We start from the raw sequence: 71,848 nt of genomic DNA, 5'->3' as shown, positions 1-71,848 counted from the left end.
TTTAGGGAGCTCAGAGGAAACAGAGACGAGACAGTCATAAATAATATCGGAAAGTGGTGCGAAGCAGTTAAGAAGGATGCCAGAAAGGTAACCAAAGTGCTAGACGGGGAAAAAGCCCACGAGATAGCGGACAGCCGACTCCTACACATGTGGGAAGCCAAACAAGGCATGGAGCGCCGACTAAAGAAACAGGGCAGGAACAACCGCAATCTCAAAAGAAGATTGGCGCGGCATAATAAAGAAATAGAGGATTACGCGTTTAAACTGTGCCAACAAAATTGGAATAGCAAATGCAACGAAATGGAGAGGAGCATGAATCTCCCCCAGACGTGGAACATTCTTAGGCATCTCATAGACCCCAAAAAATCCAAGACCCAAGCAAAAGTTACAATGACCAAAGTTAGACACGCGTGTGGGGAATACGATGACGAAAGCTTCATACGTAAACTAGCTGGAACCTACATAGGAGATACAAATAAAAGCCGGCTTCCCGATTATGAAGGAGCCCCGAACGAGGCCCTGGACGCGCCCATTACGGTAGCCGAGGTAAGGGCTGAAATAGTCAGACTCAAAACCAGATCGGCTCCTGGTCCAGACGGGATTACGAACACAATGTTAAGGAACCTCGACGACAACTCCATAAAGGCCCTCACAGGTTACATGCAGGAGTGCTGGGAGAAGGGTGAGATTCCCCCGCAATGGAAAACGGCCACCGTGGTCCTAATACCTAAGCCTGGGAAGCAGCCGCAGATAGGGAACCTCCGACCTATATCCCTCACATCGTGCGTAGGAAAACTAATGGAGCATGTCGTCCAAACCAGAATATCGAATTACATGGAAAAGAATAGGAAGTGGCCAGATGAGATGTATGGATTCCGACCACATCTCAGCACACAAGATGTCATGCTGCGATTAAAACATGATATCATTGACTCCAGAACCAAGGATGCAAAGGTTATCCTAGGTCTCGATCTCAAAAAGGCATTTGATAACGTCAAACATGAGGCAATATTGAAAGGACTCAGCCACGCCGGAGTAGGCCACAAAACCTATCGCTACATAAGTGACTTCCTCACAGATAGAACTGCGAGCATAAGCTTCCAGGAGATTAAATCCGGGGAAATAAAGCTGGGAAGCAAGGGAACCCCTCAAGGGTCGGTGCTATCACCCATTCTCTTTAACATGGCCATGAAAGAACTCCCGGGCGAACTTGACAAAATTGGCAACCCAAACTTAGAATATAGCCTGTATGCGGACGACATTAATCTATGGATCAACCGAGGAAGTGATGCAGAGATTAACCAAACCCTACAGGCAGCTGCCAATATAATTTCGATGTATGCAGAAGAAAGAGACTTAGAATGTTCGCCCGAAAAATCTGAAACATTCATATATAACGATAAGGCTCTGAGGAACAAACCACCCTCGGAAATTCAGATTTCTGTAGGAGGAAAGGAGGTGCCCAAAGTGGACACAATCAGAATCCTAGGCCTTTATATGCAATCAAATGGAAAAAACATGACAACCATCAAAAAGCTTGAGAGCCACGTGATGCAGACCCTCAATCTCATCAAACGTGTCTCGAGCAAAAGAGGCGGTCTTAAAGAAAAAGAAAAAAACCTACTTAGGTTCATACAAGCTTTCATAATAAGTAGAGTCAGCTACGCTACGCCGTACCTAAATCTCAAAGCAGCAGAGAGGAACAAGATCGACGCTCTCATAAGGAAGTGCGTCAAGAAAGCTCTAGGCCTGCCCATGTGCACATCCTCGGAAAAACTCCTATCACTGGGCATACATAACACGCTTACAGAGCTCGCAGAAGCAGTCCATACATCACAGCTAGATAGACTCAGCATAACACATGCCGGAAGAGCCACACTAGCCAAAGTCGGACTCAAAACAGATAGGGGAGCTAGACAGAGGGAGGATATCGACATGGAGATTAGGAGCAATCTCAGGATTCCCCCCTTACCCAAGAACATGCACCCAGAAATAAACAAGGAAAGAAGACAAAAACGGGCACAGGTGATAGACCGCATCTACGGTGACAAGCCTGAGGAGGAGGTCGCCTACGTAGACGCAGCGGGTGATATACATAGTCAGTACACGACCGTCGCGGTAGTGAACGGAGCGGGTAGCCTCATTACGGCCGCAACCGTCTTAGGGACAAACACTGAGACGGCGGAGGAGGTCGCAATAGCACTAGCTTGTGTCGGTTCCAAAGCTAAATACGTCATAAGCGACAGCAAAGCTGCAGTCCAAAATTTTATTAGAGGGAGAGTCTCTCCCCTCGCTGCCAAAATTTTAAGACAAGCGACATTGAATAGAACAATCAATATAATCTGGACCCCCGCGCAGGAATCTGTCCGTGGCAACGAGGCGGCCCACGAGGTGGCTCGAGATCTCTACCACCGAGCTGCACACGACGGTCCACCGCTCGTAGATCACGGGAGAGAAGGGCGACTAATTTCCTGTCAGGAAGTTACAGAATATTATAGACAACATCGCAGGTACTTTCCCCCGCCTAGCATAACACTCAACAATCAACAGGCGGTGGCGTGGAGGCGTCTACAAACAGATGTCTACCCACACCCAATTCTATGCAAACATATAATTCCTGAAATAGAAGACGATAAGTGCAAGAAGTGCGGAGCGAGAGGGTCCCTCGACCACATAATATGACAGTGTAGCCAATCCCCAGGCAGGGCGAAGAACATTAATAGTAGAGACGCCTGGGAGACCTTGCTCCGGAGCTCGGACCCTGAGCTCCAGCTCACCGCCGTCCGACTGGCTGAAGAGGCCGCCGGGATACAAGAGATCCCGGCCAGCATCTGACGCGACTACCCCATGCGGCCGGATCTCTCCTGATCCTCCTCCCTCAACTGAGGGTATGGGACAGGGGAGGTCTGGGTGAGGTAGTCTCATTCTGTTGGACAATAAATGTTTTTCACTCACTCACTGGGTTGCTCTCAAACCTGCCACGTGCAAACGGACAGATCATTTAGTCGGGTGTGCTGCCACTCAAAAGACGACGGGGTAGCGACGCAGGCGCTGGCTCTGCGATTCGCGCCAGCGGTGTGCTTCCCTCGCGGCGGTTCATGACAGGTACAGACAAGGACCGTTCAACAAGTTTCTCATTGCAAGTTTCCACCTAACCTCGTTCCTTGTGAAGTTGGCTAAATAATCTCGACAATTATGCAATTCAGCAAACTACAAAGTTATTGTAACCTTTTCATAGAGTAGCCAGCAGCATACATTTGGTCCCGTTCCCTTAGAGTGCCTCGGTATATTTTAAACCCTGGCTAAAGTTAGCTGGGACACCGTGAATATGTTGAGCGTCCAGTAGCACGATTTGTAAAATTCATTCTATTCCTTTTAACTTTATTAATCGAATTTTCTTTTAATAAAGCTTTAAAATTAAATCGTAATATTTTCTTTCAACGCATAGCTTTAGGGGCTCATGGCGACCAAGTTTTCTCCTGTGTCATCCCTGTTTAAAATACGAGGCGCAGCACGGAAAAGAAAATACAAACACGCGCGACGAGTATAGGGCTCGGAAAATTCAGGACAGTACTTTGGCTTTAATTAAATTTCGAGGAACTGCGATGATTGATGAAAAAATTACCTTAAGACAACTCAGGGACAAAATCTAAGGATTTTCCATAATGGCGCAGAGAAAAAGTGCCTGAGATAGGGATTTTTCGGACTATATCAGAGAATTATCGCTTGCGGCATGGAACATTAGTGGTTTTGTCCACCTCTGTCTTCATACCGCGGCGTTAGTGGGAACTTCCTGCCAGTCCTTTTCGCTCAGTGAATTCCAATATGTGCCGTCTTTGCCAAAAGTAATCAGTCTCTCAACACAGCGAGAAATCCGGGCTGGTGACGCCAGTCCGACGCTCCGTTTGCCAGCCCTTATCGTTCGCGAGTAAAACCTTTGTGACGTGGAGCTGTGCCATCACTTATCTTCCAGGTGACGGATGATTGCATGAGAAGGTGGTACGGAGAGCCTGTTTACTTATAGCAAAGACGGTATCTGTTACGAGGAGTTGTCCATGGGCCATTTCAGTATAAATCGTTCATCCTTCAAGTCTACACCTGCATACCTCATGAAGCAACGCTGACCTCGTTTGGCCCTGTTTCCTTTTCAGCGCATTCCTGCTGTGGGAGCGTGGAGATTGTTGCAGTTCACTACGGGAGGCTTCTGCCGTTCCACAGCAGCCGTTGTTTGCTACCGAGCAGGGGCCGCTCATTCGATTCCTACGGGACGGGGACTTGGCGAAGGCGCAGATTGTGAGATCAGAGACAAGATTCTGTGATGACAGAAGGACTTCCACTATTTTCAGATACCGATTGAAGCACTGCACATATGAGGTGTGCGACTGTAAATGGCCGAAAACTTGTTTCAGGATTGGTGCGTCCATAAATAAAACTGGAGCACATCAAATTAACCGTAACGGCTTCGCCCGCAGACCCCATAAAAAGTTGTATATTTCAATGTCTATAAATTGTGTGATGAAAGAGAATGATTTCTTTTAGCACGGCAGCAGAGCAGGAACTACGACTTCGAAAGAACGGACCGACGAGGACGATGCTGTTCGTCGCTTCTATGTTGTTCTTTCCCCTGTAATGCAGTATCATAATAATGCACCAACTAGCTCACCTATCCACCCTGTTACCGATTACATTCTCCTGAGAACCTCCACTTTTCGCTCCAAGAATGTATACATAAGCCGCCGACGTCGCTGTAAATGAAGCATAAAGATTCATATGTCTCTTCTTATTTTTGCTTAGACTGGCTTCGGCTGGTGGAATTTCGACCATGTCTACGGTGAAGGGCAGACACTCAGAGAAGCATCATCTATTCTTGCTGCATATTGTTGCGTTTGGAAGCTGTTTTTGTAGCACAAAAATAATTATTTGATTTGGCTATGAAGGAAACACTTTTTTGCATGTTATTTTTCAGCTCGGCATCTCTGTGCTCTATACAAATGTTAGTTTCTCTGCGCTTTCTTTTTGCAGGTTCTGCACGTGAGCAGCACTTTCTGCGACTTGGACAACATTGCCATGGAGCTGACATCAGCCTCCGACCTGCCCTCTATGCACACCCGCTTTTTGGGAGAGACGCTCTCCCGCAACTATGGAGGTCGGTGCGCACACAGTCCGGCTACTGTTGTCGTTGAGATTTGAGCTAGACCGGATCCGCTAGATATAGCCGCTTCGTGGTTCCGCCCTGCGAGGCTCCGGTGGCCACGACGGTCGCCTTGGCGGATTCCTTTTGTCGAAGGGAATCAAGGCCGCTCTGGACATCGAAGGCACCGGCGCTGGAAGGGGCCCCGCAGGAACGCCGCGTCATCTGTGAAGTGTGGCCATCGTACTCTGCAGGGCAGCCACCTGGGCGGCTGCTTCATTGTTTTTATGCGAAGCATATTAACGTAGGTTTCGGGCCTTCGCGCGACGCCCGGCGGTGGCCACCACGCTTCGGTTCGCGCCGTCGCGCGCGACGCGGCGGCGGCGCCACCATCGCTGCATCACGTGATATGTGACGCCACTCCAGGGATGAAGCGGCGCGCGCCCGCCGTCGCGTCAGTCTCTGTGCCCGCAACCGCGCCAGCGTCTTTGCGCCGACGTGCATGCGGTATAAGTGACGTGCAAACCAGGAGTCATGCATTTACGGACCATAAGAGTGTGTTTGTCGGGCTGCAAAGAATAAAGTACGACGATTAACCTAAAACCACGTCTCCGTTACTTAGCCCCATCCACAATGAGGCAGCTGCTTAACGTGCTTCGCATCCACTGGGCTTAACCTTGGTAAGCCTCCAATTTTTTTTTCTGCATATTTTGGTTTTGTAAATGTATACTGTTCAAAAGTGTTTTACTTATGCAGTTTATATTCCTTAAATACATTCCGTTTACTAAAATACATTTGCTTATGTATGCTTTGCTTCTGTTTGTAGTAACGGGCATTTTATTTTTAGCTTTCCAATTCTCCACCTTTCAATTTCTTTTCCTGTCCTCGCGTTTTGTTAATTCCTCACAATTTACGAACGATTTGAGATCATATCCTGCCAGAATTCACCCACGGGGGAGAAATTTAGAGTGTAACAGAAAGCTCGAAAGTAATTGATCAGAACAGAGCGCTACCGAGAACAAAATAAAGGTAGCGTTACTACGCAGTGAGTACCGCAAATTACGCAGTGAACTCGAACTGATGACATCCTATAGTGTGAGATCAGGCTAGGGAAACAAGCTTGGGCGGAGGAGTTCGAGTAGATTAAGTGGGTAGAACATAGACACCGGTTATGGTAACAGTGATCTCAGAGGGAGGGCAGCCCAGCCGAACGCGCCAAACGATCGGGGGGGGGGGGGGGGGGGAGAGAAGGCTTGAAATTTTCCGAGATATAGCGGCCGTGGCGTAGGACACGGCTAATTCGAGAACAAGTCTAGAGGTCTCAGTCATGGCATTAAAAGGAACTTGACTGGCAGTGACGACGTACTGACTCCAGAGTTTGGGCGAAACATATATGCAGTTCGTGCTGCCTCAGGGGCGGCACTTTTTCATCCAATTTGAGGTAGGCTGGTCTGAAGCATATCCGTCTTCATTTTAGATTTTGGAGACCGGACAGAATCTATTATTACGGTAAGTTCTGAAGATTTCATCGAGTAGCTCGTAATTAGTTTTGAACGTATTGTTAGCTTTCTGGTTCGACTCGCATTCTTATTTATCCATCAAATGTTCATGATCAAAGGTTCAACATCTAGATGAAGTCGGATTACTTGTCTAGCTTTTCAGACGACGCAAAGGAGCATGCGCTTTGTATGTGTTAAATGCTGTCGAGCGCTAAAATCCGGCTTGGTGATTTTCTTACAGGGCCCGGTAAGAAAATAAGCAGGATAAAAGCCTGACCAGTTTTGGAGGTCAGTCGACTTCCACTAAGAACCCCTGTGACCGTTTTCTGAGCCAAAATGATTTTACTTTCCTAAACATTCTGGCCGACAGGGTGCGAAACCCACAAAAAGTCACAAGTGTTATTTTACAGTTGTAATATCTCGACTCTTCCAGGGATCGGTTCTTGATCCCTTTCGTAATATGTGCATATTAATGAGTTCCTGTCCATATATCATCTCAGATTATTTTCTGGAGCATCTGTTTGTTAGGATGGTAAGTAGGTATTATACCAAAATACTGCAGGGAAACTTAGGTCGTATTACAATGTGGTGCCAACCTTTCAAGTGCTGCTGAACGCTAATATATGTTACATTGTCGAATTTCGAGCAAAAAGCTACATAACGACCGAGCATATGTAATTGGCGATGATTTGAGCGATAAAATATCCGAAATTAAATACGCAGTCACACACACATCAGATATATTGGAACTCATAGGCGCCGACTGTGGGGAGGCTGGAGGGCTCGAACCCCCCCCCCCCCCCCCCCCGAAATTTTTGCGGCGAGGCTTAGCACCCAACCGGAGACTGAGCGATGGGGTCAGGGGGGTGGGCAGTTTGCTCACTATCCGGTTGGCAGGTTGTGATGACGCCGCAAGGTCACGTGGCCCTCTATGGGCACCACCTGCCAGAGCCACGGCCGGGATTTTTCACTCACAACCCCGACGCCGACACCGGATTTTTTGATGAACCGGGCATTTAACGCTGTCACGTTAAAGGACGACGACACAACGGACGGCGAACTGGCGCTAACTTTCAACTTTATTCAGGAAAAGGTTACACGTGGATTATATAGGAAGTGATCAACCACAATCAGTCTGTGAGTGTGCGCAAGAATGAAATACACCATCAAGATGTACTGCACGTGGAAGAGCAAAAGCAGGTGCCGGGGAAGCATACAAAAGAAGACGAAAGGGAAAGGCCAGACAGACTGACAAAGAGTGACTGCTGCATTGCAGTGTTAAAGGTGTCCAGAAAAATGTTAACATCTAAAGACCAACATTAACACGGCAATTCGGTAAGTAAAAGTATAAAAACAAAGTAAAAGCTAAAACCAGTAGTAATGACTTTACGAAGGATAAAAACAGGAGTATACAAGGCTCCCGTACAAAATTTTGTTGTTTTAAGAGAGAATGACCATGACAAAAAGGAAAGGATTTAAAATTGTGAGGCACGTAAATAACAAGGTGGTCTAAAAGGGGCTCTTTATTCCGAAGTTACTGGTTGTTCGCTTGATATAGGCTATCTTTGTTATTCAGTGGCTCACGAGTAGGAGTTCATGGAGCTCCCTGAAAGGATCTTCGAAAACAGGGAAATACAGTTCCAGAACAGCGCGGGGACCAGCGGCGATTCATTCGTTGCTCTGATGGAATTCTACCTGGCTTAGACCGCTGTTTCTCCAGAAGGACAATTCTATATCAAAAAAAAGAAAAAGAAGTGTATGTGCAGGATCAGCTGTCGCACTTGTTTTATGTAATACATTTTTGTCCGCGGTTGACAAGCGCATTCGAGCTAACATTTCTGATCATCCTGTTGTAAAACTATTCACATATATAGATGAGTATTTATTTTAAGCACACCTGATCCGGGTGATAATTCACTTGGGGATTGCCTATAGATGGCCGTATCCAGTTCTCAGACATATAATTGGAATTCACCAACCACAGTGTGTACTGCATCCATCATTCACGAACCAAAAAGCTTTTATTGTCCTTTGACAGCCCGCACTCCAAGATTGTTATGCGGCGGATCATGTCTTCTTGTTTTCACGGAGCCCTAACAAAATCCTGCAGGTGTCGTGATGCAAGCAATCCTCCTTTCCTCACTGCCGCGCTTATAGTTTTGAGGTGACCTTGATATATGCGGACAATTTAGTCGCATTGGGCAGTTTACCAGTGTTTCATTTTGCGGTGAGTGTGTATAACTAATTTCGAACAATAACTCTTCAAGAAATACGCAAAATATTGTCACGTGTGGCAGCGCGCCCGCCATTTTTCGCACGTGGATATACTCCATGCTTCACTCTATTGCTACGAAGCTGCGATAATCGAAATCATCTACTGATATTTTATTTTCATCCCTCGAAAAGAAGCCACCTTGGTCGCCAACTTAAATGCAGAGCTCAGATCTAAATTTGAAATCACATATAATTGCAGTTCTGTGCCCGCTAAAGCAATGCATCGTAAAATAAAAAAAAAGAGAGACAGGCTAAAAACTACCGGGGATCACTACTGTAGCCCCTATGCTGTACCGGTAGCGCAGTGAAACTCGCGGTGAGGTTGATGCTTCGGGAGTTTTGTTTTGCCCTCTCTCTGTCCCTCCCTCTCGTGTACTTGCTATATTTTCTCGCTATATTCGGATCTGACAACTGATTCAGAACCGTTTCTTTTCCAAAAGAGAGTAAATTTCACACGCACACAAAAAGAACACAATTTCTGAACGAGCCATGTTGAACGCTCCCGTAGACTCCCGCATTTTGGACGTTTCTGTCGGTTTGAACAAGATATTGGCGTACGAAGGCACCGCTGAAGACAATTTTCGAGATAATTCGGTGATGAAAGCGCACGAAGGCTTGCATTAGCGCAGCATTCTTGATTAGGATTGTTGACGTTAGGTTTATGTCCATGCGCGTCATTCTTTCTTGCAGGCACTATGTCTCGAGGAGTGTATAGTTTGATTTATGGTTTTATGGGGCTTAACTTTCCAGAGCGACTTAGGCTATGAGGGACGCCGTAGTGAAGGCCTCCCGAAATTTCGACCACCTGGAGTTCTTTAACGTGCACTAACATCGCACAGTACACGGGCCTCTAGAATCTCGCCTCCATCGAAATTCGACTGCCGCGGCCGGGATCGAACCTGCGTCGTTTCGGGTCAGCAGCCGAGTTCCATAAGCACTGAGCCACCGCGGCGCCAGTTTCTAGCAGTAAAAAGTAATACTGCACTCTAAAATTTCGAAATGAGCCCATTCCAGTCGACCTCGAAAACAGTGGCTGCCAATATGTAGCGTATAGTATGATGTACAACGCATAAGTAGAGCCTAATTAGGCACTACCTCTGTTTTGAACATTTAAAATAAATTGCGTCTGCGGGGTTTCGAGACAAATTAAAACGTCGATTGCACATATGCTATTGACTGAAGTACGCAAGTGCACATACAGTCGATGTGTGCACGTGAGCTTCGTAAAAGAACACGGCGCAGTGAAAGGGAATAAGAATCATGTATTCAAACAGCACCGCCAGGACTGACCACGGCGTTGGCTTAGTTTCATTACGAGAGATGGCGCCAGATCACCGACAGGGTACCGGCCGTTCCCGATGCGTTGTCCGATCTGTTATCCGGCGCGTTTGTTGTCGCTCATGTACAGTATGTATTTCTGCAACTTGCTCAGAACTCGTGCTACGCATAGAAGCTTTTTCTTTTTTTTTACTGTTTTTAGCAGTGTCTGTGTTGATGTATTTATGAGTGTTGTTTGATGCGGCAAGGGAACCCGCGCGTGTCTGAAACGCTACATGTAGGATGTCGTTTTGTTTTGTCGTTCGTTGTGTTGTTTCCGTTTTGTGCAGTTTCGAAGGGTTGTTATTCGTCACGCATCAATCGAAAGAAAATTATAGCCAGATTCTATTTAATTACACTGCATTAGACCCACATTATATTTATTTCCTTTTATTTTCTGGTTTTATGTTTTTCCTGAATTCGAGAGGTAAAAACCGTGTGATATATTTAGAGCTCTAATTCGGGTACAAGTGCGGTTATTCAATAAAAATGTTCGATTTGGACACTGTTGGGTCACTTTTTTTTTTTTTTCTGCGAGGCCACTCATCGGGTCAGCAAAAGAGAAAATACTATGAGTGGTCCTTCTTGCGCGGATGGGTAAAATGCTCTACTTGTTGTTCATTAATTACTTTGCAAACAATTAGGAAATGGCAGGTTGCATTGAAAAATGTATCAAATAAGATACTTGTTTTTTTCCTTATTAAGGCCATTTATTTCGCCGCGTATGATGTCGTTTCCTGCGCAGCACGTTCGCGTCCGTGCAAGACCTGCCTGGCTGTGTTTGTACTACGAAACCATTCATTCAACATCGCAGCGACCCTTTTAATTAAGCGAACAAGACCGCTGGAACAAGGATACCGTTATCGTGGGTAGCGCTTAATACAATGATGCCAATAAGACATTTGGTCACTGGGCAGTACTCGTGCTTTGCTCTCGCTCCTGAAACGCATTTTCAAACCTGGCCTCCACAAGTTGAAAAATGTTCAACATCATCTTTTAACCGAAAGCTCCCATCCGTAATAAGTCCACGACGTCCGCTAATTTTCGTCCGGTGTCATCATCTTTGGGCTCTAGAAAACTACGTTCACTAGAAGGCATATGTTCGGGTAGAAATCAGATTGAAGCCAGTTTTTAAGAACTGTTCGGGGCGCTAAAATCCGGTAAAACCGGGTTTTAACCCTCAAACAAAGGGCCTTAATTATATTGAACTGTGCATAATAGTTTGCTGGATGTAAGGTTCAGGACAAATTTACGTTGAGCGGGCGCCATAAGCTGAAGCGAATATTCTTTATACCTTCGAGCCAGTCTTTGTCATTAAGGAGTACGGTACGGATATTCGGTAAACATAAGACAGTTTCAGCGTAGCCGGACAGCCGCACGGCAAATTCGGCGACGCGTTGCCGTTGCTACCATTGCCAGGTTCGTCTAGCCAGATTTGCCGTAAGGTAGCAGTTGCCGTAGTCACCCTGCTTACCGCACGGTGCGGCTAAAACGACCTAAGCACTGTACACTCTAAACACGGAAGGAGTAAAAAGGTAGTAAGCTGTCCTGTAGAGCACTGCCTTTACGGAGCAGGGTGTGCTTCCCAAGCCCTGAGGTAGATTTCTTTCTCTAAAAATACGGAATATGGTTAGCAATGGAAACAAATTCTAAAGCATGCGAAGTTCTAGCAGTTACGAAGATTTAAACCGAGGTTTCCACCTCGTCTATTTGCTAACCTCAAGACCTCCTGTGCCGCGTTTAAAGGCCCTTCATTGCTAACTGGACTAGGTATTGCAGTGGTAATATTCCTTCGTTGCCGAGAGTAAGCATTCCATATATTTATTGATCGGAATCTACTTTGGGAATTGGGCAGCATACCCTGTCCCTGAAAGGGGAGTGCGCTAAAGGACAGCTTACTCCCTTTTTATATACTCCCATATAGGCGCATTCGCGTTGGAGTGTATACGCATACCTTCGATTATATATTCAGCAATATATTCAAATAATATATATTACTTCCACCATTGAGCCGGTCGATATTTCAAGAAATAAAATGTCGAGTTGATTTGAACCTTCTCATGGGCTCATGAGTTCCTTTCGTTACGTCAAGCTACAAAAAGCGAACGGCAGTGCTGCAGTTCGATTTGCTAGCTCATGGCCAGGAGATAGGGTTCGTTGCGTCGTCTACAGTTTCCTGCCGTTCACGATAGATGGCGGTCCTGCTCGTCTGTGCCAAGGCACCTCTATAGGGCGAGGCACCCCTAAAGGCATAAAAGACAGAAAGAGAGAAATTTGGATTAGAAAACCGAGGCGGGTTGAAATTTAGACAAACAAATGAACTCCGGAAGGAGATGTACGCAATACACTGAACAGGTGGCCGGTATTTCCTTACAGCTACTTAGGTGGAAACAAAAGGGAAGGAGAAACGTGGTCGAGCGTGGTGGAGTCCCGGGTGGAATGATGGGGTATGCTGTGGCAGTAGCTGCTGAGAGACAAGAGTAGTCGGAGATCCCTGCTACCTTTCTTCGGTAGTGGACCTAGGCAGGAGGCTGTCCGTTATTATGTTGACGATGACGGGAAATGGGCTGATTGTTACGATTATGTGTATGATGACCACGCTACCCAAATACTCTCGTCCCTGATGCCCTTGCCGGCACGCGTGCGAAGGCATCCTCCATTTGTGTAAGCCGAGCGCTGCAACCAACACAAAAGAATGACCTTCGGGGGAAGCAGTTGCTATCTCCACTGGCATCACCTTGAGCCTCGAGTTGCACATCAACAGTCGACGAGAATGGGGCCTTAAGAAGTTTACCACATGTTAACAGTGCACGCCGATGTGCCACTGGAGCTTTCTAAAATAAATTGCATCCGAGTGCGCCTATATGCAGGTCGGCATACGGATACGGCTCATAGTACGAGCGCAGGCTTTTCACGTCTATAGCTGCTTCAGCAAGCGGGGGTTTTGGGAAGAAAGAAGCGTGCCTTGGTGTGCGCAATTGCGCTGGCCGTACGAGCTGGAAACCACGTGTGTTAGAGTTATAGCATAGCATCGATCCGCGAGGCGCCACTACGCGTTCGCAGAACGCCCTGAGGACGCCAAATGACGCCCCGTGCACGTCAGCTGCGCGCACGCCTGCCGCGTCAGGACCAGTCAGCGCGTACGCAGTGGTGCTCCGCGGAATCGTATCGGGGATCGCGCTATGATATAGCTCTCTACTTTTAGCATAGAGCGTACCACTACCGCGTATCGCGCGCCGGCATTGCGCATGCGCGCTGTTGACAGCAATTCAAGAACTAAGCGTCAAATGCCCCTCAGATATCCCCTCCATGGAATCGACCGATCCGCTTGGGCCGGCTGAAGTCGGATACAACCAACGCTATACAACTCAAGAACCATACAACTCGTGAACCACGTATTCTTATTCACTTATTTCAGGACCCGGAGGGGTTGACAGAATAGAGCACATTAATGCGCAAAAATGGAGAACAATAGGAATAAAGTAAGGACAGTACAGTAAGAGCCACTAATTAGGTCCAGGTTTTAAAAAAAAAAAGCTCTGGCTAAAGGTACAGCCTTTGTCAAAAGTTCGGAGCCCAGGGGGTTTTCTTCTGGGCCGCACTGTATGGTTCGTAACGCATCTCCCGCGCTCCAAATTTCCTGAAGGTAAAAAGATTTCTGGTCCTGTCTTCTCCAACGGGTAGGGCTGCCACGAATGCTTCAGGAGTCCCACTACAAGGCTCAGAAGCAAACCCCCTGGGCTCCAAACTTTTGGCAAAGACTGTACTTCGGACAGGATCCAATCGCTCTTATTTTAAGACCGTGGTCAACGTACATCGGGCGGACCCGCGCATTTTTCTTTTCGGGTTCCGAGAATAGGTATGTCGGACGGACCCGGTCCATTTTTTTCCCGGGTACCTCAGGCAGGTCCAAATAATATTTTTCAAAGTGCAACGTCTCTCACAAAATTATTTAGTCGGCTTGGTACCACGGTTACGACGGTGTGCTTCCGTTCCCCTTTCGGCCGTAACGAGACAAATTCCAGTTGACACGATTGCAATAAGTGCCGATGGCGCAGTGGCGTAGCTTTACCCACCGCTTTACCCGCTTCTCGGAATGTGGCGGTTGGCGTTCGGTGCGCATGCTTCAAGTGCGCCAGCAATGAACATTTTGTGCCCGCGCATGGCAAACATCATGCTTTCTGGTTGTATACTGGCTGGCACACGTCGCTGGGTTGCAGCGGGAGAACTGCAAAATTACTCCTGGCTCTTTCCACGCAGACAATACGCGCGCGTGTTTTTCTGCCCCGTACTGAACACTGCTTCATGGACGTTAAGGCTTTCCTTTCAGCGAGCCGTGTTCTCCAGTCGAAGATCAGTGCGCGCAGCATCTCTGCTCGTTTGTGGCGACGGCTGAGCGGGTGCCGTTCGGCTTGTGCTAACCTCGAACCCGCGAGGGTTTAAACTTCATGTACACAAACTTTCGCTGGAAGACAAGGCTGCGGGCTGGGAGGTTGCCTAGTCGCACCCAGACAACGTCGCTGTTGACCTGGACGCGGATCGTTCACGCGTCTGGCTTCCCGGTTGCTCCCTTCCGCATTGCGGTGGAGCACGTCTTCGCCAGGACAGGCTCGCCGGCCTGGTCATCGCCGCAGGCCTCGAATAGATTCGTCATGCCTTTTGGCATGGCTGTGAGGTAGAATCTAAAAATATTAATGGTGAGCATCCTATTTGCTCTGTTTGCTGGTAATGAAGCAATAGCGCATAACATTCCTTACGAATAACTACGTATTTCGGACGGTGCTCTGCACGTTGAGATGTGTGTTGGGCCAGGTACGGGCTCACGATCCCAAATACGTATACCTGTGATTCAAAAGTCAGTGCAGAACAGCAGACGGTGCAAATGCTACAGTTCATCATCATCATCTTCATCATAATCATCAGCCTGACTATGCCCACTGCAGGGCTAGAGCCTCTCCCATGTCTCACCAATTAACCATGTCCTGTGCCAACTGCGGCCCACCTAACTCTATGCCAGCCCCCATGCTACGCTTGCCTTCTCTTGAAATACATTCAGTTACCATTAAGGACCATCGGTTATCTTGCCTTCGCATTGCATGATCTGCCCCTGCCCCGTTCTTCTTGATTTCGAATATAGGATGTCATTAACTCGCCTTTGTTCTGACCCACTCTGTTCTCTTCCGATCTCTTAGCGTTACACCTATCATTTTCCTTTCCATAGTTCGCTGCGTTGCCCTCAATTGAGCCATTTTCGTTAGCCCACACATATCTTTCCCATAGGTGAGTAGCGGTAAGGTTATATAATATAATATGTTATATAATTTCTCTTGAGGGAGATTGGTTAACCGGCATCCGTGATCTGGGAGTATCTGGCAAATGCTCTCCACCGCATTCTTATTCTTCTAATTATTTCACTCTCATGGCACGGATCTACGGTGACTACCTGCCCCAAGCAGACGTATTCCCTTACTACTTCCAGCGCCTCGCTACCTATCGTAAGCTGCTTTTCCCGTCTCATACTGTTGAACTTTAGTTTTCTGCATATTAATTTTTAAAACCATCGTTCGGCTTTCCCGATAGGTCCTTCATCATGCTTTGCAATTCGTCCCCTGAGTTACTTAGTACAGAAATGTGATCAGGGAATCACAGATTACTCAGGCATTAACCATTAACTCTTATCCTCAACTGTTTCCTGTAAACAGGCAGTGAATAGCATTGGCGAGATCCTGACTCTCTGTTAGGCACCATTCCTTATTGGTGACTTTATTTTATCTATTTTATTGCTGACTTTATCAAGAATTATGGTGGTTATGGAGCCGTTATAGACATCTTCCAGCATTTTTACGAGGCTAATCTACGCCCTGATTCCTTAATGCCTGCCTGACTGCTGAGGTTTCTACAGAGTCAAATGATTTCTCGTAACATATGAACGCTATTTACAAGGTGATTTCTTTTAACCTTTACAGATTTTTATTTCAAAAACTCTAAAAGATACGTTGGTGCGGGCGCTTGAACTGGACTGTACATCAAGGCGGACGTTATGTACCTAATATCGATCAAGAATTAAACGACGAATTAACTCAGATTAAGGAATGAACTTGTTTACATTTTATTCTAGGGGGCAAGGTTCCGTCCTGAAATTGACGGCCGTCATCATGGAAGGTGAGTCCTGCTTTTAAATTTTCTTAATCGGCAATGTGTTTCGAAATAGCGAACATGAAATATGCGCATTTGAAAGGTCGCTGAGTTGGCTTTCCCGCATTGCATATATACAGTATGGCGTCGCAGGCGCAGTTGTTGTTTTTAATGATGTAGAAGAAGTTACTTTTAATTCGACGACGCTACCACGTGCAGCGACGCCATTTTATAATTAGGTAATGCTGGAAATCCAACGCAACAAGCTTTCAAATGCGTATTTTTGACATTCAAAATTGCGAACAACATTGCCGATTAAGAAAATTTTAAAACACGGCTCACCTCCGATGTTGGTGGTAATCAATTTCGCAATAAAACATTACCCCCCAAAATTTATTACTTTTATTTATTTGCATCGCTTCTAGGGCTTTTCTTACTGATTTCCTCCTTCGTTACCGGTGGAACGAACATTCCTGCCGGCAGTGCTAGTGGTATCTCACTTAAATTACGAGCAGAGCCAGGTGAGCGAATACGTATAGGTAGTTTTCACGTGACATCACAGGCGTCAACTTTGGGTGTAGCAGAGACTAGGCAGGAAATGGCCCTTTGTCCCCATGTCGTGGGGAGTGACCTCTTCAGCACTAGCAACCCCGCACCCTCTCTCGGACATCCCGCATTCACCCCTCTAGAACCCTAGCCTGAACAACGAACAGCCCACTCCCTACGGCAGGTGGTGTTGGACCGTCTCCGCTTTCCTGCCTAGCCTCTGCTGCATTGCCATGAAAAGTAACTGGTTGGGGATAAGCGGATTGGGAAAACAGCCAGGCTTTCGCCGAGATTTTGGACCCTAAGATGGCGGCCGCTACGACGTCAGTGCAAACTATGTGTCGCGTCGCCTGTCGCAGTCGCTTGCATGCAAGCTGGTGCGAGTGACACAGGTGCTAGCCGTGCAACAGCGAGCGTGAAGACGCGTATCTGCGTCATTTACGGGAGTGCGGAGTTGTAAGAAAGGGCGAACATCTCTTTGCAGCTCCTCGAAAGACGCGAATGTAGCGTGCAACTTGCGTACACTGTGCGAGGAAGAGCGCGCAGCAAGCCGCGTGATGCGCATACGTTGGACGTGACTTTAGCCATACGGCTACAACGAAGTCCGCCGTACCTTTAAATAGAACCGACTTGAGTACCTCAGACGTATGTCTTTAAACACTCCGTGAAAGAATTTATCGTCATTCGTACAGGACTAAACGCGAAGAAATTAAAGAAGAGTAAATTAAAGAAACACGGAGGAAAACGTCGCTCAATTTTTGTTCAGAGTAAAAATTGACGCTCTGGTTCTTCCTGGCCACGTTCACACTCCCTTCCAGCAGATAAGGCGTGTTTATCGCCGAGTGAACTTAATTTATAAATCTTTCCACGTGGCAATTCAAGCTCGGTGACATCCTTACCTAAAATAACAGATTTCCAATGTTTTCAATTGAATTGCCGTATAGCCTACCTCTAGGATCAGTAGTAAAAAGAAAATAAAAAAAAGACGTCGACGCACGCATTTTACATGCGAAATCGGCCGGTGATGGCGACACCTGTATTTTTGTTGTGTGGTCTTTTCTAGCTTTTAGAAGGTCCGTTTTTGTCGAGAGTGACCTCTCTGTGATTAGAACGCGGTACCCTATCGATACAGGCCAACTTCTGTTCGCCCTCTTGTCCCTGGATAGTAGAAAAAGCAACCACCCAATGGCCACTAAAACTCCCTTGGAGTTGCCATGGAGGTCCTGGACGTCCACAGGACGTATATGGGAATTTCGGTGTCCATTGGGCAGGTTCCGGTTACAAAAATTGGCGAGCTTAATTGCGAACTTGGCAAGTGTAAATTGCCATGTCTTTTTCTGAAGAACTTATTGTTTGGGCTGCTATTGCCGGGCTACTTTTCATAGCTGTGAGCTGCTTTGCACCTATTCCGTGTGTACGTAATCTATGCACTCGCCCAATCTGTTGGTAACTAGCTGCCCAACGATCGAAGCATACCGCACGTGAGAACAATTCCTGGTTGGCTTGGCTCACCCCTATACCTCCCCGCCCATCGCGATAGCCCAGTCAACGTAAGAAGAATGCCCTCCTAACGTGTGAACAGTTCTGAGCAAATGGCACCAAATTTGCTCACGCCGGCTGTTGCCTCTCCTCGAAACTGCGAAGCAAGATATAGGTCATGCGGCTTGTCTGGTAAATCTGGGAGATAATTCTCTTCATAGCGGAAGACAGCTGGTTCATACACGTCCTAAGTATATCAGATATGCTGGATTGCCGAGAAGCGCATACCTGTTTCCGGATACCTCTACTTATCTTTCCGCTCACGTCGCCACTTTCCGTATTCATTTACCCCGTTACGGAAAGTGCGGTCGTGTCGCGACGTCCGCGAGCAAGACCACTGCGAGAGCGAAAGCTCAGACACGACCGCACACGTAGGCGCCAGTCTGTTGCCTGCCTCGCCGTTCAGCTTTCGCCATAAACCTACTAGCGTCAAAGTTAGTTTAGTTTAATCCCCGCGTCTTCTTTCCCCTGTGTGCAAACTTTGCAGCTTTGCAACTATGCATAAGGTGAAAAAGAACGCACAGGCACCGTTTTTACTGACAAGTGGCGCCACCGTGCGGTGCCTCCGTAGGCTGCCCAAATGACGCCGAAACGAGACTTCTAGAAATGGTTTCAGCACTCTTCCCTGCTTTGCTGCGGACACGTGCAGACTGCCTGCGGCAGTCTCAGCGGGTGAGCACAGTTGTATGGTTGGGGGGTCTGACGCGAGGGTCTGACGCCGCGCAGGTGGTTGTTTGAACAGCAGCAGTCCGAGGGCAGTTAAGTGACTTTCCCCTCCGTCACCCAGTGGACCAAACAACAGCGTGGATGAGGCCTTAATTGGCACTGGCTGAAAGGAGTATAAAGAACAATTTTTTCTTGTGTGTTTTGTGCTTTCAAATCATGCGTACGTTAGACATTGTTTGGTCCCCAACGGTCCATAATTAGAATCGTCCATATTAACGGTATTCGTATTAATGGAGCACGACTGTGCAGTCGGGGACAGTAGTCTCTGGACAGCGCGTTCCGTAAACAAAGTCCATAGCTCTAGTGTTAAATAACCGGCTGGAGGCCACACTTGTGGAGGGCAAAGTGCAAAATTTTGACTTCCACCTCCACAAGTGTGGTCTCCAGCCGCAGGATAATAGTAGCGGTATCGGCTTCGTTCGCGAAACGCGTGGTCTAGAGACTTTTGTCCCAGATTGTACATGGATCACGATGTGGTACTCCCCTACCACCGCTAAATAGCTTATAATTGAATATCTTCTGTCATTCTGTTACAGTTTCAGTTGCAATTACCGGACGCTGACTGGGATGTTCACGAGGTGTTTAGGTCACGTAAAACATGAAACGAGTGCAATACGCTCATACATAGTTTTAATTCACTTCAACGCTTAAGCCAGCCTGCTTCTTGAGCTGGAATGGAACCGAACAATGTATGAGCTGTTATATTTCAGTTTTTTTTTTCATGCCAAATGTGAGCTAAACACTTCTTACACCTCACAACCAGGTTTCGGTTGATGAAGTCAAAACGTCATGAGAGAAGAATATAGACTGTAAATTATTTAGCGGTCGTAGGCGAATACCACATCGTGGTCCATGTAGGCCAGTCGTGCCCCGTTAATACGAACACTGTTTCAAGGATGATTCGTATTGTGGACAGTTTTTCTGGGGACCAAACTTTTAAGGCGGAAGCCTTTAATGTCTCATCGTTGTAAGCAGCAGTTGTCGACAGAAAATGTCACGCTTTTCAATTGGTGGAAACGGTCGTGACGTCACAGTGCGCGAATTTCAAACGGGGCCTATTGTACTTTGGCTAGTAACCATACAACCAATTGAAGGGATCGTATAGTGATGCTCCAAGTAAGAGGGACTGAGCTTAGTTAATTGCTTAATTACCCAATTAGCCTAATTAGCTTTACTAGTCAGGCCATATAAATAAATAAAACCGATTAAGAAATTGGTCGAGCTCAGGAATCGAACCCCGGTCTTCGGCGTGAGAGACGAGCATGCTATCCACTCCGCCACGCCAGCTCGATGGTTTGGAATGAACAAAGGCGCGCCTAGTGAATACGGTGTCTTCACTTACTCTCATCCTCCTCCATTCCCTTCCGGCGAGGTTTAGGTGTCCACCGACAAATGAGAGACAGATGCATTTCCTTTCCTCAAAAACCAATTTACCGACGAGCGAGGCGTAGAACCGAATGGGCGATGGCGTTCTATGGACTCCTTGGCAGCGTTGCAAGACGCTGTCGCGTTCCACTCTTAGGGGCGAAGCTTATCATCTTAACCACACATCAGTGACCACACTTTAGGTCAAAAAAGTGCCCCCCCCCCTGAATTTTGTGAGACAGTTACTGCGTAATTTCTTTTCCTCAAATACAATTTTCATTTTCTTCATTACGGCTCCTCTTTATCTATCTTCTTTCACTCCCACTCCTCCCTTCCTCTACGGTGCGGTTCAGGTGTCCACCGAGATGACAGAGAATTACTGCGTCATTTCCTTTCCTCAAAAAGCGTTGCGTTCAAAGGGCAAGGCATCGCGCCGAACGGGTGGTGGCGTTCCGTGGACTCTCTGGCAGCGCTACAACGCGCTGTCGCGTTCCACTCCTAAAGGCGAAGCTTAAGCGTCATTAATTAGTATTCAGTTAATTAGTATTCAGGCATTAATCAGTAATTAACCATTAATTAGTGATTTGTCATCACTTAGTAATTAGTACTCAATTATATGTGACGCCACCAGTGCCACAGAAACAGCGAAGGTGGTGCGGAAAACGCTTCCGCCTCTACCCACTTTAGACAGTCAAAGTGCCCCCTGAATTTTTCCATGTATTTTTGCCTCGTTAATATAGGAATTCGATGTCCGTACAATGGACAGAGTGGAAATGCACAGAGGCTATTGGAGCTCATGTATTTTTTTCTTGGTTAACATGGTGGACAGCGATGTGAACAAAAACCTCTACTGCCCCAATCAGATCTTTCATTTCCTGTATATCGAGTGCAGGACACCAGCAAAAGGCACTACGTAAGTGTGTATGCCTGAATGATAACCTTTTTTATTTCTCTGGCCAACAGGCTCTGTCGACGCATCCTATGATTTGTCGTGCTCTATGAACGACAGTGAAAGAAAAAAAAACATTCTACAGCTTGTGCTATATGCGTTGAAAGCTGCATTCGGCAGCTCTCAGCCGACTGAGTACAGCTATGTACTCACAGTTCGTGGGATATGAACAGTCGCAGTAGGAACTACATCATCCCGCCATGCAGCGCTATCATGCATCTCATGGACCTAGGCAAATCGAGATGCACCACATTACCTTAAACATAATGGTGTCTAATGCACTTCTAGCTCACAAGCAGAACTTAGCCATAAGGTGTTTTTTCCTAACTTCTGCGGCTCGCATGTGTGCGCCTTCCTATTCCTGGGATAGCGAAGAAATCAAATTTATCAATGCCAGCCCTTAAAGGGGCTGCGAAAGACTGCTTGAAGGGCTGCCGGCTATACTTCAGGTGGATTCTTTATGTCACGCAGATTCTGACTCAAAAAGAACTACAGGAATTGATGCATAGGAACGGGAGTTATTCAATGAATAAATTTCAAAATACAAGCAAACAAAACTCTGTGCCCTCAACTCGATTTTGGCGGGGCTTCCCATTCGTTTCCATGGTTACAACAACCATGTGGACGCCCAGCTGGCCCAGCGATGATTCTTCGACACGTCGACGGCGCAGAAGGGAACATTGATCGATGGCGTTCCCCGACTTATCCAAACTCGAGCTCGAGTTTCTTTTTAGCATGGGCGTGCCGCTACCGCCCCCGCGTACCGTGCCCTGCACACTGCGCGCTGATGACGGAAACGTGGCGCCACCTGGCGGCCGCGTCCAGTGATCCTCCTCAAGCTCCCGGTGCGCATTGGTAAATGGGAAACGAATGTGTTTTCTCTTTCTGCTCTTCCTTGGGACCGAAACGAACGCTTGTAGAATGCAATGGCTCGATCAGGTCGATTCCGCCAAGCCGTTCTCAGATACACAGAGAGTATACTTAAGTGTTGTTTCCTATTTGGAGAGGCATGGGAGAGGCCTTTGCCCTGCAGTGGGCATAGGCAGGCTGATGATGATGATGAACAACAAGCAGGCTGCCTGATATTGAGGACAAGTGTCAGGATAGTGCACCAACAATGTCGCTTAAGCATTTCTGTGCTGATGCATTTTTATTAAAATCAGCTCATAGCTTAATATCTACATCCATGGGGACATTTGGCATCTGTTTGACTTTTAATTCGCTAGTGTTTGCAGCCTTTAATGTTGGTCTTAAGACAGTGTAAGCATTGTTTCACTGTGTGGGATTTTTTAGCTGTTTTGCAGAGGTGTGTGTGTATGCATGCAGAGTTTTTTTCCACGGGTTTGTTATGTGGCTCATGGAACCTTCATGTTGCAGAAGAAATTTTTTAATTTCTGTGTTGTACTGGAAAGTGAGCAGTATTTATATCCACCAGGTGTTTCAGGGAAGAATAAATAGTTGTCAAAAATATGGCTTTTGCTGCATACTATTACCAGTGTTAGCAGACACCAGAAAGCTGGTGAGGTGTATTTAGTAAGCTGGTTAACTAATTTCTGATAATTAACTTTTTAACTAACACAGGTTTGCAACTGGTTGCAGTTAGAGACTTTTAGCCAGTCGTTAGTAGTAGCCATATCAGTTTTTAGAATGTACGAAACATGATTACTTTCGCCGCTGTGGCTCGACAAAATTTGGCTGCATCGTGCGAAAATACATGCGCTTTTGAAAGCACACAGGGAGAGCAACCCCTCCAGTTCATGTAACTGCTACAAATCTCTAATATCAACTAGACGCCTAACTCTGATAGTTAAAAGGTTCATTAATAAAAATTAGTTAACCAGCTTACTAGGTAAGACGATTCACCAGTTTTCTGGTGCCTTCCAACACTGGCAATACTATGCTGAAAAAGCCATATATTCAACTCAAAATACCTGTTTTTTGAAAATTACTTAGTCTTCCCTGAAACACCTCGTATATATGTAAGAAAAACCTAACGGTATTTAATTCACGACGTTTTGGTCGGAGGGCCAGCCGTTTTCAAGTGTACTACAGCATTTCAAGCACACAGCTTTTATTTTGAATGCTGTACTATACTCGAAAAAGGCTGGCCCTCTAGCCGAAACATCGTGAATTAAAACCTGTTATGTTTTTCAATTTCTATGTGTCAGTCATTGTTACTAAGAGGGAACTGAGCGGAACTGTGCCGAAGCCAATATTCTGTTCCTCTATTGTTCTCCATAAATTATTTTGATGCATCATGCATATCTTCTAGCGCGTATGTACACTTGTGCTCAATAAATATAATAATTTGCATTTTGCTTCTATTATTCTTTAAGCAGTCCAGGATACAGTGTTCACAAAATGATTTTGAAGTGATAACACTACGTTGGTAAAAGTGTTGTACTGTGTAGTAGGAATTATACTGTCTTCGGACTTGAGTCTTTTGAATAACGGTGGCCAATTGTCGGAAGGTCGTTGATAGGGTGTTGGTACACATTGTCGGTATGTGGTTGATAAGAAGTGTAAAGACTTTCTATGTACTTGAGTCTTATGGATAACGGTGGCCAATTGTCGGAAGACCGTTGATAGGGTGTTGGCAGACATGATCGGTAAGGGGTCAATAGGAAGTGTAGAAACTGTCGATAAGGGGATCATAGGAAGTATAAAGACTTTCTATGTACTTGAGTCTTTTGGATATCGGTGACCAATTGTTAGAAGACGGTTGATAGGTTGTTACTACAATGTATAAAGACGTTCAAAAGACTTTCTGTTCAATGTTGATAGGTTCTATTAACAATTGTCGAAAGACTTTCTAAAGAATGTTACTAAAAATTTTTGTAAGGGCATACACTGGCTAATCCAACTCCTCTGGGCCTGGATGATGGCCCTGCCCACGCACTTCGTCAGGGCCGGTGCAAACGAAGAGGCAGTCAGAGGCCGAGTCACTGCCCTCTGTCTGCTCAGTGATGGTGACGGCCTTGTCGGTAGAGTCCTCATCCTCATCATCCGTCAGCTCCTCAGTAGTGTCCGACGAAGATGTGCAGACCAAGTCGTCAGCCAAGTCTCTGCAATGGGCACGCGCTGCCGACCCTTGTCCTCGTCGTCGTCAGTCAGCTCATCGTCGTAGTCGTCGGGGTCGTGGGGCCGTGGCTGGGACAGGGAGGCGACCCACGAGCCCAGGTCGTGGTCTTGACTGAAACTGCTCGCGTTGAACGATCCCCGTTTGGGGGTGGTGGCCAGGGCCGCCTGCATCAGCTCCACCCTCTGGATACTTTCGCCAGAAGATGCTGCAGGGGGCTTGATGAAGAGGCCCTTCCTCGGCGGTGGTGGAGGCCGATGTGATCGGTTCGACGAGTGAGCAAAAGGTTCCCCCTGTGTCCACCAGGAGTGGCCTGCCGGAACGCCTTGCTCTCTGGGCGGCTTCCAGGAGTTGGCAATGCCCCTTTTGGGCATAGGTGCGACGACAGGCTCTGGATTGGCTGGCTCTTCTAATGCGGCATGGGCTCGTCACAGTCCAAGAAGTCTGAGGCCATGTTGAAGGTGGGCGCACGAAGTGGTCTTTGACGGTGCCAGTAGGCATCGACAACGTCATCATCACTGTCAGACAAGCCATCCTGCATGGAATGCGAGACGCCATTTGGAGGTCGTCCTCTGCCGATGCCGGTCGCTGCATGACGATTCACGAACCCAGGATTTTCCTCGGTCTTTTTCTTGAGAAACTGAAACAAGGGCAGTTCTTGAAGAGGAATTCGTTGGCGGCCGCGGCACCAGCAAGGCAGAGGCTGGCAATCAACTGCATCTTCAAAATCCAACGGCGTCGTAGTACACTGGCTATAGTCTATATCCATTACGCGGGAAGCAGTGGTTGTAACAGATTGCATTGTTACATATAGTCTATATCCATTACGCGGGAAGCAGTGGTTGTAACAGATTACATTGTTACGTAATTGTACGCACCCAAGGAGTAGTCACTGAGGGATGCTGATGCTGACAGCAGCTCAGTCGAACCACTGCCGGCCAACGGCGCACAGATCACACTTCGTTCTCTTCGCGCTCCGTGCACGAGCCCAGCAAATGTCTTCTTCGTTGTCCACTGACAATATGAACGCGGCAACACGAATTACAAGCTGTGGACGCAACCAGGCTGACCAGAGACCGCCGCGTTACAATATTTTGATTTTGTATAATGTATATTGTTCAAAAGTGTTCTACTTATGCTTTTTATATTCCTTACACTCTGTTTACTAAAATACATTTGCCTATATATGATCTTCTTCTGTTTCTAGTAACGGGCATTTTATCTTCAGCTTTCCAGCTCTCCACCTTTCAATTTCTATTCCTGCCCTCGAGTTTTTTCACTCTCTTCACAAATAACGAAGGTTCTGAGTTCACATCCTCCCAGAATTCACCCACTGGGCTGAAATTTAGAGTGTAACAGAAAGCTAGAAAGTAATTGACCAGAACAGAGCACTACGGAGAGCGAGCTAAAGGTACCGTTATGGGAGAAGCAGAGTACCGTAAATTACACAATGAACTCGAACTGATGATATCCTGCAGCGTGAGACCAGGATAGGGAAACAAACTTGGGCGGACGAGTTCGAGTAGGCTTAGATAGTAGAGTAGGCTTAGGCTTAGATCAGGCTTGGAAATTTGCCCGGATAGGGCAGCCGTGGCGTAGGACACGGCTAGTTCGAGAACAAGTCTAGAGGTGTTAGTCATGGCATTAAAAGGAAACTTGACTGACAGTGATCACGTACTTTGGGGGAAAGATATATGCAGTTGGTACTGCCTCAGGGTGGTCACTTTTACAGCCAGTTTCAGATGCGGCAGTAAACCTTTCATCTTGCTATGAAGGCAGCTTCAGATGGATTTCGCGGGCTGGCGTCTAATGTACAAATTCATCTTCAAAAAAAAAAAGGCTGAGGCTTAACTTGGTTAAGCCTGGAGAATGCGAAGCATCATCGTGTCGCGTAATTTGGAGGCGCACAGCCACAGCGACGGCGCGAGGTGGGCCCCCGTTTCTCCACTGTCGTGACGTCATCGCGTCACGTGGTGTGACGTCAAGTATCACGTGATTTAGAAACGCACAACCACAGCGACGGCGCGAGGTGGGCCCCCGTTTCTCCACTGTCGTGACGTCATCGTGTCACGTGGTGTGACGTCATGTATCACGTGATTTGGAGGCGCACAACCACAGCGACGGCGCGAGGTGGGCCCCCGTTTCTCTACTGTCGTGACGTCATCGTGTCACGTGGTGTGACGTCATGTATCACGTGATTTGGAGGCGCATAACCACGGTGATGGGCTGAAGTGGTAGCTAAAGTAGTATGCTTCGCATAAAAAGAGTTCACCATTTGGTCTAGGTGCGTGGCAATGCCTATGTACGCGGCAACTGTTGCCAGCCGCTGCACACCGAGTGATGTCTCCGAACCCTCTCTCGAACGTAATCGTTGTGTTATGTGTCATCTAGCACAACAGGACTCTCTTCTATCAGCTTTAACTATGCCGGATCGTTGCCAACCAGACATTCGCCATGGCACTGCACTCGCTAAGTCAAGATGTGCTGCCACCGTACGAACGTCCAGCTGGTCTCTGAACGCGGCTTAATACGCCCTTTTGGCACTGGCGTGTTCTGATAGCTTTCCAGCCGCCCGATGGGCCTCGCAGATAACATACTGCGACTACAAAAACCGCGTTAGGCTCCCAGGAGGTAAGTAGCCGAGCCCACAGCAGCTCCTTGATCCGCAGGCGAGTTGAAACGTTGCCGTCGCTGCTTAGTGCCACGGTCGACGTGGACAAATCTGTGAGAGCCTTAACTTGGATGGTGGCAGGCGCACGCTATGAGAAGTCGGAAAATTGTTGGAATGTGCTCATGAACATTTGTGAACTTTGTGCGAGATCTTGTGGCTAGCAACGCTGCGTTTCTTTCCAGCCGATCGCCCATATGGCGGAGTCCGGGAGGAGAAATGGCGTCTGCTGTGGCGTTCGCAGTGGTGCTTCTGGAGGAGTGCGGCTACGACTGACGTCAATTAGAAGGCGGTCAACGCGCGGTCTCTACACTATGGCGCGCCATTGTTGCGCAATCATTCAGCAGTAAAACTGGCGAAGAGGTCCGACGTGGGCTCACTGCAATTCACAAGAGTCTCAGTATGCCGGCATACAACGGACCCGTATGGCCACCCTTGCCGTCCCTGTGAGTGACTATAAGCATAGCGGATATGACTGGAAAGACCGCATTCTAACTCTTCAGCGTTATGCTCTGAGTTTCGTCCCGCATGGTCTCGATTTTTGCCAGGGTGACCGCATGTAATCTTTTGTCTCGCCACTAAACTTTATTGTGCGCTCGAAATTACTCATTGCAGAAGAATTTATATTGAGCTTTTTTATGGAGTTTTCGGGTCCTTTGTGTGTCATTTCTTATGTTGAATCTATGAGTCCTGTTAACCTTTTCGGCGCCGTCTAGTGACCTTGTTTTACTCCATCTGTATGTCCGACAGACTTTCGTCGAAATTTCCGGAGCCCTCCACTACAGCGTCTCTCATAGCCTTAGTCGCTTTGGGACGTTAAACCCCATAATCCAACCAACATTTCATGTTTTTTTTTCAGTACATTAAATCCCAAGAGTGCTTGCATTAATGCAAGTAAATTTGGTTCATGTTTTACCGAGCCTCATTGTATCCTTTAATGTTTCTGATCGTCGATGTCTATGGGTTTTAATGCATTTGTCTGTTCACTGCCTACTTGTTCATTTTTCTACTGAGTTTCCGTTTTCTGTGTTAAAGAAACGGTTGGACAAGGATTTAATTTGTATGCTCTTCCCTCCGCCTATGTACATCTCAGTGTATTTTTGTTTACCGGGACATGACGTACTCAAAAGAATAAAAAAAGGCCCTTCTCCTCGTCTACAAAGAAATTTTGCTATAAACTTCACACCGAGATATTACCCATTAAAACATGGTTAGAGAAGAAGGGCATTTTTGTGTCTACCACAAAATGCCGCCAATGTGGTGCTCCTGAAACGATTGAGCATTGTTTCCTCAATTGCAAAGATGCAAATACTCTTCTGAGATATCATGCAATGGACCATGTGAAAAAGATTTACTTAGACACCACATTCAGTACGATACCTCACTGCACTGCTATTTGTAGATAAACCCTTAGACTCTTTCTTCCACATAAGTGCAGCGTAAAAAACGAAGACCAGGAAGGAAGAAACACCTACGACACGGACAAACGCTGCCCGTTATTTTTTACGCTGCAGTTTTGTGGAAACAAAGTGACCAACTTGCCCAAAAGCTCGTTTTAGTAAAACCTTAGACTTTTTCTTTTTAATTGGATTACACAGCCTCTGGATGGGGTGACATTGTGAATCAGTTGTTTCTGCTAAAGACCCCTTCAGTAGAATCATTGTGCGCCTAAAATAAGTGCATGCCCGGACCATATTTTCGGAACAGAGTGGCGCTCATTGTTAGTGCTGTGATCGTCATTATCTTTTTTTTCTAGTGCTTTATTCCTTAGGTGTGTCGTATTATGATGAGTCAGGTATGGGCTCTGCATTGCCTCTTGTCTCGTGCTTGGTTGCTTATAGGTGTGTCTTGTTACGCATAATATAGGTTTGCCGCTGTGTTCCTGATGTCTGTACATAGTTCATGTACTTAAAATATTACATCAGTGTAGCAGATAAGGTGTCGAAGCAGGAAAGTGGCGATGGCGTTGTGTGCCAATGCTGTATCAACAAAGCTCATCTGTAAGCGCCGCCGCGTGTTCCAAACCTGCTCCTGGTCATGAAGAATGTTATTTTATTTTATTTCATTTTAGGTCACGCAAGCTTCACACAAGGACCACCGAAATCTGAGAGTGACGGCCTTTATTGCTATAGCGCACTGGAAAAGAAGACGTTGCGTGGCATGGGTGGTGGAAGACGTGGTGAAGGAAGAGCGGGGACACGCGCCTATCGCTCGCTCCGGACGCCTTTGGAGGGAAGACGCCGTGGACGTGGCCTGTTGCCCGCAGGGCCGCCGGCCGAGCGTAATCCAGCCCCTGGAGTTGAGGAGCTTTTGTAGCAGCGCATGGTAAGTTCCGTGACAATATTACAGACACATTTGCCGGGGCTTTAACTTCGTAGTGCGCAGTTGCGTTGACGGCGAGGGTTTTCTGCCATGGGCCCCTTTCTCACTCTCTGCACCCGAAACGCGGACGTGGCGCGCACTTTGATGAGCGTGCGCATTAGGGTTGAACAGAATAAGTAGGAATGTGGACCGGTGACTAGGGGTGGTATTCTGCCGGTGTCGCCTTTTGCGACATGTCGCATTAGGGCGGGGCCTAAAAAAGTGCGTACAGTTGCTCGAGGAAACGGAAAACGCCCCTGGCACTTTCGTCTGCGGTGCTTTCATTCACTCCGAGAAGCGACAATTTACCACTGGTGATTCACTAGCAGCAGTAGTTTCGTATCTTTCATAGCAAGAATATTTGCCATCACACGACGTGTAATGTTCAAAAAACATTTGCAAAATTAATATAAACTCGCTTTACTTCATTTAAGTCTATAAAAAACCGAGAAAAAGCTCCAAATCTAATTTTGTTTCGTTCCGGATGGTTGTGCTAGGTTTCGGCTGCGTTTCGGGCAGTTGCAGACGGTAGCAGTGTATCTGGAGGTCCCATTAGGCTTGCGCGCTCCAGAATCGAGACCGTATCAAAAACTAGGCTGAATTGCAGCTTAAACTTTATCGTCAAACCAAGGTAAGTCATAGCGAAAAGCAACAGCACCAGTAGTTGCCTGTAAACATGCCGACCGGAATCGCAAGGACTGTGGAATTCGCTGAAGCAGGCGGCTCTCGCTTGGAAGGACGCCGCCATGTTTTCACGCTAAGGGCGCAAAAGCCGTAGCTGCCGATTCCGTTCGTACGCTAACGGTAGCCCGTCGCCCGCGCGAATCGCTTCAGCGCATTCCGTTGTTCGACTAAGCGTAGTAAATTGGTGCGACGTCACGATGACGTAGCAGGAAGGAGGATCCGTGTCGTCACGCCGCCGTCACCGCGGCTCGAGCCAATCAGTGAAGAGCGAATGCGACATGTCGCAAAAGGCGACACCGGAAGAATACCACCCTAGGTGTCTAGCTGTCACCCGGTGTCAATGTTTCGGTTGCCAATCCGAGTGAGATGCACCGCTGGCGCTCCTCCTTATCTGGACTGGACCGTCGTCCTCGTCACTTGCAGGGCCCTGGCACCGACGTTCCAGGGGGAGGATTTTCTTTTCTGCGTAAAATCTCCCATCTTAGATTGCGTCTAAGGAGAAGAGGACATCTTCATGAATTTTGGGGGGAATCTTAACAACTAGCATCGATAGGAAGAGGCACATTTTTTTTTTGTTGTTGCACTGGAAGGTATTATCGGCCTACGATACACATCACGGCCAGGGCAAGGCGCAAGCCCGGCCCCAAAAGCTGAAACGGAAGCAAAAAGAACGGAAAATCGATTCCAGTGCGGAATGCCTTATCCCTACGCTCACCTTCAGACCTTCTCGAAAACGACAGTCCCTACTGCTTTTATTTTGCGACGCTTTCATGAGCTCTTTCTTTTCAAGGCAGCCGTAGAAACGACTGGCATACTGCTGTCAGCAATAAGGCACACCGTGCCGTCTCCTTCTAGAAAGCGCGTTCGTCATATCGTTGCTTTGTTGTGTGATTAATAACTAACATTAACATACCACAGCGTTGACGAGCGTACGTTTATGTTCTCTGCCCAACATTGAGAGAACGAAAAGGTGGTGGTCCCATTTCGCGTATTCTGTACCGGTAAGCTATATATCGGGTTTCTGCGCTGAGCTCAAATACTGCTCTGACTCCGGTGACATGTTTCGCTCAGCGCTCCTGCCTGTGCGATATACTGTGCCGGGAACCTTAAACGCATCTTGGCGGTCCAGAGCTTTCGCTGGGCGACCCATCCTAGGTTCTAACCGCAATTTTTCAATGGGAAAGCATTCCATGTCACATTAGCACAAAAGCCGGCGTCCGTCACCGTCCAGATCCCGAAATTATTAATTGACGTCGCCATGCTCTCACATTACATCGACAGTATACATAGTGGCATCTAGAGCAAAAATAAAAAATTCGCTGTGGCTTAGCTTGGTTAAGGCCGGTAATCGCGAAAGCAGTATCCGTACCTACGCCATGGTTCAGCCGGTAGTGTAGCTGGTGGTGCTTGTGGTTAGACTTGTGGTGATGCATCGGTTATACAATCCAATCCAATCCAGTCTAATCTAATCTAATGTTAGGCCGCCGTTCATGTGCACCGCCGTCGCACACGGACGGCGCGAGATGGTCGCCCAGCTCTTCGGCGTGACGTCGCAACACCTGTGGCGCTCCTGGCGGAGAGATCCGGAGTTAGGCCGCCGTTGATGTGCACCGCCGTCGCACAAGGACGGCTCGAGATGGTCGCCCAGCTCTTCGGCGTGACGTCACAACACCTGTGGCGCGCCTAGCGGAGAGAGCGCGAGTTAGGCCGCCGTTCATGTGCACCGCCGTCGCACACGGACGAAGCGAAATGGTCGCCCAGCTCCGGCGTGACGTCATAGAAAGGTCATGCGAAAGGTCATTTCATGTGCACCGCTGTCGCACCGCAAAGGCTTGAAAGTGAAAGTAGTATTGCTTTCGCAATAAAACTAAAACTTCTTCCGAAGCTGCGGGGGATTCAACAAAGGACCTTGAGATAGCGAAGCGAGTAGGCAACCCATAGGCCTTGAAACATACTTCTCGGCCCATAAAGGTGAACCTAGTGCATGTGTTTCGTTACGATTGTATGCTAATGAGTAGGCGTGTGACTGGAAAGGAAGGAATTTTTAAAGAACCTCCCAACAGAGCTCACGATGAGACAATGTTTTCGCATTCCAAGCATGTAAGCAGTCTTAAGTGCCCTCGGTATTTTTTTTTATTCCCGACGGTAGGGTGTCGACTGGTACGGCGGATCATACCAACCAACTTGCCGCCGCGGTGGCTCAGTGGCTATGGTGCTCGGCTGCTGGCCCGAAAGACGCGGGTTCGATCCCGGCCGCGGCGGCTGAATTTCTTTGGAGGAGAAATTCGAGGCCCGTGTGCTGTGCGATGTCAGTGCACGTTAAAGAACCCCAGGTGGTCGAAATTTCCGGAGCCCTCAACTACGGCGTCTCTCATAGCCTTAGTCGCTTTGGGACGTTAAACCCCATAAACCAAACCAAACCATCACACCAACTTGGTAGAACATGTAGAATTTATACAAGGTGTCCCAGCTAATTTTAGCCAGGGTATGAAAATATGCTGAGAAACTCTAAGACGACGCGACTAAACGTATGTTGCTGGTTATTGTACATAGCAAGTGACATAATTTTTGTGTTCCGCGTAATTGATCATTTCTCGAGGTTAATTAACCAACTTCGCAAGCAACGAATTTACGCGAAAAATTCCAATGATAAGGTTCTAGAACGATCCGCAAAACTTGCGACTGAAGAGTTTATAACTTTCCATCGATAACGTAGTTTTTTTTCGATCACTGCAGATGCCCCTGCTATGGATAAACATACCATGTGACATGGGCGCTTGCGCGCCGCGATTAGAATGCTCTCAAACGTTCCACGTACAAATGGACACATCATTTAGTCGGGTGTGCTGTCATTCAAAAGTCGACGAAGAAGAACGAAGAAGAAGAAGAGTATCCTGTGGATTGCACTGTTTTGAGCTCCTGCTGTTTTTTCATTTCCCCACGTCTCAAAGCCCTATTGGAGAGGTTCTCTGCTCGGAGGGGCCCTGTAACACCTTGGGGACCCCCTGAGTGTCCTCCCTCTCGGAGGACAACGCCTCAATTTTCATCTTCTCCGTACTTCGCACCCAGGCCGCGGCCTGGTTAGGCCTGGCGGCTACTGGCTCCGCCATGACTGACCGCGCTGCTGATGCCGGGACGGCCCTGACACCTGGACTACGCGCGGATCCGCCATCTCCTGAGGTAACCTCTGACCTCGACACGGAACCTACAGTTGACAACCCGGACAACACGATCGTACCAGATGGACATCGTCTACCTGACCATGGTGCCGCTTCAGGTGGTGAACCCCGTTCTCTTTCGGGCTCTGGTTTGACCCCCGTGACCGGTGTCCCGGCCCTTTCCTCGTCACCTGCCGGTGTCCCAAAGACCCCAGCCCCCGACAACCTAGAGCTGGGCACGGATACCTCCCTTTTAGCGGCGCACGAAGAACTGCTGTCCATCATCAATGACGGAAAGAATAAGATCACAGCAGAGGTCCGGGCCACCCTTGTGTCCCTGGTCTCTGCCATGAATGCTAATGCGCAGCACTTCTTTGCCTGCGCCATCCGTGACAGAGAGCGCGTCCGTGCTTTGCGGGACCAAGTTATCGCCCGAGATCGTGAGCTGAAGGTCCTGAGGGCCCAGCATGCCAAAGTGTCCGTCAGGGCTTCCGAGGCCGAGGCGGAACTTCGCCTTCTGCGTGTCGGACCGAATGTTCCTAGGACCTTTGCGGCGGCTCTGCGCAGTGGTGCCGGCCCTCTTCCACCTGTCGGCGTTGATTCAGGCACTGCGACACACGCTCACCCAGGGCCCGTCGATCTCGGGGACTCTCCTCCGGCCGAGGAGCCCTATCAGATGCTTTTAACGTCTGTTGGGGCTTCCGACAACGTCGGTCGCGAGGTTGCTACCCTCATCAAGTCTGCCATCGACCCAGAATCTGAGGGAATAGGAGCCGTCACACTCCGACCCACCCGTCGCGCCCTGGTGGTTACATCCCGGGACCCTGCGAACCTCGAGCGCCTGCAGGCTGCCATCACCCGTATCGAGGCCACCCGGGCTTCCATCAATGTTCGTATGCCTCAGCGACGCAATCCTCATGTCCGCCTGTCCGGGGTTGATCCTGATATCCGTCCTGAGGATCTCGTGACTGCCCTCAACCGGCGGAACCCGGCACTCTCACTTGATCCGCAGAAATGTACAGTCAGGGACAAAAGTCACCGGACCACGTATTCCTCTAACGAAGCCGATAGCTCTGCTATTAGTCAGCGGCTGGAGACCACACTTGTGGAGGTAAAAGTTAAATTTTTGTTCTTTAATCTGTACAAGTGCGGTCTCCAGCCGCTGTCTGATAGCAAAGCTATAAGCTTCGTTAGAGGAACACGTGGTCCGGAGACTTTTGTCCCCGACTGTAAGCTCAGATTGTCCATCACACAGCGCTCTGGACAGCGTGTGCACGTCCTAGAGGTTGACCCTCCCGCTTTTTCCCGGCTTCGTGACGCCCGTCGAGTCACCGTGGGCTGGACCTCCGTTGAGGTCCAGGAGGACCTCCACGTCCCGCTGTGCATGTTCTGTGCCCAATACGGCCATGCTCTTAAAGCGTGTCCGCATGCTACGGACCCTTCTAAGGCCTGCTGCACAAGATGCGCGGGGTCGCACCCTCTCGCACAGTGCCCCCGCCCAATACAGGACCCTAACGCCAAGTGCGCCCCATGCGACGCGGCTGGCCGCCCCTCTAACCATCAAGCTGGGCATGCCTCCTGCTCAATTTTGCAGGAGCGCGCTGCTCGCGTCCGCGCCAGGACCAATTATGGCCCTTAGGGCAGCGATTGCCCTGCGTACCTCTCCCGCGAACCGCCAGGTTGCGACTCTGATTGTACTTACGGTCTTCTCCACTGATTTTTCATTCGTATTCTTCTTTCCTTGCTGCCTTTTATCGCTTGTCTCCGCAGCCAGTCCTCGGCCCTCCTGCTTCCACCACCACCACAATCTTTTAATCAATATAGTAAGCAGCTGTCGCCCATATGTGATCCTTTTCCACTTCAGTTATCTCCGTTCTTGTGCCTCTTTATATCACAATGGCTAGCTTTAGTTTTCTGCAGATCAACCTTGACCATACCCGGCGTGCGACGGCTGCCCTCTGGAGTCATTTCCTCTCTTCTCCGTTTTCTCTGGCTGCGGTGGCGGACCCTTACCTGGTCGGTGGCGGGGTTTCCGGTCTTCCTAGTGGGGTTGCCGTCTTCTCTGCGCAATCACATCCGCGCTCGCTAGTCCTTGCGCGGGATCCTCCTTTTGAGGTGTTCCCTATTTACGCCTCCACATTTGTTGTGGCTGTGCTCTGCACCTTTCAATCTACTTCCTTCCTCTTTGTCTCTGTTTACTTCCCGCCGCGCGCCCTCTTTGACTCTTCGTTAGACGAACTGGACGAAGTGGTCGCTTTGGCGGCCGGCCGCCCCATCATCCTGGCCGGTGACTTCAACGCCAAGCATGAATTGTGGGGCCCCGCACCCTCCGACTCGCGTGGCTCCAAACTCGTCCACTTCGCTCTGGCTCACCAACTGACTGTTTTAAATGACCCTACTTCCGCCCCCACATATGACAATTATTACGCGGAGTCGTGGATTGATGTCACACTCGCTTCCCCATCCCTGCTCAGCTCCGGATACACATGGAGCGTCTCGGACGCCGAATCTCTGTCCGAGCATTCTTATATTGAGGTGTCAATTGGTCCTCCTTCTCCGAAGCAGCACCGCCTAACGGTTGCATCCCGGGCTCGTCTGCTTCAGTGCCTAGCAAGGGACACATGGTTTTCCCGGGTTGCTGGCGCCGATCTGCGCTCCTCCGATGCACTGGAGACCGTCGTCAACCGGTTCCACGACCGAGTTAACACGCTGATTGAGCGCCACAAGCGTACAGTTGTAAGTGATCCGGCACCGAAGCCATGGTGGTCCCCTGAGCTCACCATCCAGCGGCGCCGCGTTCGAGCATTGCGCCGGCGCTTCCAGCGTTGCTCAGAACCATCGCTGCGCCCCGTCTATCGCACCGCGTTTCAGGCGGCACTTGCCTGTTACCGCCGCAACATCAGGGAGGCGAAGGACTCGGTGTTGCGCCAGGCCTGTCACGATGCGACTCGAAAAAACATTTTCGGCGCACCCTTTAAGAACGCATTCGCCAAACTGCGCGCCCCCGTATTCCTCCCACCTCTGGACACAGGAGACGGCGTTCTGACGACTTCTGTCGTTGAGTCAGCGGCACTTTTGCTCCGGACACAGGTCGCGTTTGACAACTCTTTGATAGATACACCATTACATGCGTCCCTCCGTGCATCCGTCGAGTCGCCTTACCATCCTTCTGTGCCGCCGGACGTCCCGTTCTCGCGTAACGAGCTTCAGCTGCTCGTGAACGCACTCGGTACCGGCACAGCTCCCGGCCTGGATGGGTTGACTGCGCCCTTGGTTACGGGCCTCTGGCGTGCCCACCCGTCCTTCTTTCTCCTCCTTTTCAACGGTGCCCTCCGTCTCGGCCACTTTCCCTCCGCGTGGCGAAGGGGGCAGATCATCTTCCTTCCTAAGCCAAACCGTCCCTCTTCCCTTCCTACTTCCTACCGGTCAATAGTGATGAACTCAATCCTGGGTAAACTTTTAGAACGCCTACTTCACGGCCGTCTTTACTATTTCTTGCACGCCAAGGGCCATCTCCATCCCAACCAGTTTGGGTTTACCCATTCGCGCAGCGCAGTGCAAGCCCTGGCCTCGTTGCGAACGGCCCTGGAAAACTTCCGCATATCCCGCACGCCCGTAGTTCTTATATCACTCGATTTTCAGGGCGCGTTTGATAGCGTTTGGCACCCCCTCGTCCTTCGCTTCTTTCGCTGCCGCGGTCTCCCTTCCAACCTGTATCACCTCTTGCGCTCTTTTCTTTCGCAGCGCACGGTAGTCTATCGTACACGCACTGGTGAGGAGGTGTCCACCAACCCCACTCTCGGCAGCCCTCAGGGATCACCCGTTTCACCCCTTTTGTGGAACGTCATAATCGCTGATCTTCTCGAATGTCCCATGCCTCCTGGCGTAACAATACAGGCCTATGCCGATGATACCATTGTGCTGGTTCCGGCCCGCACGCGCCACGAGCTGGAGCAGTTGTGTGCCGATGTCCTTAACAGAATAGCCTGTTGGGCCTCTGATTCGCGGGTGACGATCTCGTGGACAAAAACATTTTGTATGCTGTTTTCACATGGCGTGGGCGGAATGGAAAAGCGCAATTCAACCGTTCGCTTTTCGGGTCGCCCCTTGAGTTTCAAACAGGAACTCAAAATTTTAGGCGTTGTCTTCGACCGCCACCTCACTTTTCTACCGCATGCTCACTTTCTCCGCGACAAGGCAGAGATCCTCACTTCGCGTCTTGTCTCGTTTCTCTCTCTTCACCGTTCCCTCCCTTCCTCCTCTCTACGTAGGCTTTATTTTCAAGTTATAAAACCCGCTTTAAAGGGGCTGCGAAACACTGCCTGGGGGAATACCGGCTATACTTCAGGTGGGTTCTTTATGTCACACAGATGCTGACTTAAAAAGAATTGCAGGAATCGATGCACAGGAACGGGAGTTATTCAGTGAAGAAATTTCAAAATACAAGCAAACAAAACGCTGCCCTCAACTCTATTTTGGCGGGGCTTCCCACTCCTATTTCGCTCTCCCAATGACGGCACCTGGCGCAACCAATCAGAACAGCCAGCCAGAGCACGTCGCGGAAGTTTGTACTCCATGATTGCCTGCTCTCTGTGAGACTGGCAGCGTTGTTTCTATGCCAGAGCGCCCCTGGTGGTGTATTTTTATTTTATTTGCTTTGCAGGGCTTTTATCTAAGACAAAGAAATTGTTTTTGTTGATCTAATATAAAACGCAGACAGGTGACAAAATGTGTCTATATTTATTCACACAATTTGAAGTATATTTACTGTTTGTCCGGTCATCAAGCTCGCGCCAGGTGATGTCATATCCGCTACTAAAAACCCGCCACTGTGTGGCGACACAATCACAGCCATGAAGTTGTTTTTGGGAGGACATTAAAATATTAAAAAACGGCATGTACGCTCTATTACCGACGATAATAGCACCATTATAACTCACTGTATGCAATCAACAGGCAAAACAGTTAACTAAGATTGTGTTTCTGGGCCCCTTTAACTTATGCCGCGCCCGCTTGGTGGTCTCGCAGCGCCAATAGACCTTTCCGCAAATTCCGCCGCGCCACCAGGCGGCCGCGCAAGGCACTCTGGGAAAACGGAGCGCCGCGGCGCCCGCGGTGCCGTGCCCGCGTCTGTTCGTCCGTCTCTCCGACTGCGCGTGACCACCGGAAAGCCTTTCTCTGCCGTCTCGTCGCCATCGCTGTTTCTTGGTCTTTCTCTTGTGTCTGCTGTTCTTTTGCATCGCATGACACAGTTGGACGTTGCGTTCCGCGGCCATGGATCACCAGCCGAGCACGGTAAGTAGACGCTAAGACCGGCGTTCGCCCAATGCATGTTTACGTAGAGCCCTCGCCGCTCAAGTGCGCATCGCTTCGCGTCCCGCTGCCCGAAATGGGTATGCATGCTCTTTTCGTTTAGAGCGAGTTATAGCTTCCAGGTGTGTTTTTCTTTGCTGCTGCTGTTGAAAAGTCATCAGACAGCTTGGTCTTCCACTGATCGTTCGGGGTCGTGTTGTTTCAACTTCAGCAGCAACTGAATGTGCGTGCAACGTTGCTGCCATTTATTCGGAATGCAATAGTGTGCCTTTTCCGACGTGATTAAGTGTCCGTGCGAGAGGAGGGAGAAGTTGTTTCGCCGCCAACGCTTCAGCCACCGTTTGGGCGTGTGATGTGATGTTGCATAAGATCGCGTTCACATGCGTGCTATGTACGATGAAAGGGGAAAGTTGGGCAGGTTGGCTGGACATTTTCGGAACAGGCAAATACTCGGTGGCCTTCTGTCCATGTTCGCTATATCGCGCTGCGATTATAAGCTCGATGCTTGACAAATCAGAAGGGTCACCATCGAAAGGGCGGCTCTTGAAATGCTATCATAAGCCGAGTACCATGTCGACTTTCGAACCGAGAACGAGCGCAGAAATCAATATTCAATAAAAATGTTCACACTGGTCAGCTTTGCAACAACTACTAAAAGTTACTTTCATTACGAAGAACAATATTAAATTGCCAAACTGTTTGTTCCCTAAATATACAGATAGTTTTCTTCGCGCTTGTTGTCTGCAGAGTAGTGAAAGAAAATGTTTCTTCACATGCGCAGAAGCATTGAAAGCAAGTGAACTACTGACGAAATTTTGTGTTAACCTGGCAGGTTTTCAGCAGCACGTAGGATTTCTTCACCGATTGTCTGGAGTACACATATTGCTGCCTCCTATTGTAGAGCTGTGACAATGTCAGCACACGAGGAATTCTTGTTGCCCATCAGTGACTCGCGTTTTAGTTGCAAAAATCTTCATATGCAATTTTACGTATATCACATGCTTACACCTAAAAGTATCACTTATTGATTTATCTATTTTCCAGGCACCGCTGCAAGCCGTGGAAAACGTTCAGTCGCTTTCACTGATTCTCCCAAAAGGACCATGGACCAAGCAACTGAGAGGCCTCCACAGTTTTTCAGAGGAATCAATTTTGCAGCACGAGAGGGCTCGATGTGCTTCAAAGCATTGTGTGGCCGGCTATAGGATGTTTAAGGCTGAGAAGGTTCATGAGGCACTGCTCTGCGAAGCTGGTGGGGAAGTGTACCTGAAGGCCACTGTTGAGGCATCGTTTTCTTTGTCAAGACGCTACAAGGTGGCTGCAGCAATTTCGTCCGACGGGCTCGTGAGGAAAGGTTGTTGCGACTGCCGCGCAGGAGCATCAGGAGTCTGCAAACATGTGGCAGCCCTATTGTGGTTTGTCCTGGACATGAAGCGCTCTGGACAGGCCTACATTCAGGACACTGTTTCGTGTACTGGAAAGTCAAGAGCTTGGGCGACTGGGACAAAGCATGGAAACATGCGCAAGTTAAAGTTTTCGGATTTAAACTTTGTAAAGCATGTGCCCAACAAGGCAAAACAAAGCAAGCGTGCAAGAGAAAATGCACGCATTCAGTTAAGTAAAGAAGACTTACGAGGACTGCATAAAACACTGTGTGAGGAAGACATAAATCCTATGCTGCGTGATACGTTGCGGGATAACTGTTTCCTTCCAGTGCCTCTGCCAGTCATCCATCAGGACGCAGTGTCAGCGAAACTAACGCTCAGACTCCCCACAGAGGTGCTTTGGAGCGAGAATGTGCCAGCAGGCTACGACTTCGAAGACTGCGCTGTCACGCTTGAAGAGGCTTGGGCGCTTGAAGAAAGCACAAGAGACCAGAGCAGCTCTGCAACCTGGTCGTTTGAAAGGGCAAAGCGCCTGACTGCGTCCCACTTTGGCGACATTGTTAGCCGCCAGAAGCCAGCGGATGAAAAGTTTTTGAAGCGAGTGTTGGGGTCAAGTACCTTGCAAACCAAATATATGAGGGACGGCTTGGTTAATGAGGAGAGTGCTGTGCAGCGGTATGTTGAGAAGGGCGCGTCGATTGAAGTTTACCATTGCGGCCTGTGTGTCAACCCTGGTGTACCAGTACTTGGTGCCACACCAGACAGAGTGGTGAAAGATGGTGAAAACTTTGGGCTTCTGGAAGTTAAGACCCTTTCAGCTGCTAGAGACCGAGGAGAATGTCTCAGCGATGCCATTAAAACTGCATCATACCTGAAAGATGGGTTGCTTCGTAACTCGCACAAGTACTATTATCAGGTACAAGGACAAATGGCACTGACGGGACTGTCCTGGTGCGACTTTTTGGTCGATAATGGCGTTGAATGTACAGTCCAGAGAATTAAGTTTGACAGTTTGCTCTGGACCAACAAAATGATGCCCCGACTCCTGCAGTTCTACAGAGACTGTAAGCTGTGCCAAGCTCTTCCAGTCTGAAATTACCACAGAGTGCATGTAGTCAAGCCTTTGTTTTCATTAACCTCCTCGTTCCCACAATACGTACTTCTCTGCCTGTTCGAACACATGGGAAGAAAATTGTAAACAGTTGGGTTTAATGGTCCTAAATTGGGATTATTGGCTCTGAGGGACAGCGTAGTAAAGGGCTCCAGATTAATTCAGGCTAACTATGGTTTCTTTAACATGCGCTCACATCACACAGCAGGAGTGTTTTAACACGTGGAGGTCACACTGCTTCCCTAATTCATGTGCACAGTGGCTGTTTCGCTGTGGTGGTGAGCAGTTTTTATTGAAAGGTCTGTGGATTTCGATCCTTCTGATTAAACCATGTAAACAGCCAAGTGACTGTGTATTTTTGCAGTAATCATCATTTGAATAAGACAAAAGTAGCGCATGCATTTTGTTTTTGTCACGCAGAGGTAATATAGTAACGTTGACACTTTTGCATGTATCATTCGTTTACAAAGTCTGTTTTTGACAATTTTTTTCATTGTAATGTTCTCCACTTGCACATACTGTGTTTTTATTGTATATTTTTCCAGTGCAGTACAGAAACACTTCTATAACAATGTATACAAAAAGTGCAATCTATTTTTGCTAATCATTCTAGAGCTGTGATAAACATACAACTTTCATCAAATCACGTGCTCAATGTAGCAGTGCTTTTCACTGCTCAGATTCCTTGTTTGTGTCCAATACATACAGTCAAGAATTATTTCATTGCAATGTCCTTCACTTCCACCTCCATGTGCTTCATTTTAATATTTTGTGCATATTGTTTCAGTAAAGTACAAAAGCACTTTATGGGGCAGTTTGCTTTTTTAGTCATTTCAGAGCTGTAATAGGAGCAAAGCTGTTATCAAATATTGGCAATATTCATGCAATGCATCATTTATATTAAGTGTCCAGACCCCTTGCTCTTTCCAGTCTACTGTTGGGAACAAGTGCTCCACTGCAGTATGTGTTTTTTATGACAGACAAAATAGCGTGCAATTTTCGTTTCTAGTCATTTTAGAGCTGTGACAAATGTACAGCTTTCATCAAATTATGTGCTCAATGTAGCAGTTATTTTCAATGCTCACATTCCTTGTTCAACTTAGTGTTAACAATTACTTCACTGCAGTGCCCATCACCTGTACCCACTTGTGCTTCATTTTGATATTTCATGCATGTTTCAGTACTGTACAAAAAAGCACTTGCCCAATAAAGTGTGCAGGTTGAGATGGTTATGGGGCAGTTTGGTTTCTTTAGTCATTTTAGAGCTGTAATTTTACCAAATATCAGCAGTATTCATGCAATGTGTTATTTATATACAGTGTTGAGATTCCTTGCTCTTTGCAATTTTATGTTGAGAATTAAAAGCTTTTTAACAAATACTGCACTGCTGTACTTGTTCGTTCACATGTGTACTTCCCTTGTAGTAGAACATGCAAATTGACACATGTTTTCTTTAACATATCATGCCTTATTTTTTCCTCTGTTTGAATACTTTTGATTCTTTAACTTTTGATTCTTTAATTGATGTGTAATAAAGCGAAATGGACGGCTTTGGGCTGACAGGCCTCTCAGAGCCGAATTTTTTTATTTGCTGCTTGCTAGCATCCTCTTCTGGTACACATCCTGGGTACGATTCTCAATAATCAGCAAGTTTGTGTGTTCATGAAAACCAAGCGATGGTCAAACTTATTGCGTGACTACGTCCATGAACTTGTTTGAAACAGCATCACCGTTAACCTTTGCTGCTTTGATGACTAGCCTGTCAACATACAAGTGGGCCATCCTTAATCCTTGAAATTGATTAAATTCATATTGATGTGATACTACTCTGGCAAATTTCACAGACTGATACAGCAAATAAGCAAAAAAAGGGGATCTTTATTTGGCTATGCTTCTGTTAAATTCAAACACAAGTAAAATACAAAATAAGATTAGGAGCTGAAGAAATGACGACAAATGTGGTGAAAGGCATCGTGGGTGCGGACAGTGCCATACAGATTTCATTCTGAAAAATGTGCATTTTGCTTGTGGACAGCATATGACTTTTACGTTAGAGTGAGCAATCACTATTTCCGAAACACTTTATAAACTCACACTTTGGTCCTGTAAGCTTTACTACAAAGGCCCCCCTCATTCTAAACTCCACATATATATGAAACTGTATGAGAACAAATATGAAGCCGTTTTGGTCTCTGTCACTGCAAGTTACCGGATTTCGACTGCGGTATTCATCAAACGCACTAGAAGTTCTGGACATATTCTGAATAGTGTGACTTACACTCAGCACAGCAAAGCTTGTGTTACTGTCTTAGGTAGATGGAGTACTTTGCTCTCTGTTAAGTAAAGGCTCATTAGTGAAATTGTTTAGATAACAGCAAATCTTCCACAGTTTGTTCAATTTATGAGCCATAACATTGGGGAAAATGCTCTTCAGTATGCGAAACTTCTTTACTTCTCTGATGACGCGTTCAACGTGTACTCTCAGATTAGCAATCTCCCTGGTTTCGGTCTCTTCAGCGACTGACAACTGCTGCTTTCCATTAAGCATGGGTGGCACATTTAAGTTAACACCAATTTCAATAAGATCATCACTGATCAGAAACCTTCTGTCTGCCATCACGCTATCTCCAGGTTCAAGGAGATTGTATAGCCCACTTTTTCTTGTAATCTCTTTGTCTGATATCCTGCCAGGAGACAGGTCAGAGACAAATGAGATAAATCCATTGGGTGTTATCCCCAGCAGGCCTTTTGCTGTATTGTGGCTTTTGTAGGCACTGAAGGTGTCACTCTGCACAGTGTACTCAGATGGGGTCTCAATAAAAAGTTCTGTACAGTCCAGTATAACACGGGTTGAAGGATGGAGATCCCTGAAAGACTGCGGCATGTTTGATGACACAGTTTCACGTGATGGCCACATTGGGATCTGAACTAGCACATCACCGAGGAAGTCTACCCAGTAGGAGAATATGCTGCTTACCAATGATGTGCTTATGGCAAAACGGTATGCTATGTCCTGCTCTAGAAGACCCACTCTTAACCTGCACCAACAAATAATCAATTGCTCTCTCACACAAAGCAATGGTCGTCGGCCAGCTGGCGATTTCGTTGCTCTGTGCTTGGAACTGATCAATGCAACGAAGCATTCAAAGCGCTTCAGTGAGGAGAAGCCAGTATAAAACCTGAGCTGCTTCTCATCCTTCACCAAGTCTTCAATATGAGAGCCCTGCTTGGTTGTCTGCTTGTCCCTAGCTCTCTCAGTCTTCTCCTTGTGCAGCAAAGAACGTAGCTTTGCTATTTCTTCTTCAAGAAAACTGTTATTATGTCTCAGCTTTTCGTTTTCTTGCTGTAGTTGCTGACACGTAGTGACAAGATCTGCAGCCCTTGCTTGATAACGATGCGCTGCCTCAACTGCTGGTCCCATGGAATATGTATGGTCGTAGTCTGGAATGAAGCAATTTAAAACATACATGGTACATGGTAGGCTGCATTTTGCTAAAAGTTTTTATATGATAGCAAGGTTGATTGGGAAAAATGAAGCCAGATATATATGAAATTATTCATAGCAAAAGTAAACATGCAAAATAAAATTACAGCAACAAGTAATAGGGGAGTACTTAACAGCAGGTACAAAACACAATGCCTCTTTGAGCTCTCATCTGCAATTCCTGAATCAATTCCATTTTAGTTGCATTTTTCAATAGCTCTTGCTGTACATATACACAACATTTGACTGCCAGGTTACCTGCTGGTTGCTGAGGATGGATGCTTGACAGAGAAGCAGCTGGAGGTAACATCGGTGAAGTTGCTGAGACGTCTGCAAAGATAAATAATTTCAAAATACTTTATTATAGCGCGGCTGCTGCAGCGAGACAGTGCCTGAATTTAACTAGCCTGAATGAGCGGAATAACATTCCCTGGAAAATTAACTTGTTAGTAACAGTTGTAGCAGAGCCAACTCATCAAAATACGCATAACTGCACAATCATTGAGTGAGACAGCGTACTGCCACACTCCCTCCCTCGAAAAAAAAAAGTCATTACCTCTGCTCCTCACGCCGAAACGAATGCAAACAAAAAGACAATGATAAGAAAGCACTTCTCTTCTATGTCGACCGAATGCCATTTGTGTGTCTCCCTTTGCGCTTGTGCCTTTTACGCTGTTTCAAGAATCAAGAAATACGTCAACTTTCCGACCCATAAATCCGCTCCCTTCCTTCCGGCGAAAGAAAACAAAGCACAACGACAGGATCGCTTTCCGGGTTCGAAGCACACTAAGCTTAAATGCAAAAGAAAAAGGGCTCTTACGTTGCTCAGATTCCACTTCAACCGTGCCGCAGATGCAGAGTTCGTCTTGGATGTCGGCCTCCTGCGACATCGCCACGACGCGCTTGGTACGGCGTCGTTTCCCAGAGCCTGCCGAACATAATGAAACATTAGCAGCAGAAAACCGTCTCCTTTCAAAGCAATAGTCTTACCCGTAATCGCAGCAGGTGTCCGTTCCGCATACACTCGGTGTGGAAAGATCGTGGGGAGACGATCCATGTAACCCTTGCGTCCGCTAGTGTTGAAATGCGTACCACATATTTTGTGGTGTTTAGAAGGCTTCCACAGGGTAAATCGCCCTTGCGAACCTTGCCGATTTATCCTGCGCACCCACTCTAGCTTCAGCTTTTTGTCCTTGGGGAATACGTGAAATGAAATGTTGATGTCCTTTCGCGTGTTGTTATCACAGCCGGGCACGCAGCACGTTTGACCACCACCGCGCTTCTCCTTTTCAGACATGTCGAATGTCGAAAAAAGTCACCCCAGAATTTCAGAAAGACTATCAGATAATCACCACGGAAGTGTGCTGCAACATTCCGCTAACAGACACCAACATCGCGCACAAGAAGACGCACAACGCCTGAACACGGCGGCACAACAAACACAACAACACGCTTGACAGCAGCCGACGCGGGAGGCGATCGCTTCGTTCTCCCATCATGCTTTGCGCGGATCCGCTAGGGGATGGCGCGGCGCTGCAATTTGTGGAAAGGTCTATTCCCGCCTTCGGGAGAAGGTTGTTTCTGTGCAGCGGGTCCCTCTTCTCGCTATCACAGGGGCTTTCCGCACAACGCGCACGGCTGCGCTTCAGGTTCTCCTCCGGGTACCCCCTCTTCCCTTGGAATTGGATCGTCTCTGTGCAGAGTTCAACCTTCTAAATGGTGTAGATCCCGTCACCTTTGGCGGTCACACTTACCTACCATCTGATATCTTGCCCCGCTTTGATCCCTGGTGCGACCATCCCTCTCTGGCTTCCTCATTCTCCTTCGCCCGTCTTCTCCCTTCTCACTTTCCATCTCAGTCCTTCCTTCCCGGCCTTCATATATTCACGGATGGCTCTTATACGTCCCACTCTGCGGGTGCTGCTTACGTCGCATTCTCATCTTCCGGCGCGCTGCGCAACGTGGGCCGGTTTCGTCTAGAGACAGCCTCTAGTGCCTTCTGCGCAGAGGCTGTTGCGTTTCATGAGGCCTGTTGTTACGCCCGGCGCGCCCCCTCTCCTTTACCCTTGCATGTCTACTCTGATTGCCTTTCTCTCCTTCAGGCTCTTTACTCTCTTTCTACGAACGACTTACGCGTCCGTGACATCAAGCGCACTCTTGCCGCCATTTCTCTTCAGCGTCCTGTCTTCCTCTATCATGTCCCCGCCCATTGTGGTGTCTGGGGCAACGAGCTCGCGGACTGGGCCTCTTCACTGGCGTCGGCGCGTGGCCTCCTGCGGCCGTCGTGGCTGTCACCCTTGTCAGTGCGCACCCGCATGCGTACCACCGTACTCAGGCTTTGGTCAGACACCTGGGCCGCGGAACATTCGGACACCCTCCTGGCTGTTTTTGTCCCCTCTATTAACCGCCTCCCGCTCTCTTTCCCTCCACCCCGATCTCTTGTCCCTCTCCTAACTGGCCATGGTCGTTTTCCCTCGTACTTCCATCGTTTTGCCCTCCTTCCTTCGCCTTCTTGTCCATGCGGGGCAGCTGTGGGGGATGTTCTTCATTACCTGCGTGCCTGTCCTCTCACCGCAGACATAGCAGCACGGCTTCCCGGCTATCCGCACTTTCTTTCCCCTCATGACTTCCCCTCTTTGTTAGGTTCCCCTCGGTCTCGTGCGTTGCTCATTCGCGTTGCTGTTCGCGTTTCTTCCCTTCTTTCACCTGTCTCTCGTCTTTATTCCCGTCCTGATCGCTCGTAGACCTCCCTACCATTTCTGTGCCTCCCCATGTCTCATGTGGTCGGGGGCACCATATGGCCAATATTGGTGGGCCGTGGCCCTGCCCCTGCCTCACGGGCATGTGGATGGTATGTGGACCGTGATATTTGCTGGCTTTGCGTGTATATACAGTCTTTGTTTTTTTTGCTTTTCGTTTTTTCATGTTTATTTTTTGCCATTCCTTTTTGTTTCTCTAGCTGTTATATTTTCATGTTTTAATTGTTTGTTTGATTTTTTTTACTTTTCGCTCGTTCTATTTCCTTGCGTTATTACATGCCTTTTTGTCATTTACTTGATCCTCTTTTCTATTTCCCCTTTTTTATGTACCCCTTCTGCTTTCTTAAGCCCAGTATCTCCTGTTAGTTCGTTTTTTGTTTTGTTTTTTCTCCTCGCTTTCTGTTCCTGTCTCTTCTTCCTTCTTACAGATCCCCCCACCTTCCCTCCTCCTGGCCGCCTGCGAGCCTGTCTGAAGAACCTGGGCACGCTGGACTCATCCCTGTTTCATGTTCATTTCGTACTTCTTAATCCTTCAGGGGCGTCTTGCTTTAAAAATCACTTTTCCCCGCCCATCATTTGTGCCTCTTTTTTTTTGTAATTGGTTTTTCTTAAATTTTCTCTTGGGCGTTGGCCCCTTTTCTTTTATGTTTCATTGGATCGCCTGCGATAACCTTTGGTTGGGTGCGGGCTTCCTCTCCAATTTTTTTGTTTATTTTATTTTACTTTATTTCAGGAGAGTTTACAATAAAGGGGCAGCGACACAGGCGCTGGCTCTGCGATTTGCGCCGGCGATATGTTTCCCTCGCGGCGGTTCATGACAGGGACAGACAAGGACCGTTCTACAAGTTTCTCACTGCAATTTTCCACCTAATTTCATTGCTTGCAATATTGCCTAATTATCGACGAATTATGCAATTATGCAAAATACAAAATTAGTGTGACCTTTGTCTGCAGAATAGCCAGCAGCATAAATTTGGTCCCGTAGCCTTTGAATGCCTTGGTATATTTTTAAATCCTGGCTAATGTAAGCTCTGACATCGAGAATATGATGAGCTGCGACAAGCACGAATTGTAAAATTCATGTACGAGATGCGAGTTGATGCTAATAATTTTGTTCTGTTTCTTTTGATTTTATTAATCGCATTGAATCAGGTTATAAATTAAATCGGGTCATTTTGTTTTGCGTACCTTTAGGGGCTGATGGCGGCCAAGTTTTCTCCCGTGTCATCCCTGATTCAAATACGTGGCGCAGCACGGAAAAGAAAATACAAACACGCGACACGGGTATAGGGATTGGAAAATTCAGGACAGCACTTTCGCCTTAATTCAATTTCGAGGAACTGCGATGATTGATGAAAAAATTTCTTAAATACTACTCGGGGAAGTAATGTAAGGTTTTTACAAAATGACGCAGAGTAAAAGTGCCTCAGATAGACATTTTTCGGACTGTGCCAGAAAATACATACTACGCCCACTAACTGCGCTGTCAAGTGGGCATATAATAAGGGGCCCATTCCGTCTATCTTTCATTGTGAACAAGGAACCCGTAGGTGTCCTGAAACGTCATGTTTTAAAGACCATCTCTGGCGACTGTATGTTTTATTTTACCACTATGCCAGAGAATTATCGGTAGCGGCATGGAGTATGGGTGGTTTTCTCCGCCTTTGTCTTGATACCGCGCCGTTAGTGAGAACTTCCTGTGAATGCTTTTTGCTCAGTAAATTACAATATGTGCCGTCTTTGCCAAAACTAATCAGTCTGTCAACACAGCTTGAGATCCGGGCTGGTGACGCCAGTCCGACGCTCCGTTTGCCAGCCCTGATCGTTCGCGAGTAAAACCTTTGTGACGTGGAGCCGTGCCATCACTTATCTTCCGGGTGACGGATGATTGCATGAGAAGGTGGTAGGGAGAGCCTGTTTACTTATAGCAAGGACGGTATCTGTTACGAGGAGTTGTCCATGGGCCATTTTAGTATAAATCGTTCATCCTTCATGTCTACACCTGCATACCTCAAGAAGCAACGCTGACCTCGTTTGGCCTTGTCTCCTTTTCAGCGCATTCCTGCTGTGGGAGCGTGGAGACCGTTGCAGTTCACTACTGGAGGCTTCTGCCCTTCCAGAGCAGCCGTTGTTTGCTACCGAGCAGGGGCCGCTCATTCGATTCCTACGGGTCGGGGACTTGGCGAAGGCGCAGATGGTGAGATCAGAGACAGGATTCTGTGATGACGGATGGACTGCCACCATTTTCAGATACTGATCGAAGCACTGCCCACATGAGGTGTGCGACTGTAAATGGCCGGAAACTTGTTTCAGGATTGGTACGTTTAGAAATAAAAATGGAACACGTCAAATTAACCGTAACGGCGTCACCGGCAGACCCTATAAAAATTTCTGTATTTGAATGTCTATAAATTGTGTAATGAAAGAGAATGATTTCTTATAAGTCTGCAGCAGAGAAGATACTATGACCTGGAAGGAACGAACTGACGAGGACGGCGCTGTTATCCCTTCTGTGTCGTTGTTTACCCTGTGCTGCAATATCATAATAATGCACAAACTAGCTCAGCTATCCACCCTGGTAATAAATGATTTCATCCGCCTGAGAACGTCCTCTTTTCGCTCCCTAGAAATTATCATAAGCCGCCGACGTCGCTCTAAACGAAGCATGACACTCGTACACCTTTTCTCATTTTTAAGGCGAAAGCCTTTAATGCCTCATACTGTCGCTAGCAGCCGTTTCGGCAGATGTGTCCTCGTTTCGGTTACGTGCCTTATATGGCCATATGCTTATCATTACTTAATCAATACTTAATCGATGGCATTCGAATGATGTCGGAACGCCATTTAAGGCATTCTATGGTAATTGCATGATAATTAATGACTAATTGAGTAGTAATAGTTTAGCAATTAACCTAATTAACCTTTCTAGTCAGACGAGATAAACAAATAAAACCGAGTAGGTAACTGGTCGAGTTGATAATCGAATCAGCGTCTCCGGTGTGCGAGACGAGCACGCTAACCACTCCGCCATGCCAGCTCGATGGTTTGGAATGAACAAAGGCGAATACGGTGTCTTCGTTCACTGCCATCTTCCTCCCTTCTCGTTACGGCGAGGTTCACGTGTCCACCGAGATATGCGCGACAAATACATTTCCTTTCCTCAAAAACCAATTTACCGACGAGCGGGTCTACAGCCGAACGGGCGATGGCGTTCTGTGGACTCCCTGGCAGCGCTGCAAGACGCTTTCGCGTTTCACTCTTAGAGGCGCAGCTTAACATCATAACCACACATCACTGACACAAGCAGCAACACCGCGCTTAAGGCTTTCGGCTCAGTGCACTTTAGGATAACAAAGTGCCCCCTCCCCCCCCCCCTGAATTTTTGCTGCTACTGGCTTCGGTCAGTGGAATTTCGACCATGTCCACGGTGCAGGACAGGCACTGCGAGAACCATCATCCATGCTTGCTGCATATTGCGTTTGCAAGCTCATTGTGCAGAAGACATGTAATTATTTCATTTGGCTATGAAGGAAACGTTTTTTCAATTGTGATTTATTCATAAAAAGGGATGCAGCAGCTTTAAGGATCAAGAGTTCTAAAAGCTGCGCTCTTCGGCATCTTTGTCGTCTATACAAATGTTAGTTTCTCTGCGATTTCATTTTGCAGGTTCTGCACGTGAGCAGCACTTTCTGCGACTTGGAGAACATTACCATGGAGCTGACATCAGCCTCCGACTTGCCCTTGATGCACACCCGCTTTTTGGGAGAAACGGTCTGCCACAACAAAGGCGGTCGATGAGCGCACAGTTCGGTCCCACGACTGCTGTTGTCGTCGAGGTTTGAGCTAGACCGGATCCGCTAGACATAGCCGCTTCGTGGTTCCGCCCTGCAAAGCAGCGGTGGCCACAACGGTCGCCTTGGCAGGTTCGTTTTGCCGAAGAAGATCAAGGCCACTCTGGACATCGAAGGTACCGTCGCTGGAAGGGGCCTTGCTGGAAAGCCACGTCGTCTGCGACCGAGGTCGTGGGCGTGACTTAAACTGCTCGCGTTGAACGATCCCCGCTTGGGGGTGGGGGCCAGAGCCGCCTGCATCAGCTGCGCCCTCTGGCTGCTTTCGCCACCAGATTCTGCAGGCGGCTTGACGAACAGGCCCTTCCTCGGCGGTGGTGGAGGCCGATGTGATCGGTTCGACGAGTGAGCAAAAGGTTCCCTCTGCGTCCACCTGGAGTGGCCTGCCGGAACGCCTTGCTCTCTGGGCGGCTTCCAGGAGTTGGCAATGCCCCTTTTGGGCATGGGTGCGACGACAGGCTCTGGATTGGCTGGCTCTTCTAATGCGGCGCTCGGCTCGTCACAGTCCAAGAAGTCTGAGGGCATGTTGAAGGTGGGCGCACGAAGTGGTCTTTGACGGCGCCAGTAGGCATCGACAACGTCATCATCACTGTCAGACAACCATCCTGCATGGAATGCGAGACGACATTGGGAGGTCGTCCTCTGCCGATGCCGGTCGCTGCATGACGATTCAGGAACCCAAGATTTTCCTGTCTTTTTCTTGAGAAACTGGAACAAGGGCAGTTCTTGAAGAGGAATTCGCTGCCCGCCGCGGCACCAGCAAGGCAGAGGCTGGCAATCAACTGCATCTTCAAAATGGAACGGCGTCGTAATACACGGGCTATAGTCTATATCCATTAGGCGGGAAGCAGTGGTTGTAACCGATTATATGAAGTCGGCGAAACGAATTACAAGCTGTGAACGCAACCAGGCTGACCAGACACCACCGCTTTACAATATTTTAATTTTGTATAATGTATATTGTTCAAAAGTGTTCTACTTATGCCATTTATATTCCTTACACTCTGTTTACTAAAATACATTTGCCTATGTATGGTCTTCTTCTGTTTGTAGTAACGGGCTTTTTATCTTCAGCTTTCCAGCTCTCCACCTTTCAATTTATATTCCTGCCCTCTAGTTTTTTCACTCTCTTCACAATTTACGAAGGCTCTGAGATCATATCCTGCCAGAATTCACCCACTGGGCTGAAATTTAGAGTGTAACAGAAAGCTAGAAATTAATTGACCAGAACAGAGCACTACGGAGAGGGAACTAAGGGTACCGTTATGGGAGAAGCAGAGTACCGTAAGTTACACGATGAACTCGAACTGATGATATCCTGTAGCGTGAGACCAGGCTAGGGAAACAAACTTGGGCGGACGAGTTCGAGTAGGCTTAGATCAGACATGGAAATTTGCCCAGATAGGGCGGACGTGGCTTAGGACAGGGCTAATTCGAGAACAAGTTTAGAGGTGTTAGTCATGGCATTAAAAGAAAACTTGACTGACAGTGACGACATACTGACTCCAGAGTTTGCGGGAAAGATATATGCAGTTCGTACTGCCTCAGGGTGGTCACTTTTACAGCCAGTTTGAGATGCGGCAGTAAACCGTTCATCTTGCTATAAAGGCAGCTTCAGATGGGCTTCGCGGGCTGGCGTCCAATGTAAAAAGTCATCTTCAAAAAAAAAAAAAAAAGAGTTCACCATTTGGTCTAGCTGCGTGGCAATGCCGATGTACGCGGCAACTGTTGCCAGCCGCTGCACAGCGAGTGATGTCTCCAAACCCTCTCTCGAACGTAATCGTTGTGATGTGTGTCATCTAGCACAACAGGACTCTCTTCTATCAGCTTTAACTCTGCCGGATATTTGCCAACCATTCATTCGCCATGGCACTGCACTCGATAAGTCAAGCTTTGCTGCCACCGTACGATCGTCCAGCTTGTCTCTGAACGCGGCTTAATACGCCCTTTTGGCACTGGCGTGTTGTGATAGCTTTCCTGCTGCTCGATGAACCTCGCAGATAACATACTGCGAGTACAAAAACCGTCTTAGGCTCCCAGGAGGTAAGTAGCCGAGCCCACAGCAGCTCCTTGATCCGCTGGCGAGTTGCAACGTTGCCGTCGCTGCTTAGTGCCACGGTCGACGTGGACAAATCTGGGAGAGCCTTAAAGGGAGACTGAAGCACTTTTTTTGAAAATCAGGCTGGCAGCGTCGTCCTATAGTTTTTCATGCTGTATACTGGAATATCGCATCCAAATAAAGGAAAAACAAGCGCGAATTGCCTTTTTTAGCAGAAATATGCGGCCTGTGCCGCGGGGCACGCCGTGCGGCGCGCCGCCGCCCTTGATTGGTCAAGAGAGGTCGTGACGTCACTTTCAGGACTGCAGAAGCTGCCGATGCGGATCCGGCTCTGCGTTGAGTGCAGAGCAGCCTTCGTGGTGTTGTAAAAGTGAATGTGGCAACTATTTTTTACTGACCTCCAAAAAAAAAGGATTCTACAGTTTGTTCATTCCACGTATCACCTGAAAGCAAAAAAGACACAAGCAAAAATTCTATGCTAGCACAAGCATACGCCAGCGTGAAAAACGAGTATGCAGACCCTGCGTAAAGGGTGCCAGTACAACCTCTGCTCGTGTTCTCGGAAAGAAAGGGGTGCGTACAATACTCAGGTCAATTACCACCACCGGACGCCTCTTGACTCGCCCGGAAGAGCGTCATTCTAAAGAAAAGGCCGAAAGGGGTGTACAAAAAATCCTGTTCTCAGTACCCTGCGTTGTAGGTTGGGGCAAGAAAGTATTTCAAGGAAACGATGAAGCAGCACAAAATTGATGTCAAAATGAGTGAAGCGCAGTGGCCAAGCGCTTCGAGGCATGTGACCACAGGATAGTGACGCAATCACTGTGCGCTTTAAACCAAGCCAAATACGCGCACAAGGCTGCTGCTTCACTCGTGGCGCGTTCAGCAGATGCCAGAAATTATTAATCGCTGCCTCGGAAACGTTCGCCCTTCCTAGATTTGCAGTTTAGGTTCATTGAAGTAGTGGCCAATTACATGTGTGTTTAAAATCCAAGCTAGCTGCAACTCGCCCGCTGCCACAACTTGATGAATAAACCGGTTGCGTAACATGGTTTTTTTTTGGCAAAAACTTGGTTGCCATTCATTTCTCTCTTAAATTTGCATCCGAAATCAGAACGTAGAGCGCTTTCATTTTAATCACTTAGCTAAATTAAACGAGATGCCGGATATGTAGAGCTTCGATAAGCTAGCTTGCTTGCTTTGCTGAATTGTGCTTTTCATTGCTTGCTTGCTTGCTTGCTTGCTTGGACACGTCGAACCGAGGGTAAAATCACTAACCGAGCCTTGCTGAGCACGCCTCAGGTGGTCTCGCCGCACCTAACCTGAGGAGAGCAACACATGCTTAAGCCTCTATAAGGTTTCTGCAGGGGCTAAATGAGCATGTTTCTATACTTATAGAAGAGGCGCTTCTTGGGAATGGTGACACGCCTCTCATTCGCGAGAAAATCGAAGGAACTGTGTCATAGTTCAGCCGCGCCTTTTCGACAGATATCTCCAGAGATCACGTTAGAGACGAGCTCGACATGTAGCCGCTCTTACGAAAGTGCTTCGAGCAGAATAGGCTTGCTTTGGTCGGCTTGAATTCATCGTCGCAGCAGCGAGCGCTTGCGCTGCGAGCTTATGATCTTTCGGAAGACAGTAAAGACGACACAGTCGCGGCCGTAGTTGTTCGTGGACACGAACGCAGAGTAGTACCTCATGTTCCCAACGCACGCAGTACGTGGAACAACGCATGCAGCACGAGAAACAACGCGCGCTGAAAGCTCGCTCGGGAGCGCCGAAGTATCCCCGGCTCTAGAGTTACTGTATATGCTACCAAAGGTATGGTATCATATACAGTAACTCTACCCGGCTCCTCAACGTGACGTCACGTTGGCCGACATGGACGAGGTTTCCCTCTCCGCTGTTCTCCTCTCCAGCGCTCGCGCGGGGCGCGGGAGATTTAAACATCGCGTTTTTAATTGATGATTGCGCCACTGTTTTAGCCAACATCGAAAAAATAATTTCCCAGACGTGATCAGCAATGACGCTACTTCAAAATCCTAAAGAATTAGCTGATTCGAAAACCGCCTCAGTATCCCTTTAACTTGGATGGTGGAAGGTGCACGCTATGAGAAGTCAGAAAATTGTTGGAAGGTGCTCATAAACATTTGTGAAGTTTGTGCGAGATCTTGTGGCTATCAACGCTGCGTTTCTTTCCAGCCGATCGCGGATATGGCGGAGTCTGGGAGGAGAAATGGCGTCTGCTGTGGCGTTCGCAGTGGTGCTTCTGGAGGAGTTCGGCAACCACTGACGTCAATTAGAAGGCGGTTAACGCGCGGTCTCTACACTATGGCGCGCCATTGTTGCGCAAGCATTCAGCAGTAAAACTAGCGTGGGGGTCCGACGTGGGTTCACTGCAATTCACAAGAGTCGCAGTATGCCGGCATACATTCCACCCGTATGGCCACCCTTGGCGTCCCAGTGAGTGACTATAAGCATCGCGCACTTGTGACATGACTGGAAAGACCGCATGCTAACTCTTCAGCGTTATGCTCTGACTTTCGTCCCGCATGGTCTCGATTTTTGGCAGGGTGACCGCATGTAATCTTTTTTTTTCGCCACTAAACATTATTGTGTGCTCCAAATTATTCATTGCAGAATAATTTATATTCAGCTTTTTCATGGAGTTTTCGGGTCCTTTGTGTGCCATTTCTTCTTTTGAATCTATGAGGCCTGATGACCTTTTCCGCGCCTTCTAGTGACCTTGGTTTAGCCCATCTGTATGTCCGACAGACTTTCACATTTCATAATTTTTCAGTGCATTAAATCCCAACAGTGCTTGCATTCATGCAAGTAAATTTGGTTCATGTTTTACCGAGCCTCATTGTATCTTTTAATGTTTCTGATCGTCCATATCTATGGGTTTTAATGCATTTGGCTGTTTGCTTCCTACTTGTTTGTTTTTCTCCTGAGTTCCCGTTTTCTGTGTTGAAGAAACGGTTGGACAAGGATTTAATTTGTATGCTCTTCCCTCCGCCTATGTACATCTCAGTGTATTTTACTTTACCGGCACACGACGTACTCAAAAGAATAAATAAAAGGCCCTTCTCATCGTCTACAAAAACATTTTGCTATAAACTCCACACCGAGACATTACCCATTAAAACATGGTTAGAGAAGAAGGGCATTTTTGTGTCTACCACAAATTGCCGCCAATGTGGTGCTCCTGAAACGATTGAGCATTGTTTCCTCAATTGCAAAGATGCAAATACTCTTCTGAGATATCATGCAAAGGACCATGTGAAAAAGATCTAATTAGACACCACATTCTGTACGATACCTCACTGCACTGCTATTTGTAGATAAACCCTTAGACTCTTTCTTCCACATAACTGCAGCGTAAAAAACGAAGACCAGGAAGGAAGAAACACCTACGACACGGACCAACGCTGCCCGTTATTTTTTACGCTGCAGTTTTGTGGAAACAAAGTGACCAACTTGCTCAAAAGCTCGTTTTAGTGAAACCTTGGACTTTTTCTTTTTAATTGGATTACACAGCCTCTGGATGGGGTGAAATTGTGAATCAGTTGTTTCTTCTAAAGACCCCTTCAGTAGAATCATTGTGCGCCTAAAATAAGTGCATGCCCGAACCATATTTTCGGAACAGAGTGGCGCTCATTGTTAGTGCTGTGATCGTCATTGCCCTTTTTTTCTAGTGCTTTATTCCTTAGGTGTGTCGTATTATGATGAGTCAGTTATGGGCTCTGCATTGCCTCTTGTCTCGTGCTTGGTTGCTTATAGGTGTGTCTTGTTACGCATAATATAGGTTTGCCGCTGTGTTCCTGATGTCTGTACATAGCTCATGTAGGTAAAATATTACATCAGTGTAACTGATAAGGTTTCGAAGCAGGAAAGTGGCGATGGCGTTGTGTGCCTGTAGAGATTGCCGAGATGGCAGGGTTGCAGAGTTGGGCCGGCTACTAGGCCTAGCCTGGACCCATGCTAGCGGACGGAGCCGCAGCCGTGAACGCTCTCAAGACCGGAAGCCAAAGACCCTTTATTGACGCCAGCGTCTCTATTTATAGAGCTGAACCAGCGCCCTCTACATCTCCCCTTCCCGACACATTGACCCCCATCACGCACATGACACAGCTCACTGTCTCACACAGTCTGCGAGGTTCAGTCACACAGGTTCACAGGTTCAGTCTGCTCGGTGTCCTCACACGTCGGCCGGATCTTGTAGTGCGCCCAGGTGGTGACGAAGAGGGGAGAGCGTCCAGGACTTCTTCTGGCGAAGACTGAAGCATCTCACGATGAGGTGAGGGACTGTGCAACCCTCGAGGTGGTGTAGAAACAGGGCTGCTGCCAAGTGCACTTGTCGGAGACGACAGCGTGCTTGAACACTGAGGTTCAGTGCTTGTGCCCGAGGACTCCTCTGATGCTGCTTGAGTTTGAGTAGGCAAGGTCGAGTGCCCGTTCTCATTCCACACAAGCTCTGTCGACTGCGGAACAGAAATGTCATTGACAAAAGGCATCGAATGAATCCTGTTGTGAACTAGAACCTCAGTCGGCGTCTCCACCACATAGCAGCGCGGTCGGGCTGCTGGACTAAGTACCACCGCAGGAGTTTTTACGTCTCGGACCCAAACACGATCCCCAGCTTCTAGATCTCTCTGACGACTGGCTGCATGCCTTTTGTCGTAATGCTTCTTCTGAAGCTGGCGAGCCTGCCGATCCCTGGAGTGGAAAGTCGTAGATGACGGCCATTTGAGTCTCAACTGGCACTTAGCCATTGGCAACCTTGTTCTCAATCTTCTACCTAACAATAGCTGCGCTGGGCTGTAACCAGTGACACCCGGAGTATTACGATAGGCCAACAATCCCAGAAATGGATCTGAAGACTTGGTGAAGACGTCTTTGATGGTGCGAACCATTCGCTCAACTTCACCGTTCGATTGCGGGTAATTAGAGCTTGACGTTCTATGTTCGAAACCATACTGACCCGCAAAGGAGGAAAAGAGCTTTGAAGAGAACTGAGGTCCATTGTCGCTTCTTACTAGCTTGGGTATGCCGAATCGAGCAAAGATGCTTTTGATGGCATTTATAACGTCAACAGAAGTTGTATTCTTCAGGTGAATGACATCTGGATATCTCGACTAATAGTCGACTACCAACAGATAATCATGACCTCTGTGCTTGAACAAATCTATGCCAACCTCCTCCCACGGCATCAAAGGAGTTTTTGTAACCATAAGTGGCTCCTGACGAGGGATTCGTGTTGAAACACATTGTCGGCACATGAGTACCTTGTCACGGATCTGTTGAGACATGCCAAACCACCAAACAGCTTCTTGCGCCCGTTGACGTGTTCTATTGATACCCTGGTGACCCTCGTGGAGAAGTTCTAATGTCACCTTTTGGAGAGAAGCAGGGATGACAAGTCTATGGTCCTTAAAGAGAATATTATCTATGAGGGACAAATCACCTCTATACTCCCAATACTTTTTCATATATTGTGGAAGCCTTTCCTTACGCGGCCAACCCTGAGTACAGTATTGAGTTAAAAGGGTACATTCTCCATCCTGCTGTTGATGGCTGCGAACATCATCAGGACTGATTAGACGAGTCTCAGTGATTGCTGAAATATGCAGCTGTAAGAATTTTTCGACCATATCCACTTGTTGGGGAGGTGAAGCTACTGGAGTGCGAGACAGCGTGTCTGCCGTAGCAAGCTGCTTGCCAGGCACATAAACAACTCGGAACTGATATCGCATCAGTTTGATACGGAACCTCTGAATCCTAGGTGGCATCATGTCAAGATCTGATTTCCCTAGAAGAGTTACTAGAGGCTGATGATCCGTTTCCACAATAAATGAGATACCACGAATGAACTGGTCAAACCGGTAAATTGCCCATGTCACTGCTAGAGCCTCTTTTTCGGTCTGGCTGTAGCGTTTTTCTGCCTCTGACAGAGCACGAGACGCAAATGCTACAGGACGTAGCTCACCAGTGGGCTGTTCTTGCAAAAGAACTGTGCCAATGCCAAAAGAGCTGGCATCACATGACAAAGTTGTGTTGTAGCTTGGATGATACTTAGCTACCCACAGTGAAGACGTGAGCATTGACTTGACCTTGTTGAATGCTAACTCTTGCATAGGACCCCAGTACCAGTCGCTATGCTTATTTAGAAGTTCTCTAATCGGTGCTGTAGCCTGTGACAGATTTGGAAGGAAGCTACCAATGTGATTCACCATACCAAGAAACCGGCGAACACTATGGACATCTGTCGGAGTTGGTAAAGAACGGATAGCTTCAAGCTTGTCAGGACTCGGAGAAATACCATTTTCACTCACAACTACGCCTAGAAATTCTATTTGCCGTTGGCCAAAACAACATTTGTTTTTGTTAAGCTTTACACCTGCTTTGCTTAGACGATCCAGAACTTCAGATAACTTCTGGTCGTGTTCCTCTTTATCTTTCCCAAAAACAAGAATGTCATCAATCATATTAACAACATTAGATTGGCCTTCCAAGATTCTAGCCATTTCCCTTTGAAAGAATTCGGGAGCAGATGTTATTCCAAACGGTAAACGACAGTAGCAGTAACGACCAAAAGGCGTGATGAATGTTGTGAATTCCTGACAATCTTCCGAAAGACGGATTTGATGAAATCCGGCAGTAGCGTCCAGCTTTGAGAAAACTTTGGCATCACCTAGTTGTCCTAGGACCCATTCAACCGTAGGTAAAACATGCCTTTCCCTGAGAACCTCCTTATTAAGTTTGGTCAGATCCACACAGAGGCGGTATCCACCTGAAACTTTTGGAACTACCACCAAGCCTGCACACCATGCCGTTGGCTTGTCAATACGCCTAATAACTCCCTGTCTTTCAAGTGAGTCAAGTTCATCTTTAACCACGTTATGGAGGGGCAGGGGAATCCTACGTGGGACGCTCAGAGCAAAAGGTACAGCGTTCGGTTTTAGTCGGATAGTGTACTCCGCACCAAAAGTCCCTAAGCCTTCAAAAATATCCTGCGTCGGCAACTGACCAGGAGAATGAGAAAGAGGAGCCTGACTTACTTGCGAACGTGCCAGCGCATCAACGAAATGAACAACTCCAAGAGCTGTGATGGCTGGATAACCCAGAAGTGGCGTCGACTGCGATGGCAGGACGTAGACTCTCTGCTGCGAAGTGCGACCTTTCCATTCGAGGGTAGCTAAAAATTGACCAGCAACCCTCAACTGCCGGTTGTCTGGACCGGTGAGGCGACCCTCCGGCGCGTCCAGCCGCGACGGAATGCCTGGAAAAGTGGCGGGAACCACAGTCACTTCTGCCCCAGAGTCCACTTTAAATTCAAGAGGAAGTCCGTTGACCTTCACACACACGAACTTGGCGTTCTCCGTCTTCTCCTTCTTGATAGGATGCACAGAAATGGAGTGCGAGTGTCTTGCGGATGAGCGTTGCTTGGAGACGCAGACGCTCTCAAAATGACCCTTCTTTTTGCAGAATCTGCATGCAGCGTTCCGCGCAGGGCAGATATCACGTGTATGAGCTTCGCGTCCGCAGAAGTTGCAGGGTTTTTCCGAAGCGTTTCGACGAGCGTCTCTCGGAATGGATTTGCGACGCGCGGTGGCGTCCACATGCACAGGCAAAGTACCGTTGTGCGCTCGTTCCTGGCTTTCTTTCTGCGCGTCCTCATACAAGCGGGCATGTAAAAGCGCCTTCTCGAGAGTCAAATCCGGCGTTCGGCAAAGCTGTTCCGAAAGCTTAGTATCGAACAGGCCAACAACGAAGCGGTCACGAACCAGCCTGTCTTCGACGCTGGAAGAGCCGTAGTTGCATTTCTTTACCATCGAACGCAGGGCGGAATAGAACGCGTCCACGCTCTCGGATGGTTGTTGTACACGCTTATGGAAGCGAAAGCTTTCATGAACTTCGTTCACAGGATGAATGAAGTGAGCCGTGAAACGTCGTTTAACTTCTGCATACGACGCGCTTTCCAGCTCGGTGAGCCCAAGAGAAGAGAGGATGCGGCGCGCTTGAACACCCATGCAATAAAGAAGTGTGCGAATCCTTACTTCATCTGTTGCTGAAGATGCACCCGTGGCGACAGCAAAATCTTCAAATTGCTCCACCCACGATGACCAGGAGGCCGGGTCATCGAAGTCGAACGCTGGTGGCGGCGCTAGGCCAGACAAACCCGCGAATCGAGGTTGCGTCTGAGTCGAAGACGACGCGTCCATGGCGCTGCAGATGGTCTTGGTCTTGAGATGGTCTTGAGATGGTCTTGAGATAGCCTAAAGATTTCAAAAAAAAAAGGAAAAATCAGAATCGAAACACTTCTGACACCATGTAGAGATTGCCGAGATGGCAGGGTTGCAGAGTTGGGCCGGCTACTAGGCCTAGCCTGGACCCATGCTAGCGGACGGAGCCGCAGCAGTGAACGCTCTCAAGACCGGAAGCCAAAGACCCTTTATTGACGCCAGCGTCTCTATTTATAGAGCTGAACCAGCGCCCTCTACATGCCAATGCTGTATCAACAAAGCTCATCTGTAAGCGCCGCCGCGTGTTCCAAACCTGCTCCTGGTCATGAAGACTGTTATTTTATTTTATTTAATTTTAGGTCACGCAAGCTTCACACAAGGACCACCCGAATCTGAGAGTGGCCGCCTTTATTGCTATAGCGCACTGGAAAAGAAGACGTTGCGTGGCATGGGTGGTGGAAGACGTGGTGAAGGAAGAGCGGGGACACGCGCCTATCCCTCGCTCCGGACGCCGTTCCAGGGAAGACGCCGTGGACGTGGCCTGTTGCCCGCAGGGCCGCCGGCCGAGCGTAATCCAGACCCTGGAGTTCAGGAGCTCTTGTAGCAGCGCATGGTAAGTTCCGTGACTATATTACAGACACATTTGCCGGGGCTTCAACTTCGTCGAGCGCAGTTGCGTTGACGGCGAGGGTTTTCTGCCATGGGCCCCTTTCTCACTCTCTGCACACGGAACGCGGACGGGGCACGCACTTTGATGAGCGTGCCCATTAGGGTTGAACAGAATAAGTAGGAATGTGGACCGGTGATTAGGTGTCTAGCTGTCACCCGGTGTGAATGTTTCGGTTGCCAATCCGAGTGAGATGCACCGCCGGCGCTCCTCCTTATCTGGACTGGACCGTCGTCCTCGCCACTTGTAGGGCCCTGGCAGCGACGTTCCATGGGGAGGATTTTCATTTCTGCGTAAAATCTCCCATCTTAGATTGCGTCTAAGGAGAGAAGGACATCTTAATGAATTTTGGGGGAATCTCAACAACTAGCACCGATAGGAACAGGCACATTTGTTGTTGTTTTTTTGCACTGGAAGATATTTTCGGCCTACGATACAGATCACGGCCAGGGCAAAGCGCAAGCCCGGCCCCAAAAGCTCAAACGGAAGGAAAAGAACAGAAAATCGAATCCAGTGCGGAATGCCTTATCCCTACGCTCACCTTCGGACCTTCTCGAAAACGACAGTCGCTACTGCTTTTATTTTGCAACGCCTTCATGAGCTCTTTCTTTTCAAGGCAGCCGTAGAAACGACTGGCATACTGCTGTCAGCACTAAGGCACACCGTGCCGTCTCCTTCTAGAAAGCGCGTTCCTCATATCGCTGGTTTGTTGTGTGATTAATAACTAACATGCGTTGACGAGCGTACGTTTATGTTCTTTGCCCAACGTTGAGAGAACGAAAAGGTGGTGGTTCCATTTCGCGTATTCTGTACCGGTAAGCTATATATCGGGTTTCTGCGCTGAGCTCAAATACTGCTCTGTCTCCGGTGACATGTTTCGCTCAGCGCTCCTGCATATGCGATTTGCTGTGCCGGGAACCTTAAACGCCTCTTGGCGGTCCAGAGCTTTCGCTGGGCGACCCATCCTAGGTTCTGACCGCAATATTTCAATGCGAAAGCATTCCATGTCACATTAGCACAAAAGCCGGCGTCCGTCACCGTACAGATCCCGAAATTATTAATTGACGTCGCCATGCTCTCACATTACATCGACAGTATACATAGTGGCATCTAGAGCAAAAATAAAAAATTCGCTGTGGCTTAGCTTGGTTAAGGCCGGTAATCGCGAAAGCATTATCCGTACCTACGCCATGGTTCAGCTGGTAGTGTAGCTGGTGGTGCTTGTGGTTAGACTTGTGGTGATGCATCGGTTATACAATCCAATCCAATCCAATCTAACCTAATCTAATGTTAGGCCGCCGTTTATGTGCGCCGCCGTCGCACACGGACGGCGCGAGATGGTCGCCCAGTTCTTCGACGTGACGTCACAACACCTGTGGCGCGCCTAGCGGAGAGAGCGGGAGTTAGGCCGCCGTTCATGTGCACCACCGTCGCACACGGACGAAGCGAGATGGTCGCCCAGCTCTTCGGCGTGACGTCACACAGAGGTCATGCGAAAGGTCATTTCATGTGCACCGCTGTCGGACCGCAAAGGCTTCAAAGTGAAAGTAGTATTGCTTTCGCAATAAAACTAAAACTTCTTCCGAAGCTGCGGGGGATTCAACAAAGGACCTTGAGATAGCGAAGCGAGTAGGCAGCCCATAGGCCTTGAAACATACTTCTCGGCCCATAAAGGTGAACCTAGTGCATGTGTTTCGTTACGGCTGTATGCTAATGAGTAGGCGTGTCACTGGAAAGGAAGGAATTTTTAATGAACCTCCCAGCAGAGCTCACGATAAGACAATGTTTTCGCATTCCAAGCATGTAAGCAGTCTTAAGTGCCCTCTGTATTTTTTATTCCCGACAGTAGGGTATCGACTGGTGCGACGGATCACACCAACTTGGTAGAACATCTAGAATTTATACAAGGTGACCCAGCTAAATTTAGCCAGGGGATGAAAATATGCTGAGAAACTCCAAGACAACGCGACTAAACGTATGTTGCTGGTTATTGTACGGAGCAAGTGACATAATTTTTATGTTCCGCGTAATTGATGATTTCTCGAGGTTAATTAACCAACTTCGCAAGCAACGAATTTACCCGAAAATTTCCAATGATAAGGTTCTAGAACGATCCGCAAAACTTGCCATTGAAGAGTTTATAACTTTCCATCGATAACGTAGTTTTTTTTTTCGATCACTCCAGATGGCCGCCCATTGCATAAAAATACTATGTGACATCGGCGCTTGTGCGCCGCGATTTGAATGCTCTCAAACGTTCCACGTACAAATGGACACATCATTTAGTCGGGTGTGCTGTCACTCAAAAGTCGACGGGGCAGCGACGCAGGCGCTGGCTCTGCGATTTGCGCCGGCAGTATGTTTCCCTCCCGGCGGTTCATGACAGGGACAGACAAGGACCGTTCTACAAGTTTCTCACTGCAGTTTTCCACCTAACTTCATCGCTTGCAATATTGGCTAATTATTATGGACGAATTATGCAATTATGCGGAATACAAACTTAGTGTTACCTTTGTCTGTAGAATAGCCAGCAGCATAAATTTGGTCCCGTAGACTTATAATGCCTTGGTATTTTTAAACCCTGGCTATTGTAAGCTCGGTCGTCGAGAATATGGTGAGCTGCGACAAGCACAAATGGTAAAATTCATGTACGAGATGTGAGTTGACGCTAGTAATTTTGTTCTGTTTCTTTTGATTTTATTAATCGCATTGAATTAGGTTATAAATTAAATCGTGCCATTTTGTTTTTAGGCGTACCTTTAGGGGCTGATAGCGGCCAAGTTTTCTCCCGTGTCATCCCTGTTTCAAATACGTGGCGGAGAACGGAAAAGAAAATACAAACACGCGACACGGGTATAGGGATTGGAAAATTCAGGACAGCACTTTGGCCTTAATTTCGAGGAACTGCGACTATTGATGAAAAAATTCCTTAAAGACTACTCAGGGAAGTAATGTGTAGGGTTTTTCCAAAATCACGCAGAGTAAAAGGGCCTCAGATAGGGATTTTTCGGACTATGTCAGAAAATACATACTACGCCCACTCACTGCGCTGTCAAGTGCGCATATAAGAAGCGGCCCATTCAGTCCATCTTTCATTGTGAACAAGGAACACGTAGGGGTCCTGAAACGTCATGTTTTAAACACCATCTCTGGCGACTGTATGTTATATTTTACCATTATGTCAGAGAATTATCGGTCGCGGCGTGGAACATCGGTGGTTTTCTCCGCCTTTGTCGTGATACCGTGGCGTTAGTGAGAACTTCCTGTGAATGCTTTTTGCTCAGTAAATTACAATATGCGCCGTCTTTACCAAAAGTTATCAATCTGTCAGCACAGCGAGAGATCCAGGCTGGTGACGCCAGTCCGACGCTCCGTTTGCCAGCCCTTGTCGTTCGCGAGTAAAACCTTTGTGACGTGGAGCTGTGCCATCACTTATCTTCCGGGTGACGTATGATTGCATGAGGTGGTAGGGAGAGCCTGTTTACTTATAGCAAAGACGGTATCGGTTACGAGGAGTTGTCCATGGGCCATTTTAGTATAAATCGTTCATCCTTCATGTCAACACCTGCATACCTCACGAAGCAACGCTGACCTCCTTTGGCCTTTTTTCCTTTTCAGCGCATTCCTGCTGTGGGAGCGTGGAGAACTTTCCAGTTTACTATGCCAGGCGTCTGCCGTACGAAGTGGCGCACGAAGTGGTCTTTGACGGCGCCAGTAGGCATCGACAACATCATCATCAGTGTCAGCCAAGCCATCCTGCACGGAATGCGAGATGCCATTGGGAGGTCGTCCTCTGCCGATGCCGCTAGCTGCATGACGATTCAAGAACCCAGGATTTTCCTCAGTCTTTTTCTTGAGAAACTGGAACAAGGGCAGTTCTTGAAGAGGAATTCGCCGGCGGCCGCGGCACCAGCAAGGCAGAGGCTGGCAATGAACTGCATCTTCAAAATCCAATGGCGTCGTAATACACTGGCTATAGTCTATATCCATTACGCGGGGAAGCAGTGGTTGTAACAGATTATATGAAAGCGGCAAAACGAATTACAAGCTGTGGACGCAACCAGGCTGACGAGACACCGCCACGTTACAATATTTTGATTTTGTATAATGTATATTGTTCAAAAGTGTTCTACTTATGCTATTTTTATTCCTTACACTCTGTTTACTAAAATACATTTGCCTATGTATGCTCCTCTTCTGTTTATAGTAACGGGCAATTTATCTTCAGCTTTCCAGCTCTCCACCTTACAATTTCTATTCCTGCCCTCTAGTTTTTTCACTCTCTTCACAATTTACGAAGGTTCTGAGATCATATCCTGCCAGAATTCACCCACTGGGCTGAAATTTAGAGTGTAACAGAAAGCTAGAAAGTAATTGACCAGAACAGAGCACTACGGAGAGCGAGCTAAAGGTACCGTTATGGGAGAAGCAGAGTACCGTAAATTACACAATGAACTCGAACTGATGATATCCTCTAGCGTGAGACCAGGCTAGGGAAACAAACTTGGGCGGACGTGTTCGAGTAGGCTTAGATCAGACTTGGAAATTTGCCCGGATAGGGCGGTCGTGGCGTAGGACACGGCTAATTCGAGAACAAGTCTAGAGGTGTTAGTCATGGCATTAAAAGGAAACTTCACTCACAGTGACGATGTACTGACTCCAGAGTTTGGGGAAAAGATATATGCAGTTGGTACTGCCTCAGGGTTGTCAGTTTTACAGCCAGTTCGAGATACGGCAGTAAACATGTCATCTTGCTATGAAGGCAGCTTCAGATGGGCTTCGCGGGCTGGCGTCTAATGTACAAAGTCATCTTCAAAAAAAAAAGAGTTCACGATTTGGTCTAGGTGCGTGGCAATGCCGATGTACGCGGCAACTGTTGCCAGCCGCTGCACAGCGAGTGATGTCTCCAAACCCTCTCTCGAACGTAATCGTTCAGTTATGTGTCATTTAGGACAACAGGACTCTCATCTATCAGCTTTAACTTTGCCGGATCGTTGCCAACCAGAAATTCGCCATGGCACTGCGCTCGCTAAGTCAAGATGTGCTGCCACCGTACGAACGTCCAGCTGGTCTCTTAACGGTGCTGAATATGCCCTTTCGGCACTGGCGTGTTGTGATAGCTTTCCACCCGCCCGATGTACCTCGCAGATAAGTTACTGCGACTACAAAAAGCGTCGAAGGCTCTCAGAAGGTAAGTAGCGGAGCCCACTGCAGCTCCTTGATCCACTCGCGACTTTGCCGTCGTTGCCGTCGCTGCTTAGTGCCACGGTCGACGTGGACAAATCTGGGTTAACTTGGATGGTGAGGTGTCAGGTGCACGCTGTGAAAAGTCAGAAAATTGTTGAAAGGGGTATGAACATTTGTGAACTTTGTGCAAGATCTTGTGGCTGGGAACGCTGCCTATCGTTCCAGCCGAACACGGATATTGCGGAGCACGGGAGGAGAAATGACGTCTTCTGTGGCGTTCGCAGTGGTGCTTCAGGAGGAGTGCGGTTACGACATACGTCGATTAGAAGGCGGTTATCGCGCGGTGTCTACACTGTGGCGCGCCATCGTTGCGCAAGCATTCAGCAGTAAAACTGATGAGGTGGTCCGAGGTGGGTTCACTGCAATTCACAAGTCACAATATGCTGGCATGAAATGGACACGTAGGGCCACCCTTGGCGTCCCTGTGAGTGACTATATGAAGACCCCATGCTAACTCTTCAGCTCCTGTTTCAGCGCATAGTAAGTTCCGTGGCTCCATTACAGCCACCTCTACCGGGGATTTACCTTCGTAGTGCTCAGTTGCGTTGACGGCGAGGGTTTTCTCCCACTGGGACGTTTCCCACTCTCTGCATTCGGAACGCGTACGGGGCACGTACTTTGAAGGGCGTGCTCGTTAGGTTTAAACAGATTAAGTCGGAATGGGGACCGATCCACTACTAAGTGTCAAGCTGTCACACGGTGTGGATTTTTCTGCAGCCAATGCGAGCGTGATGCACAGTGGCGCAGCTCCTTACCTGGACGTTGCCCTGGTCTCTTGTAGGGCCCTGACAGTGATGTTCCATGCGGACAATTTTCCATTCTGTGGGAAATTTGCCATCTTAGATGGGGCCTAAGGAGAAAAGGACGTCTTGGTCAGTTTTCGAGGAATTTTAAGAATTAGCAATGAAAGGAGGGGGCACTTTTTTTTGCAGCTGAAAATATTTTCGGCCAATGATAAAGATCACGGCCAAGGCAAGGCTCAAGGCCGGCTCCAAAAGGTGAAATGGAAGGAAGAGAATAGCGCAATCCATTCCAGCGCGGAATGCCTTATCCCTACGGCCACCTTGGGCCTTCTCGAAATACGACAGTTGCTACTACTGTTACTTTGCAGCGCTTTCTGGAGCTCTTTCTTTTCGTGGTAGCCGCAGAGATGACTGGTATACGGCTATCAGCGCTAGGGCACACCGTGCCGGCTCCTCCCGAAAGCGCGATCGTCGTATCGTTGCTTTGTTGCGCGATAAATTACTAGCATTAATACACGACAGCGTTCACGAGGCGGACGTTTATGTTCTCTGCAGAACATTGATAGAACGAAAAGGTGGTGGTTCCATTTCGCGTAATCTGTAAGGCTAAATTACGTATTGCGTTATTGCTCTTCTCTCTGCGCATAGCTCAAATACTGCTCTGACTCCGCTGACATGTGTCGCTCAGCGCTCCTGCATATGCGATATACCTAAACTCAATTTGCCGGTTCAGTGCTTTCTCTTGGCGACCCATCCTAGGTTCTGCGGGGGATTCAACAAAGGACCTTCAGATAGCGAAGCGAGTAGGCATCCCATAGGCCTCGAAACATACTCCTCGGCGCATAAAGGTGGACCTAGTGCATGTGTTTCCTTACGGCTGTATGGCAATCAGTAGGTGTGCCACTGGAAAGGAAGGGACGAACCTCGCCGCAGAGCTCACGATGAGACAGTTTTCGCATTCAAAGCATCTAAAAAGTCTTACGTGCCCCCCATAATTTTTTATGGGAAGCATATTAACGTAGGTTTCGGGCCTTCGCGCGACGCCGGGCGGTGGCCACCATTGGCCTTGAAGTGAGATCACATGATGTGACGTCACGTGATGACGTCACACCGGCTGCAGATGGGGCCTCATATCGCGCCGTCGGACGTCGCCCGGCGGAGGCCTCAACGCTTCGGTTCGTGCCGTCGCGCGCGACGCGGCGGCGGCGCCACCATCGCTGCATCACGTGATATGTGACGTCACGCCAGGGATGAAGCGGCGCGCGCCCGCCGTCGCGTCAGTCTCTGTGCCCGCAACCGCGCCAGCGTCTTTGCGCCGGGCGTGTATGCGGTCAAGATGCCTCCAAACGCTAAGGACGTTAATAATAGGAATGCAAAACGAATCAGTGGGGAAACAGTTTAGACTTGGTGTTGTGTAGAAATGCTCAAAGACAATACAGAATAAGTGACGTCCAAACCAAGAGTCATGCATTTACGGACCATAAGAGTGTGTTTGTCGGGCTGCAAAGAATAAAGTACGACGATTAACCTAAAACCACGTCTCCGTTACTTAGCCCCATCCACACTGAGGCAGCTGCTTAACATGCTTCGCATCCACTGGGCTTAACCTTGGTAAGCCTCCAATTTTTTTATTCCCGATGGTAGGGTGTCAAGGAATACGAGGGAACGACCAACTTGGCAGAGAATGTAGAACTTATGCAAGGAGTCCCAGCTAACTTTAGCCAGGGTTAAAATATATACATGGTGTCTCAGCTACCTTGGACCAAGATTTGTAAAAAAACTTCGTGTTCTTCAGAACTGAAATCGCGTGGATGTTGTTAGGGTTTATCTAAAGTTACAGCACCATTTTCTTCGTTCCTCCTATTTGAATAATTAGTCGAGATAAATTAACTTTTTAAATATACCTTGAAACTTTCAGGCGTCAATAGTAAAAGTTTAGGAGCTCCACAATTATTGTCCAACCCAGGCACTTCCAACGACGCAGACTCAGCGTGGCCGTTTTTATTCGGAAAAAACGAAAGCCCGCGGAGTTTAAAAAGTACCGCATGACAATGCGGTCCGTGCGCGCGGATGCGCCGCGATACAGCGCTCTCATCCCTTCTCTGTAAAAAACATCATTCGCTTCGCGCCTTTCGTGCTGCCCAAGACAGAGCTTCGTGTTGAGCTTGGTTCCAAGATAAGCGCCAGTGGGTTCGGGCGGCAGTTGAAAGAAAGCACGACTCCCGTTTCTGAGGCCATAATTAACTGCACTCTCACGTTAGCAGAATGCATGCGGAGGAACGATGACAATCTCATGAGTTTGAATTTGGGAGCAAGATTTCAACAAGCAAAGACGCAAATAACAAGCCTGATAAGGTCGTGTGAATTACCCTGAAAAACAGGGGCCGCGCTTTCTTTCGATTTCTGCCCGAACCCACATGCGCTTATCTTGGAACTAAGCGCAACGCGAAGTCCTGTCTTGGGCCGCACGAAAGGCGCGAAGCGAGTGAAGTTTTTTGCAAAGCACGTGTGAGAGCGCTGTATTTGCGGCGCATCCGGATGCACGGAGCGCGCTGTCACGTGGTATTTTTTAAACTCCGCGGGCTTTCGTTTTTCCCGGATAAAAACGGCCACGCTGAGTCTATCTCGTTGGAAGTGCCTGGGTTAGACAATATTTGTGGAGCTCCACAACTTTCCTATGGACGCCTGAACGTTTCAAGATGTATTTAAAAAAGTTAATTTATTTATCTCGACTAGTTATTGAAATAGGAGGAGCGAAAAAGGTGGTGTAACTTTAGATAAACCCTAACAAGATCCCCGCGATTTCAGTTCTGAAGAACGCTTAGTTTTTTTATAAATCTTGGTCCAAGTTAGCTGGGACATCCTGTATACCGAGGCACTCCAAGGCGGCCAGACCCAATGCATGTTGTTGGCTAGTGCACGGAGCAAGTCACGCTGTTTTTGTATTTGGCTTAATTTCATAATTAGTCAAGATTAATTAACCAACTTCGCAAGCAACGATGTTGGGCAAGAAATTTCAATGAAGTTGTACAACGGTGCGCAAAGTGTTCGACTGAACAGTTTCTAGCTTTTTATCTATTGTGTATGGTTTTTTTTTCACCTCAGTGCATATTCCCGCGAAATACACAAAAAAAAATACCACGTGACATGCATGCTTGCGCGCCGCGATTGGGTTGCTCTCAAACCTTCCATGTACAAACGGACAGACCATTTAGTCGGGTGTGCTGCCACTCAAAAGAAGACGGGGCAGCGACGCACGCGCTATCTCTGAGATTTGCGCCGGCGGTGTGCTTCCCTCGCGGCGGTTCATGACAGGGACAGACAGGGACCGTTCTACAAGTTTCTCATTGGAAGTTTCCACCTAACCTCGTTCCTTGTGAAGCTGGCTAAATAATCTCGACAATTATGCAATTCAGCAAACAACAAAGTTATTGTAACCTTTTCATAGAATAGCCAGCAGCATACATTTGGTCCCGTTGCCTTAGAGTGCCTCGGTATATTTTAAACCCTGGCTAAAGTTAGCTGGGACACCGTGAATATGTTGAGCTTCCAGTAGCA

At 48.0% G+C, this 71,848-nt stretch overlaps 2 protein-coding genes and 1 pseudogene across 2 annotated transcripts; all 3 read right to left on the bottom strand.

Moving 5' to 3' along the window:
- Positions 1 to 24,335: 24,335 nt before the first annotated feature.
- On the bottom strand, positions 24,336 to 24,934 carry LOC149350621 (uncharacterized; annotated as a pseudogene).
- A 15,900-nt stretch (positions 24,935 to 40,834) lies between these two features.
- On the bottom strand, positions 40,835 to 46,028 carry LOC149350619 (uncharacterized). The gene is made up of 4 exons (XM_089575552.1): positions 45,715 to 46,028; positions 45,545 to 45,652; positions 44,983 to 45,054; positions 40,835 to 40,947 (listed from the first exon to the last, which is right to left on the bottom strand). The coding sequence occupies exons 1-4, from the start codon at positions 46,019 to 46,021 to the stop codon at positions 40,835 to 40,837; spliced, it is 600 nt and encodes a 199-aa protein (XP_089431678.1). The 5' UTR covers positions 46,022 to 46,028.
- LOC149350620 (uncharacterized) lies at positions 43,506 to 44,665 on the bottom strand. The gene has a single exon (XM_089579689.1). It carries the CDS (start codon positions 44,659 to 44,661, stop codon positions 43,549 to 43,551), a length of 1,113 nt encoding a protein of 370 aa, XP_089435815.1. The 5' UTR covers positions 44,662 to 44,665; the 3' UTR covers positions 43,506 to 43,548.
- Positions 46,029 to 71,848: the final 25,820 nt, after the last annotated feature.

Source organism: Amblyomma mixtum, chromosome 3 (assembly GCF_055824585.1).
Source record: "Amblyomma mixtum isolate Tamu chromosome 3, ASM5582458v1, whole genome shotgun sequence".
Taxonomy (NCBI): Eukaryota; Metazoa; Arthropoda; class Arachnida; order Ixodida; family Ixodidae; genus Amblyomma; species Amblyomma mixtum.
Note: the sequence above shows the minus strand (reverse complement) of the source record. Positions and strands in the feature narration are given on the sequence as shown.

Bases quoted from the DNA above. Each gene is read 5' to 3' on its own strand.
- LOC149350620 (XM_089579689.1), bottom strand. From the start codon at position 44,661: ATGGGACCAGCAGTTGAGGCAGCGCATCGTTATCAAGCAAGGGCTGCA.
- LOC149350619 (XM_089575552.1), bottom strand. From the start codon at position 46,021: ATGTCTGAAAAGGAGAAGCGCGGTGGTGGTCAAACGTGCTGCGTGCCC. The intron at 45,653-45,714 runs GTAAGACTATTG...TATGTTCGGCAG, and splicing joins GACACCTGCTGCGATTACGG to GCTCTGGGAAACGACGCCGT. The intron at 40,948-44,982 runs GTAACCTGGCAG...GGTCTCTAGCAG, and splicing joins CCATCCTCAGCAACCAGCAG to CTGAAAGGGTCTTAACTTCC.